The sequence below is a fragment of the Oryx dammah genome, unplaced genomic scaffold (genome assembly GCF_014754425.2).
Source record: "Oryx dammah isolate SB20612 unplaced genomic scaffold, SCBI_Odam_1.1 HiC_scaffold_24, whole genome shotgun sequence".
Classification (NCBI taxonomy): domain Eukaryota; kingdom Metazoa; phylum Chordata; class Mammalia; order Artiodactyla; family Bovidae; genus Oryx; species Oryx dammah.
The window spans coordinates 58,990,064-59,062,152 of NW_024070208.1; positions in this window are offsets into that span (position 1 = coordinate 58,990,064).

Here is a 72,089-nt window from a genome sequence, read left to right on the forward strand (position 1 = left end):
TGTGACTTTTGATGCTAACTGACAAGTACAGGAGCTGCAGATTGAGAATAATTAGTATAAAGAGATTTAGTGATGAGTGTTTGGGTCACCCTAACATATTAGCTACCAAAACAATCAGAGGAGCTCACTGGAGTGCAGGGAATCTAGAAAGGTAATAGCGGAGATGACACATATTGGCTATGGCCCAAACAACAAGCTTTAGTAGAAGACTGTAGGGGCTATGGTTTGTTCCACTAACCTTCCCTTGAAAGTTTCTCCAGGAAGAGAGCAATCAAATTCTGTAATTTTTCCAGATGGGATTAACCTTTTATATAAAGGTAGATCAGAACAGCATAAGGATGGATGGTGGGGAAAGCCATGGGGTGCTAGAAAATGCCCCACATTGCTTTCAGAATGGAGACATGTATCTTCCAGCAGCCAAGGGAATTACCTGCTGATAGCTCATAGCCTTGTTCCTCCACACAGATTTCTCTTGGCTGTAAAAATCTACCTTACTCAGGGCTTTGCTCTCCTCCCATCAATATAGGGACACAAAGGCTCAGCCCACTATTTAGGGCAACTCTGAAGAGCCATCCTGGACTCAGCTCTCCTGATCGTGATGGCCTTTATTTGTGACAGCATCACAGTCCCAAATTTGTCCTTGTCTCTCCTCACCCACATACTCATGCTCCTGAAGCCATGCCCCAGTATACTTTCTCCCCATATAACTTTATTTCAGAGTTTGCTTCTTGAGAATCTGATTTTAAGACAGAGTAAACTTTTTACTTTTGTTTACTGTTCCCTGTGGAATGTGTAAAAAAAAAAATTAAATGCAGATTGAGAGGATTTTGAGTTTAAACTTATCTGCTTAATACTCAGTCCCCTTTCCCCTTATATAATGAGAGCTCCAGGTCGTGGCGATCTTCCTTACTGCTTCTACGAGTCACTGAGTAGGATTTTTCGAGGCCACCAACAACTTGTTTTGCAAGATTTTCAAGGCTTTCGGCTTTCCTCTTCTCAAACTCATGTGGGTCTGAGGTCATATCTTTCATCCCAAGTAGGCTTCCAAACTTATTTGTCACGCCTTTAAAACCTGGAATTAGTTCCCAGACCTCTAGATTATTTTGGCAACATTTTTAAATGTCTCAAAATGCACAGCAATGCCTGTGCTTTTAATTGCAAGGTTATTTTGGGGACTTGTGGATTTCCTTTTCCATTTATGAATGTGCTGTCTATAAAAAGTTTGTTTTGTTATATTATAAATTGGTACCTTATGTATTATGGACAAAAGAAATGGTCTTCACTTACTCAGCTGGCCATGTAGCTGGAATCAGAACACTCCCCTATTCAGTCAGAGAGTAATATTTAATGAATATAAAATAATCTAGAAAACATTTTTATATAAAGCAAATGTCACCAGTATGACCCATTTCCCCAACAGAACATTTTGCAAGAAAATCTGGTATTTAAAAAATACACATTTACACGTCCATATATGTCTCAAACTGTTTGGGCTGCTATAACTGAATACCATAAGCTGATTTATAAACTACAGAAATTTATATTTTGCCATTTTGGAGATTGGCAGATTTAGTATCTCATGAGGGCCTGCTTCATGGCTCACAGTCTGCAGTCTTTCTCTCAGTGTTCTTACAGTGTGGAAGGCCAAGAGGGAGTTCTTTGGGGTCTCTCTTAAAAGGGTATAAATCCCATTCATGAGCATTCTACTTTCATGGCCTAATCATCTCCCAAAGTCCCATCTCCAAATAGGTTGAGGCTTCAATACATGAATTTTGGAGTGACACAAACACTCAGCCAACAGCAGTGTATGCATGTATATTTTTTTTACAAAATAAGGTATTTCAACTTTTTTTCTTTTCCTGTGGTCTACAATGTGCTTTCAGTTTCTTCAACATGCTGAGAGATTTCAATATCATAGAAATATTTAATCTATTTAGATTTGCAAACTATAAAAATAGAAAATAGAGTTAGTTCTTATTATATATAAAAATAATTGTACAAAGAGTCTGATTAAATATTTTAGAGGAAATACAATATACTACTTAGCAATGTTTGCTATTATTTATAAGAATGAAGAAAAAAAAAACTGGAAAGTTGGTAGGCTTTAGAATTAGAATATCTAAATCCAAGTTCTGCTTCTCTCTTTAGTTTGCTGATTTTAAGAACATCATCAAACTTAGAATAGCAAAGGTTCCTCCTCTGGGAAATGGGGCCACAGTTACTTAAGGAAGTCATGGTGTCTCATGTGCTTAGTTGCTCAGTCATGGTCGACTCTTTTTGACCTCATGGACTGTAGCCCACAAGGGCCCTCTGTCCATGGGATTCTGAAGTCAAAATTACAAAGGTTGCCATTCCTTCTCCAATAGTGTCATAAGGCACCAATTAATATGAAGATTGTGAACTCATAAAGTAACACCTCAAATGTAGTCTTCTTCAAAATCATCCTATTGGTCATCATACTTTTAAGCAAAGTATAATTTCTGGTGTGGACAAATAGTGAATGAAATTTTCTACAAACATATGCAACTATAATTTTGAAAGTTGAAATGAGAATGCTATCTACAAGAGGGAAAGCTTTGTGAAAATTTATTAATTAAAAACCACCTGTTAAGCATTTATATTGGGTAATGACATCATAAGTAAATCCTATAATCTGCTTGTCCTATTCTGTAGAAATGCTGTGCCTAGATCTATGGCTTAAATGCTTAAATTGTAAATAATCATGACATTTAATTACATTACTGTTTATAAAATTAAACGACTAGAATAACTGGAGAATTCGAAAATTTAAAAATCAGACATAAGCACCTATCAGTAATAACAGCTGCAGCAAGGCCTTCTTCCACCAAACCATTTCCTACAATAGCAGTTATAGTAACAACTTAAAAATACACAGAATTAGAAAGGCTTTGGCAACCCACTCCAGTGTTCTTGTCTGGAGAATTCTAGGGATGGTGGAGTCTGGTGGGCTGCCATCTATGGGGTCGCACAGAGTTGGACACGACCGAAGCAACTTAGCAGCAGTAGCAGCAGCAGAGAGGCTTCAGTGGTAAAAATTTACTTTAATATCAGAATGGAATTACCTTGCACACAAAATAGATACCCTGCCATGAGACTCAATTATAACCTATTGTGATGATCTATCTCTGAGGGTAATTTAATATGATAACATTAAATATTGAATTCCTATTACTAACACTCCTAATTTAACTTTATGCTTACCAAGAAACCTCTAAATAACAATGCCTGGCATTCTCTAATCAGTGCCTACAGGAAAAGATTAGGCATTGGATTACCTTTTATATTTCTTTCTCACAGTCAACTAGTTGTATTGTTATTCTCTACAATTACATCAAGCTTGGTTAATATGTGACTACCTCAGAGAAATGGAACCCCTGGATGTTTACAAATTAGCCTGCTATGAACTCTGAACTGAGGTTAAAGAACTAAGTTAAAGCTTAGAGAGAACTTTCTGGGCAGTCAGCCAGACATTCTCAGGTATGACTGTCTCACGGCATGCTGCATGTACCTTTTCTTAAATGTTCTTTAAGCAGAAGACTGTCTGATTCATTTAATCAATACTGGTTAACAGTTACAGAGTATCATCTGTTTTGCAGAGTGATTCCAATCAGAAGCTCTTGACTCAGACTACTGATAGTTTATCCTATTGGAAACTGGAGAACTGGGGACATTTTTCATATGATGTATTCTATATTTTTTAAATGTTATTCTAGTTTTTAAATGTCTCTCCCATGGTGACATATATATATATATATATATATATAATAAATTGAGTTAATAGAGTTAGAAGAAGTAATACTGCATAGAGAATTCAATATATTTCAAGCATAGAAAAGCACAGGATAAGTTAATTATCCTCCTCCTCATCATTTTATTATTATTAGCAAATCACTGTGGAAAGCACAGGATATAAGTATAAATATTTTTCTTAGGAACAACTAAATATCAGATTATTCAGGAATAAAAAAAGAATGTAAATATAAGATAAACAGAATATTGTGAAGTGCAGATCATAGAGTATATCTTACAGAGGTCTTGTGAAGAGTAAATAGCTTATGCAAAATTCCTGACAAATGGAAGCTACTCGAAAGTAGCTATTGTTATAAACAATGTGTTTGATTTTGTGCTCAGTCACTTTAGTCATGTCTGACTCTTTATGACTCTATGAACTGTAACCTGCCAGGCTCCTCTGTTCATGGGGATTCTGTAAGCACGAATACACAAGTGGGTTGCCATTTCCTTTTTTTTAAGTGTGATGTCACTAAAAATCACACTTAAAAAATAAGTTTTTGAATCACAGCCAGTAAATTGCTATGGTCTTGACTACCCTTTTCCCATAATAAGTCTAAGTTCCTGGAAGCTTCTCTACACTTCAACAACCTGAGAAAAGAACAGGAAGTATTCACTAGCAGAGCCTTTTCTCTGCTGTAGTGGCTGCACTCTTCCTATGAAACACTGGTGCTTGCATATCTTTTTGGTTTCCCAGGATCAGCTATGATGACCTAGAGCCCCTGCTGTTCCATGCAGCACACGCTGGTACTCAGTCCTTTAGCACTGAGGGAGGCAAATGAGATGGTGTTATGCTCCAGATCAGGTCTTCTCAACCTCAGCACTACTGGCCTTTTGACAGGATGGTGGTGGTGGTTTATTCACTCAGTCATGTCTGACTCTTGCAACCCCATGGACTGGAGCCTGGCAGGCTCCTCTGACCATGGGATTCTCCCAGCAAGAATACTGCCTGGGTTGCAGTATTTTTGCCTGGAGAATTCCTGCAGAATACTGGAGTGGGTTGCCATTTCCTTCCCGGGAGATCTTCGTGACCCAGGAATCGAACCCCTGTCTCCCAAATTGCTGGCAGTTTCTTTACCAACTGAGCTACGGGGGAAGATGAGTCTTTATTATCAGGGGGTGGTACTATAAACTCTAGGGTATTAATAGCATCTCTGGTTGCCACCCCTAGTTACCAGAACATCCTCCCTCTCTTCAAGAATGACAGGCATAATGACTTCAGACATTGACAACTCTCCCCTGAAGCACAGAATTGCTTCTGGACAAGAACCATTATTCTAGGCATATGTGCCTATCAACTCTAAAGCTGCCTTTGCTCTAGCTATTAACACCAAAGAAAACTAACTTTATTTCTCCTACCTGGCATTTTTTTTTTAACATTATTATCATTACAGGGCTTAAGGTCATTTAAAAAGTTAGTATTTCAGATGTGGATGTACAGGAAACAGTTATTTGAAGAAATGGGTATTTGTTTCAGAGCTGGCAGGATCCTGTGAGGTGAAGAACAGATAGGGCAGGAGTCGGGTGTTTCGGGGTTGGAGGGTGGAGTAGCCTGAAGGGCCAGAGCAAGTTAAGACTTGAATGTATAAAAAGTTCCTACCTTTTTTGGTGGATTCTATGTAAGGATGTATGATCAATGCTTAGGGAGTCTGGGACTTGCACAGGGAGATAAATTATTAAGCTTCAGAGTAAGTCAGACTAAGGCAAACTCTCCTTATTCACCTGAATATGTTCTATAGGAAGAAATGAAAGTTACCCAAGATGGGTCAGTGAGTCTTCTGGGTACGGGTTGATTTTAGGGTATGAATCACAGTTAATTCCTAATGGTGCCTAAGGAGTGCTAGACTTCCTCCCTTCCTTGTTAAACAAATCAGTTAAAAATCAAATAAACACGACCTACTATAAAAGTTTATATTCTAGTAACCTTAACAATTTGCTGAGTACTTATTATGTGCCCAGAAAGAGCTACTTCATTGAACCAGGGGACATGCTGTAAACACCCTTAGCTCAATAAACAAATAAGAAACGTGAGGCTCAGAGAGTTTGGATTTCAGGCCTCTCTGAATAAAAGTGCTTTTTTTTTTCCCCCTTCAGAACTCAGTGAAATATAATTAAGCCTTCCAAATGTTTAACGTTGGGAGATGAGCTCACAGTGGCATTTGGTAAGAACATTTATTACATAATACATCAATTTGATTCCAATAACTTTGTGCTCACAATTCAACTCTAAGGAGTCAACATTTGCTATGTAAAGTTAAAATCCTGTTACCATATTCCATGTCTGCTGGCCTTTAACAATATTGAACAATTGAGATTTCTGATTTCTCTTGTCGCGTTTTTTCCCCTCTACTCTGCTCTCACTCTCTCATTCTGTGTCATCAGTGAATTAGAAATCTCAGTGAATTCTGAATTTCAGTGTTTTGTAATTCAATTTAAAAGATAAAAATTAGTCTTAGTTGCCAGATATGTTTCAATATATATGCATCTATTCATGACTGAAATTCATATTCGTCATCAATAAGTTATAGTCTAAGCTTAGATTTCAAATAGTCTGACTCTACAACTTGTGAAAATTGAAAAGCACACTTTGCTTTGAAGTGCCAAGAGGATTCAATATCAAACTTAGAGGGTAGGATATTAGTCATGTGATAGATAAGAACTCTCAGATATAAGAATTCCACAAGCAGAAGATAAACAGTAAGATTCAATTAGTAAAAGTATACAGTCTCTCACTATATACCACATTTTAGAGTTATGTGTCATTACAAAAACCTATAGTTGCTCAAACATACCATTCAGCCAAAAAGAGTTACTTGTGTCCAATCCACAATTTTATTTCCACACTCCATTGCTCACTTTATATCTCCTTAACTTTTGAAAGTAAAATTTAATTTTTATACCAATCCATCCCTCACCTTCTCCCTCTCCTTCAGCTCCCTTCCCTTTCTTTAAAGATTATCTCAGATGCCATTTTATATACATCTTATATACAAACACTTTCTATTTCTATAGCTGTTAATTCCCTTCTCCTTTAGACATTCTGCTGACTTAAAATTATATATCAATATCATTTATAACCCTGTCAATTCTTTACAGACAGGAACCATGTCTCACACATCATTTGAATACTGATAACTACTGGAGCAATGCCTTGCTCATAGCTATGTTTGAGAAATGTTTATTGACGAAGACTTGAATTATCACATATGGCAGAATATTTTTTCCCTATCTCCCTCCTTCTTCTTCCTGAGATCTGGCAAAATAGTTATGGAATATAAAAAGAGACATTCTTTGGCAGACTATTACATGGAAGATGCCATGAAGGATTGAGTATTTGATATCATTAAAGTTTCATTAAGTTGCACGTACCGAGTACACATACCCTGAACATATAACTTTGTAGGATCCAATTTATCCACTCTTCTCCCAACTTGTGAGCCACTTGAGGGTTCAGAACTATGTGAGTACTCTGAGTTCATCTTTAATCTTTGTCATAATCTCCCTTTATCTCATCTGAGTCACTGAGTATGTTTGTAAGGAGTTCAGTTCCTTGGCACCATAAAGTCTTTCCTACAGAAAGAAGGAAAATGGCAATAAAAGTCCAAAAGAGAGAATCCATCCTATTAAGAGAAAATGGCTTTACCAGAGCAGTCTTAGGTTATGGCCATTCACAGAAAAATTTTAGAGTTACCTTTGTTGATTTGTAGTGTTTTTTCCTCGTTTTCTTTATGGTTAATTTTACTTCAACCAGATTATGCAAACAATTATAACTTGTTCCAGAGTTACTGTAATAATGGAAAAGTAATGACAATTTCAAATATGCCATGTCAGTTCAGTTTCAGGTTCAGTAAAATCAAATTTATTTTTTGCTATCTCACAATCTGCTGTTCATCACTGATTCAGAAATAAAGCATCTATATTTTTTGGTATATTATTTCTGTTATAAAAAACAATGCCCTAGGCAAAACACTTTTTGTATTTTGTCAAGCCAGTAGTTATTGACTTCTGTAGCAAAATCAAGTACCTTGAGTGAAATAATACCAAGGCCTTAGTAACAACTTCTAAAATGTATTGAGCTTTTATAAGATATTTTAATCACAGATAATATAAATATATTATGTGTAAGCCAATTAGAAAATAAATTCAATCACTCTCATAAAGTAAGTCTTCAGCATATAATACTAACTTCCATTCCTTTTCTCAAAAGTAAATTAATTCTGTTCAATAATCATTCTGAAAAACAAAAATTAATTTACTTTTTCAAAAGTAAATGAATACTGTTCTATAATCATTCTGAAAAACAAAAATTATATGTATTGATGGATAGATGTATGAATGAATGGATGGATAGATAGGTAGGTTGATGGACAGAGAGATGAAACAAGTATAACCCCAGCATTGGATAATTTTATATTTTTCCTAAAATTTAAAAGTAATAATTTAAACATCTTGTTTGATCAGTAAGAATTGTTTTATGAGAAATTGGATGTGAAGAATATTAACTGAATATCTTATGCAAAACATGAGCCTTAATTCTAGACTGTGCCAGGGGATCAGCCTGTGAACAAGGGAATGAGGATGACTGAGTGCCTAAGAGCATTGTGGGCTGAAGTAATATGTGAGTTAAATATTAAGTTTTGAGAGATGAGATGAGAAAAAAGTAGTGGGACTAGATTTTGGAGGATGTAAATCCAAGTAGAGTTGTGCTTTCAAACTACTAAAGAAAATTTCTATTTATTTGTACTTTAGATGTTTTTCTTGGAATTCAGAATTATTTTAGGACATATGATGATTTAGAATTTAATACTGAGATTTCTTCACAAGAGGATCTATGTGCAAAAGAATGAAGAGCGATATTTGAAATACACAGTGGCAGACAGATTTAGTTGTTTATTTGTGTTCTAGCCTTAGAAAACACTGTGAAAATAAATATGACCATTTTGGTCCTTTCCTACCCCCTTTTCATGTCTCTATTTCTTAGTGCCTGAAATATAATACTGTTTTAATTGCTCAAGAGACCTCATTTGGAAAATTGTTCACAATTGGTTTTTTTTTTTATTAAACAGTGCTATGTTGTAGTATCTGCATATTTATAATGGCATTCCTTATATGAAACTTATTGTAGCTTGCAACAATATAAGTAGAATATAAACTGAACAACTCTTTGCAAATGTATATTAAAAGTTTAAGAAAATTTTTATTCTTTTAATGATAAATTATTTTTAGTCTGAGAAAATCTCATCCATAAGTAAATTACAAAGATATTCTCTAAAATATTATTTCTAACAGAAAATATAATGAAAAGGATCTAAAACTTCAATAACAGAATATTGGAAATACCAACTTTATCCATATCATTGGAATACTTAGTAGGAAGTCTTTAAAGGCCATGGGGAAGAAAAAATAAGACATATAATGAAATAAAAAAGAAAAAGTACTGCTTACACACATACACACATACACTCATGCACCCTCAATGGAAACAACAAAACAATTCCTGTAGCAAGATTGCAAGTTCATCATAGTTACTCTGGATGCAGTCTTATTTTCCTAAATTTATCCTTATTCTCCTATTATCTGCACAGCTGAGCAGGAGACTATTCTCTATACTTCCCCACTTTGTCACTCTATAAGCAAAATATTCTGTCTTTGAGTTTTCACCCTCTCTACTGGTCCTCTTTCAGATGATGTCTGGACATAGGAGAGGAAGAAGAGGTGGTATGTCTTTCATGAAATGAGGGAAGGAAGGAGGCAGGGTGTCTTGATTGTGCCATGCCCTCCATTGCTAGGCCGTGATACATCTCTGGTACTTCTGGAGCTGAGGGAGGACCATTAGGCACATTGTGGATTTATCCCTGGGTGCTCAGCATGAATCTGGCTAGCCACACACATATAGAAGTGAACTCTCTTTCCAAAGTTTCACAATGGAAGTGCAGCTGAAGCCATTTGCCTTCAATTTCCTCTTCTTCAAAAACCCAGACTGGAAAAAGAGGAATTTACTCCTGTTTTCTGTCTGATAAAAATCAATGAACAGCTCTTAAGACCTGGGTATTTTTTAATGTCATAAAAGAAAAAATACATTACAAAATACTTTCTCTTGCCAAATCTTTTTCTTTATTAATTTGATGCAACACCCTATTTAGATGTCAAAGTTCTAATATTAAGTCTCTTTTACATTTTTAGCAAATCAATTCTAATTCTCCTTCAGGCAGGAGGAAGCCATATTTTGATTAGATAGTGTTCCTTCTCTTTGAAAAAGGAAAAAAGGCTTTTTAATGTTTAAGCTGTTACAGCAACAATAAATGATTATAAATCAGATGTGATCTAGGCACGTTCTTTGAATTATATAATTCAATCCTCAAACAATCCAGGGTTCTGGATGCTATTAGATATCTACATTTTTATTAGCCTTTCAGGGCTAAAATAAATTCCTCAGTGTGAATGACAGAGCTGTTAGGCGGCAAAACTTAATGCTATCTGGCCCTTAAGTGTGAAATCCTAACAACTGAACATACTTCCTCCGCAAACAAAATGTAAAATGCAAAGTATACTAGCATATTCATAGCTGTTACCACTTACTTGTGATCTCTTTAAAATTATTTTCATGCAGACTTTCACTGTAGAAACCAAGAGGAGATAACTAATATGTCAGTTATTTATTTGAAACCTTACCAATAGAGAAGCATCCTAAAGTCTTTTAAGAATCAAACTTTTGCAGTTATTAAAGCATAAATAATTGTTTTAAATTTTTTTCTATATTCAATCTTTCAGAACACTAAATTGGTGATAGTCTTAAAACATTTTATGAATTCAATTAAAAGTTTCAGTTGTAACTTATGTAAATTCTTGTTTCAGTGAAATCCTTAATTTATACGAATTCTAAGTCTAAATGAAATTATAGCAACTTTTCTAAATTCCATAAGATTAAAAACACTGAGTTAGACATAAGATTTCTTTTACTCAAATACCCTGCTTCGTTATAGTCACTCTAATGACTCATCATTTCTTTCAAAAATATTTTTGAACCCCTCCAAAATAACAATGTGGCTAATTGATATTTATTGTGTACTTATTAAATGTAAAAATTATTGTAAGTATTCTGTTTGCATGAATTAATTTAACTTACATGGCAGTTTCCTTCTCAAAGTCAGAGACTGTGTTGTGAAACCATAAGACTTCTTCTTTTTTTTTTTTTTAAACCATAAGACTTCTTGCCTCATTCACCATGGGTCTCTCTTGGGGCAACCCCCTAACTTTTCTAAATCAGAGAGAATACTGTTCTCAATATCAGAAGTCCATCTAGGAATGTTAACAACCTAAACTCGAAGTATCAACAGTTCTGGCTTTCTTTATTGGAGGCTCTAGAGGAGATTCTATTCTCCTGTGTTTTTCAGCTTCCAGCAGACAGCTACATTCCTTGGAGGGTAGTCTCCTTCCTCCACCTTCAAAATTAACATTACATCTCCCTGAACATGCTTCTGTGATCATAACTCAATCTGATTCCCTTCTTCTGCTTCCCTCTTTGACTTTTAAGAAGGCTTGTAATTATATTGGGTACTCAGTGAGAGAAAGGGATTAGGGAAATTAAGAGGTACAAACTTCCAGTAACAAAACAAGTGGGTTACAGTGATGAAGTGTACAGAATGGGAAAGGTAGTCAGTGATATTGCAACATCTTTGTATAAAGACAGATGCTAACTAGACTTATCTTGGTGATTGTTTTGAAATGTACAGAAATATAGACTCATTATGTTGTGAACCAGGAACTAACATAGTATTGTAGGCTACTTACACTTCAAGAACAACATACTTATAGAAGAGATATATTTTACCAGAGGCAGGGGGTGGGGGTAGGGAAATTGGATAAAGGTAGTCAAAAGCCATAAACTTTCAATTATAAGATAAATATATACTAAGCATGTAATATACAACATGATTACTACAATCAGCAGTGCTCTATGTTATAAAGTTTTGGAAGGAGTAAATCCTAAGAGTTCTCACAAGAAGACAAAAATTTTGTCTTTTATTTTGTATCTACATGAGATGATGGATGCTCACTACACTTATTTTGGTACGCTTCTGCTTTTTCCGTCCTGTTGGCTTTTCTACATGTTAGGTGTTTTAGACAGAGGCACTAGTTTAAATCTGACAGACAGAAATCGATGTTCTGAACAAGAAAGCTTTCCACATCTTTTGAATTTGATGTTGCATGTCTTTTTTACTTTTTCATTCTCTTGCTTCTTCTGTTCTGGGTCTCCAGAAATTTGTCTTTCTGTTGTCCTATTTGACTGATAGGCAGAATCAACTTTGTGAAAGCTGTTCACGTACACAGATGTACTAACTAGTAACAAGAAACTGTCATGACTAGATTTGCATCAGAAATGATAGGAAATATTGACAAGAATACTTTAGAAGCAGTCACTTGTGCTTGTGGTGAAAAATGATGAGAAAGAAACAATTCAGTAATCAAACTGCTGATTTTTTTCTTGACCGGACAGACTAAAGTGTTCAGTGATGAATTTCATCCTAGTCTTTCATTTCACATAGATCCATAAAATGTAGTTTCATTTGGATACAAATATCTAGCTCAATAAGGGACAGAAAAGTATAATATTTAAGTATCAGGTCAAGTAATAATGGTTCTTAATTTGAAATTGGAATATAATGTTAAATATGATAATAAAATGTAATAAATTTTTCCCATATGAACCCATAATCCCATTCCTGGGCATATATTCAGACAAAACTATAATTCATAAAACTATAATTCATAAAAAGCTGCATGCAGCCTAGTGTTTATAGAAGCACTATTTACAATAGCCAATACATAGAAACAACATCAATGTCCACAATAGGATGAATAAAGAAGATACAGTGTATACATGTATGTGTATATTGAAATATTACTCAGACATACAAAGAATGAAATATATGCCATCTGAAGCAACATGGGTGGAACTAGAGATTATCATACTAAGCAATGAAAGTCAGAAAGAGAAAGGCAAATGCCATATGATATCACTTACATGTGAAATCTAAAATATAACACAAATGAAGGTATCTACAAAACAGATATAGACAACAGACTGTGGTTGCCAAGGGGAAGTGGAGTGGAGGAGGGAGAGTTTGGGGTTAGCAGATGCAAACTATTATATATATAGGATGGATAAACAATAAGGTCATACTATACAGCACAAGGAACTATATTCAATATTCTGTGATAAACCACAATGGAAATGAATATGTAAAAGAATATGTATATGTATATACATATAACTGAATCACTTTGCTGTACAGCAGAAATGAACACACTGTAAATCAACTATGCTTCAATACAGCTTTTAAAATCTTAATAACTCAAGTTATTATATAGAGGCTCAAAATTTTATTATTCAAATTGGCATGAAGTTTTATTTTGGTCTTAGACTATTTTGAAATGAATTGATTTGTTTTATCTCAGTACTTCAGGGTATTTTTTAATCTTCCTGCTCAAAGACCTAGTGTCTTTATTTCTTCCCATTTATCATTTATAAAATGAAGTTCTTATAATAATAATGCCTAACATATATTTTTTAAGAAAATTAATGGTTATAGGGGACTTAGAGCAACATGTAGCGCACAGTAAACACAAAGTGAATATTAGATAGTATCTTCATTATTACTGCTGTTTTATTTCATGCAGGATAATACAGTATGGCTGTACAAGAGATCATCTGTGTGCTTGGATCTATGATCTCTTAGGTTAATAGGGAAATGATACAAAATAATGAGGACAACGTTTGTTCCCATAGCAATGGTGTAAACATGTTAAACGTCACTCTGAAGAGTTTGGGGCCGAAAAATGTCTCTGCAAATTTTAGCTACTTCTAACATTTATTGTCCAGTCTTAAATTAGGAGACAAAATAACATTTAAAAGAATGTGGTTCTATTTAGCCTTCAATCAGGATGATATTTAAATTGCCTCCAGTGGAACAAAAACATACATTGTTGACAAACAAAACAAATCACAACAATTAAAAGCAAAACAAAACAGAAATCCAAAAAAGAAAGCTAATATGTTCAAAAACCTTTCATCTTCACAACCTACAGTCCATATGCTTAAGTCTATTGTGTCTTAATCTAAGAAGAGATGTATAACAGATGGTATGTTGGTGGTAAGCTTAGTTAAGCCAGTCTTCTGTTAAGAAAGATTGTTGCTGCCTGTATTTCTGATTTATTCTACCCATTTTAATGTGACTCTTAAATGGCAAGTGTGACAATTGGAATAGTTAAATATTTGTGGTACTCTAAATCTTGATGACCATTTATATAGTTACTACATAAAAAAACATATCTGTTTTCAATGTTGATTTCTAAATCCAGTATATCTAAAGTTTTTCCTCCAGATAAACAAAGTTCTCAGGTGCTAAATATGGGAACTTTTATATACCCTAGAGGTCTGTGGCCAAGCCACACTACTTATATTTTTAGAGAGCTACATTTTGTTTTTAAAAATATATATTCTATCCTGAGTTCATGGCTGTGGCACTTTGACTCACTATATGGAAGCTACTTGAGCAGTCTGTTTTTCCAAAAATACCAGCTATATTGATTATACATATACACGCACATATGTTCACTGGAGAAGGCAATGGCACCCTACTCCAGTACTCTTGCCTGGAAAATCCCATGGACAGAGGAGCCTGGTAGGCTGCAGTCCATGGGGTCGCTAAGAGTTGGACATGACTGAGCAACTTCACTTTCACTTTTCACTTTCATGCATTGGAAAAGGAAATGGCAGCCCACTCCAGTGTTCTTGCCTGGAAAATCCCAGGGACGGCGGAGCCTGGTGGGCTGCCGTCTATGGGGTCGCACAAAGTCAGACACGACTGAAGCGACTTAGCAGCAGCAGCATATATGTTCACAACATCAAATATTCCATATTGCAGTTTTTGGTAAATACAATCTACATCAGTTCAGTTCAGTAGCTCAGTCATGTCTGACTCTTTGTGACCCCATGTACTGCAGCATGCCAGGCCTCCCTGTCCATCACCAACTCCCAGAGTTTACTCAAACTCATGTCCATTGAGTAGGTGATGCCATCCAACCATCTCATCCTCTGTTATCCCCTTCTCCTCCTACCTTCAATCTTTCCCAGCATCAGGGTCTTTTCAAAAGAGTCAGCTCTTCATATCAGGTGGCCAAAGTATTGGAGTTTCAGCTTAAACATCAGTCCTTCCAGTGAATACTCAGGACTGATCTCCTTTAGGATGGACTGTTTGGATCTCCTTGCAGTCCAAGGGACTCTCAGTCAGTTTCTCCCTCAGTCAGTCTCTCCCATCAGGAAGCTTCCATAAGCCTCTTATCCTTCTCCATTTGAGGACAGACAGTCTGAAAACCACAATCACAGAAAACTAACCAATCTAATCACATGGACCACAGCCTTGTCTAACTCAAAGAAACTATGAGCCATGCCCTGTGGGGCCACCCAAGATGGACGAGTCATGGTGGAGAGTTGTGACAAAATGTGGTTCACTGGAGAAGGGAATGGCAAATCACTTCAGTATTCTTGCCTTGAGAACCCCATGAACAGTATGAAAAGGCAAAAAGATAGGACACTGAAAGATGAAATCCCCAGGTCAGTAGGTGCCCAATATGCTACTGGAGATCAGAGGAGAAACAACTCCAGAAAGAGTGAAGAGATGGAGCCAAAGGAAAAGCAACATACAGTTGTGGATGTGACTGGTGATGAAAGCAAGGTCTGATGCTGTGAAGAGCAATATTGCATAGAAACCTGGAAGGTTAGGTCCATGAATCAAGGTAAATTGGAAGTAGTCAAACAGGATATGACAAGAGTGAGCATTGACATTTTAGGAATCAGCGAACTGGACTGAGTGTATGAATTTAACTCAGATGACCATTATATCTACAACTGTGGGCAAGAATCCCTTAGAAGAAATGAAGTAGCCATCACAGTCAACAAAAAGAGTCCAAAACACAGTACTTGGATGCAATCTCAAAAATGACAGAATGATCTCTGTTCATTGTCAAGGCAAACCATTCACTATCATGGTAATCCAAGTCTATGCCCTGACCAGTAAGACCAGTAATGCTGAAGAAGCTGAAGTTGAACAGTTCTATGAAGACCTACAAGACCTTCTAGAACTAATAACCAAAAAAGATATCCTTTTCATTATAGGGGACTGGAATGCAAAAGCAAGAAACACCTGGAGTAACAATCTACATAGATGTTAAGTAACATTCCCCAAACTCACCCAAAATTTTGGTAAGAAAAATAGTGACCTTGATAGAGTGTTATCATTATTACCACCTGTTAGTGGCAGATTCAGCTAATTATTAAGAAGGACTTTGGTGACATTTTTTTTTTCTGATGATGTGATATTTTGTAATGAGCAGCACTGAAAACACAGAGAATTTTGTTATCATTTAGGCAAATGGACAGATTTTTAATTATCTGTTTATTAGTAATTCTCTACTTTTGGAAAAATTTATGATTGTCCCTTTTTTCATAATTAGTAGCATAATACTACCTGTATCATGGGATTACTTTTAAAAATAAATGGAGTTATTACTTATAAATTCTGGCATATGTCATCAATACAATGAAAACATATTAGTTCCTCCATTTTCTATTTTTCTTTTAACTACTTCATGCTACATCCCTTTCTAAAATTTATATTCACTTAATTTTTTGTTTTCCAAATATGTTATATCAGGACAAAAAGGAGAGTTAATTTTATCTGTAGAATATTCTCTATGAAAATTTCCAGTAATTCATTATACTGTTCAGGGTTTTATCAAAAAGTTAATTGTATAAATTTTAATTTTATTGGAAGCTATAAGAATATATATAATTTAAAAATGCAAAGAATAGTTTTAGAAATGAATATAATTAATTTTTCAATGCATTACTTTTTATGTAATTAGTTTAAGACAAAAGTCTGCAAAATTTTCTGTAAGGGGCCAGTTAGTCTTTGTGGATCATGTTGCAACTCTTTCATTATTATTAAGCTTTGCCATTATGTCATGAAAAGAGCCATAGACAATACAAAAATAAATGGTATACCTGGTTTCTAAAAAAGCCTTATTCAAAAAAAAGAAAAAGAAAAAGCGTTATTTCAAAAAGGAGCTGAAACAACGAGATACTACAACATGTCTATTAAAATGATGCTAAGAAATTTTTAAAGTTTACAGCATCAATGTTACTTTTGAAAAGGAACTGAAACTCATCCATCACTAATGGTATAGCCAGTTGGGAAAACAGTTTGAGGGTCTTGGAGAGTCCAGTAACCATGTTCTTAGATATTTACCTAATTGATTTGAAAATATATGTCCATCTGCCTGTTAATTTTTATAGCAACTTTATATGATTTCCTTCAATAGATGAACAGTCTCTCATACATCTATATAATGAAATATTATTAAAGACTAAAGTGAGCCATATTCAGCCATGAAAAAAAACCTGGGTGAATCATAAATCTATATTTATAAGTGAATGAAGTCAGTCAAAAAAGCTACATACTATATGATTCCAATCATATGAAAGTCTAGAAAAGATAAAATGATAGAGGCAGTAAATGAGGGGAGGGGAAAGAGTTGAAAAGGTAAAGCACCTGGGATTTGTTTAGATGCTCTTCCGCAAACTCTTCACATGTCTGGGTTATACTCAAACCAGTTCAATTCACATGGAATTTTTGATGGGAGAATTCTTGATCAAACTTTCTAAAGAAGGCTCCTCCCACACTGCACAATTTATTTTCTAAATATCATAATCTATAATTATGCTCTGATATTTTACAGCTAATTTTGTCTCAACGTGGAAGTTGTTTCTAGTTTCATTTACTCTAGAACTGTTACGAATTGATGGAGAAGGCAATGGCAATCCACTCCAGTACTCCTGGCAGCTACCAGCACTCCTGGTAGGCTACAGTCCATGGGGTCGCTTAGAGTCGGACACCACTAAGCAACTTCACTTTCACTTTTCACTTTCATGCTTTGGAGAAGGAAATGGCAACCCACTCCAGTGTTCTTGCCTGGAGAATCCCAGAGACGGGGGAGCCTGGTGGGCTGCTGTCCTTGGGGTCACACAGAGTTGGACACGACTGAAGCGACTTAGCAGCAGCAGCAGCAGTTACAAATTGAAGCTTTGAAAAGAATAGAACAGTTGATCTGTAAAATTTTCTTGTTTGAGATTATTAAATTTTCCATCTGATTAGATTAAGATTTTCCATTATCATTAGTAAACCACATAATAGATTGTTATTCTTAGTGTTAAGGAACACTCTATGCCACTGTGTCCTGTTATTGTGATGTTAACATTGATTGTTGGTTAAGAGGATGTCTGCTGGGTTTCTCCACTCAGAAGTTAACATCTTCTTGTTTGTAATTTATAAATAACATATGGTGAGATATCTTGTGGTGGTATAAATATCCTGATCCTCTTCAAGCTTTGATCCAGTGGTTTTAACATCCATCCATTTTTTGAGCTATATTATTCCTTCTAACTTTACTATTAACATTGAACTCTAAGGAAGAGCTCTCCCTCCCAGTTTGCTGTATGTTGAATACATTTGAAATAATAATTTATGATACACATGCATTCTGTACATGACAACATGTTTATTATTCAAAGTAGAAGGTAACATGAAGCATGAAAAAATTGTAAAGAAATGATTTAAGTTACATGGCAAATTTGAGGACATAGAAATATCATAGAAGTGACAGAGAAAGTCTTGATATAAGTAAATACCCAAGTTTTTAATAATACTTGAGAACTAAAATATTGCAACTTTAGGAAATCCAGGGAGTACAAATTTTCAAGAGCTGGCCAGACCAAATGCTAATGTTTTAAAGGTAATAAAGGTATGAAATTAGCTGCTCTACCTATGAAGGTCATTGTTAACAGATGAAAATGTACATATGAGGGTTTATGGGCATGAAAATATATGTAGAGAACCATCAGAAGAATAAGTAATAATTAAATCAATTAAATTTATATCCATTTTCTGGGAGATATCACGGTAAAGGAAAAAAAATGGTTGTAGCTAAAATAGGTAAAGAAAAGTAGCTTTTTTTTTTTTAAAAAAGATAAGAACATAGGCATGTAAGTAAGCAGTTCTGGGTGTCTGTAGAGATGATGTACCACAGTTAAAGAAGAGGTAGGAGGGAAATGTAAAAGCAAAGTCCTACAGAGGTTAAGTGATAAATAGGCAAAGCCTGGCACAGTCAAAATCCTCTAATAACTTCAATCAAGTGGGGAAGAGACACTTAACAGAGTGCACTAAAATATCTAAAGAAAAAGGCCAAGTATAATATATTTAAATAGTCCATTATAGGTTACATAGTGTTTCTATCATCTATATCAGTTCAGTTCAGTTTGGTTGCTCAGTCGTGTCTGATTCTTTGTGACCCCATGGACTGCAGCACACCAGGCTTTCCTGTCCATCATCAACTCCTGGAGTTTAATCAAACTCATGTCCATTGAGTCAGTGATGCCATCCAACCATCTCATCCTCTATTGTCCCCATCTCCTCCTGCCTTCAATCTTACCTAGCATCACAATTTTTTCCAGTAAGTCAGTTCTTTGTATCAGGTGGCCAAAGTATTGGAGTTTCAACTTCAGCATCAGTCCTTCCAATGAATATTCAGAACTGACTTCCTTTAGGATGGACTGGTTGAATCTCCCTTGGACTCTCAAGAATCTTCTCCAACACCACAGCTCAAAAGCATCAATTGTTTGGTGCTCAGCTTTCTTTAGAATCCAACCTTCACATCCATGCATGACTATTGCAAAAACCATAGTTTGACTAGATGGACCTTTGTTGGCAAAGTAATGTCTCTGCTATTTAATCTGCTGTCTAGGTTAGTCATAACTTTTCTTCTAAGCAATAGGCATCTTTTAATTTCATGGCTGCAGTCACCATCTGCAGTGATTTTAGAGCCCCTCAAAATAAAGTCTCTCTCACTGTTTCCATTGTTTCCTTCTATTTGCCATGAAGTGATAGGACAAGACACCGTGATCTTTGATTTTTGAATGTTGAATGTTAAGCCAGCTTTATCACTCTCCTGAAGATGACACCACCCTTATGGCAGAAAGTGAAGAGGAACTAAAAAGCCTCTTTTGAGGAATTTGTGAGGGAGAAAGTGGGTACCACTTCACACCAGTCAGAATGTCTGCGATCCAAAAGTCGGCAAGCAATAAATGCTGGAGAGGGTGTGGAGAAAAGGGAACCCTCCTACACTGTTGGTGGGAATGCAAACTAGTACAGCCACTATGGAGAACAGTGTGGAGATTCCTTAAAAAACTGCAAATAGAACTGCCATATGACCCAGCAATCCCACTGCTGGGCATACATACCGAGGAAACCAGAATTGAAAGAGACATGTGTACCCCAATGTCATTGCAGCACTGTTTATAATAGCCAGGACATGGAAACAACCTAGATCTCCATCAGCAGATGAATGGATAAGAAAGCTGTGGTACATATACACAATGGAGTATTACTCAGCTATTAAAAAGAATACATTTGAATCAGTTCTAATGAGATGGATGAAACTGGAGCCGATTATACAGAGTGAAGTAAGCCAGAAAGAAAAACACCAATACAGTATACTAACACATATATATGGAATTTAGAAAGATGGCAATGATGACCCTGTATGCAAGACAGCAAAAGAGACACAGATGTGTAGAGTAGACTTTTGGACTCAGAGGGAGAGGGAGAGGGTGGGATGATTTGGGAGAATGGCATTGAAACATGTATACTATCATGTAAGAAACGAATCGCCAGTCTATGTCCGATGCAGGATACAGGATGCTTGGGGTTGGTACACGGGGATGACCCAGAGAGATGTTATGGGGAGGGGGGTGGGAGGGGGGTTCATGTTTGGGAACGCATGTACACCCGTGGTGGATTCATGTCAATGTATAGCAAAACCAATACAGTACTGTAAAGTAAAATAAAATTAAAATTAAAATTAAAAAAAGAGAAAAAAAATAAAAAATAAAAAGCCTCTTGATGAAAGTAAAAGAGGAGAGTGAAAAAGTTAGCTTAAAGCTCAACATTCAGAAAACGAAGATCATGGCATCTGGTCCCATCACTCCATGGTAAATAGATGGGGAAACAGTGTCAGACTTTATTTTGGGGGGGCTCCAAAATCACTGCAGATGGTAATTGCAGCCATGAAATTAAAAGACGCTTACTCCTTGGAAGAAAAGTTATGACCAACCTAGATAGCATATTCAAAAGCAGAGACATTACTCTGCCGACAAAGTTCCGTCTAGCCAAGGCTATGGTTTTTCCAGTAGTCATGTATGGATGTGAGAGTTGGACTGTGAAGAAGGCTGAGCACCGAAGAATTGATGCTTTTGAACTGTGGTGTTGGAGAAGACTCTTGAGAGTCCCTTGGACTGCAAGGAGATCCAACCAGTCCATTCTAAAGAAGATGAACTCTGGGATTTCTTTGGAAGGAATGATGCTAAAGCTGAAACTCCAGTACTTTGGCCACCTCATGCGAAGAGTTGACTCATTGGAGAAGACTTTGATGCTGGGAGGGATCGGGGGCAGGAGGAGAAGGGGATGACCGAGGATGAGATGGCTGGATGGCATCACTGACTCAATGGACATGAGTCTGAGTGAACTCCGGGAGTTGGTGGTGGACAGGGAGGCCTGGCGTGCTGCGATTCATGGGGTCACAAAGAGTCGGACACGACTGAGCAACTGAACTGAACTGAACTGAACTGATCACTCTCCTCTTTCATTTTCATCAAGAGGCTCATTAGTTCTTCTTTGCTTTCTGCCATAACGGTGGTGTCATCTGCATATCTGAGGTTATTGATATTTCTCCCAGCAATCTTGATTCCAGCTTGGGCTTCATCCAGGCCAGCATTTCACATGATGTACTCTGCATATGAGCTAAACAAGCTTGGTGACAATATACAGCCTTGATGTACTACTTTCCTCATTTGAAATTAGTCTGTTCCTTGTCCAGTTCTAACTGTTGCTTCTTGACCTGCATACAGATTTCTCAGGAGGCAGGTCAGGTGATCTGGTATTCCCATCTCTTTCAGAATTTTCCAGTTTGTTGTGATCCACACAGGCAAAAGCTTTGGTGTAGTCAATAAAGCAAAAGTAGATATTTCTTTTGGAATTTTTTGTGTTTTGGATGATCCAATGGATGTTGGCAATTTGATCTCTGGTTCCTCTGCCTTTTCTAAATCTGGCTTGAACATCTGGAAGTTCATGGCTTCACAGACTGTTGAAGCCTGGCTGGAAGAATTTTGAACATTATTTGCTTGCCTGTGAGATGAGTGCAATTGTACGATAGTTTGAACATTCTTTGACACAGCTTTCTTTGGATTGGAAAGAAAACTGATCTTTTCCAACCCGTGGCCACTGCTGAGTTTTCCTAATTCAGTGCAGCACTTTCATAGTATCATCTTTTAGGATTTGAAATCACTCAATGGGAATTCCACCACCTCCACTAGCTTTGTTTGTAGTGATGCTTCCTAAAGCCCACATGACTTCACATTCCAGGATGTCTGACTCAAGGTGAGCAAATACACCATCATGGTTATCTGGGTCATGAGGATCTTTTTGGTATAGTTCTTCTGTGTATTATTGTCAGCTCTTTTTAATAACTTCTGCTTCTGTTAGGTCCATACAATTTCTGTCCTTGATTGTGCCCATCTTTGCATTAAATGTTTCCTTGGTATCTCTAATCTTCTTGAAGTGATCTCTAGTGTTTCCCATCCTATTGTTTTCCTCTATTTCTTTGCATTGATCACTGAGGAAGGCTTTCTTATCTCTCCTTGCTATTCTTTGGAACTTTGTGTTCAAATGTGTATATCTCTCCTTTTCCCCTTTGCCTTTAGCTTCTCTTTTCTCAGTTATTTATAAAGCCTCCTCAGATAACCATTTTGCCTGTTTGCATATCTTTTTCTTGGGATGGTCTTGATCACTGTCTTGTGTACAAAGTCACAAACCTCCATCAATAGATCTTCAGGCACTCTGTCTATCAGATCTAATCCTCGGAATCTATTTGTCACTTCCACTGTATAAGCATAAGGGATTTGGTTTAGGTCATAAGTGAATGGTCTAGTGGTCTGTATTTGGCTATAAGGAGTTCATGATCTGAACTACAGTCAGCTCCCGGTCTTGTTTTTGCTGACTGTATAGAGCTTCTCCATCTTTGGCTGCAAAGAATATAATCAACCTGATTTCAGTATTGACCATCTGGTAATGTCCATATGTAGAGTCTTCTCTTGTGTTATTGAAAGAGGGTGTTTGCTATGACCAATATGTTCTCTTGGCAAATCTCTGTTAACCTTTGCTGTGCTTCATTTTGTACTCCAAAGCCAAATTTGCCTGTTACTCCAGGTGTTTCTTGACTTCCTACTTTTGCATTCCAGTCCCCTGTAATGGAAAGGACATCTTTTTTGGCTGTTAGTTCTAGAAGGTCTTGAAAGTCTTCATAGAACTGTTCAACTTCAGCTTCTTCAGCACTACTTTTGGGGCATAATCTTGGATTAGTGTGATATTGAATGGTTCTCCTTGGAAACGAACAGAAATCATTGTCATTTTTGAGATTGCATCCAAATACTGTTTTGCTGACTCTTGTTGAGTATGAGGACTACTCCATTTTTTTAAGGGATTCTTGACCACGGTAGTAGATATAATGGTCATCTGAGTTAAATTCATCCATTGCAGTCCATTTAGTTTGCTGATTCCTAAAATGTTGATGTTCACTCTTGCCATCTCTTGTTTGACCAGTTCCAATTTGCCTTGATTCATGGACCTAATATTCCAGGTTCCTATGCAATATTGTTCTTTATAGCATCAGACTTCAGTTCCATCACCAGTCACATCCACAACTGGGCATTGTTTACTTTAGCTCCATCTCTTCATTTTTCCTGGAATTATTCCTATGAAATTATTCTACTGGAGAAGGGAATGGCAAACCACTTCAGTATTCTTGCCTTGAGAACCCCATAAACCGTATGAAAAGGCAAAACAATAACAGTTGATAGAAGCAAGGGATAAAGGTAAAAAAGTCATTGAGGCAAGGACAGCGTTTGCAGCTTCTGAAGTGATTGTGTCAAAAAGTCACATACTATCCAGTTGTGTTGATTTAAAAGGAGGCATTCATTGTAAACTTTATAAATTAGATCTATGGCTTGACAATGTATTTCTATCAAAATGTAAGTAAAGTGTTTAGAACTGTGTCCCTGCCTGTCTTAGAGGATTTTAGTGGATTAACAAGGCTGATGAATTTAGCTCATTTTTTCTAGAATTCATTACTGATTGAACATGGGAGAATCCAATTTTTAAAATGACACCACATTAGAGTATACTAATGAAACTAATAATTGTCTTAGAGGGGAGGAATTATATTTTTCCTTCTAATCATTCTTTTAAAGAAAAAAGGCTAGAATTAAAACATGGTGATTAAAGGTTGTCATTCTTGTTTGGCCTTTTCCACAATGTATATGGGGGAGTGGGGGAGAGGCAGAGACGCTGCAATGGAATACAGAAAATTAACATTATGACTGATCTTCCTATCTAGAATAAAGTAGAGACTTCAATTCACTCGATATTTCTGCTACATTGAAAAGCATACTACAAATTCATACCAAGGGCCAGCATTGCAATCCATGCAATAGACAGTAAATAGGAAAGGTGGATATTTTAAGTCAAAATACTCTTAGTCCTAGCAGGTGTGTTATCATAGCACTTTTGTATGTTCCTGTGAGATAATGTATTCTCTCCAAGGGGAGATGATACAATGCATCCAAATCAACACCAGCAGTAAAGAGTGCACTTAGGCACTGAAGAAGATTTTAATAGTTATTTGATTATGTTAAATATATATAAAGTCAATTACCTGTCTATGATGAGGAAAAGGGAACAGCATTGTTAAATGAAGGGCTCAAGTAATTCTATAATTTCCTTTTAATTAAGATAGTCAAGGTCTTTCTAACACTATATTTAATTTGAGATGTCTTTGTTGTAGATTTAGAGGTCAATGGAACAAACGCAAAGTTGTGTAACTGAAGAATTAACAGGAGATACAAATGCAATTAGAACTCCAAATGAAAGTGATCAAACTTTCTCAAATGCTTAATAATTCAAATGTTTCTATTTTTGGATACCATTTTTAGATATTTCTAGTGTAGTTCAAGTTTCTAGTGTAGTTCTAGTTTTGGATATTTCTAGTGTAGTTCAAAGGTTGTTTTAACTTAGCTCAACCAAAAATATGACTCAGAGAATATCAACAGAGAAAGGAACCAGGATGAATCTTTTAGGTTACAGTAGTCAGCAGAATTCTACAAGGTGTTACTCAAAAATTTCCATCCTCTGGTTACTGAATCAAAAACAGATCGAGGTACAGCTGTGTAGACACTGTACAGATGGAATCAAGTTGCTAGTTAGCTAATTTTAAGATAGAATTTTATCCAGGATAATCCACTAGGCCCAAAGCAATCACATGAACATTTAAAGATGAAAACAGAGTAGAGGTAGATAAATTCAGAGGAGAATAGAGGCAAAGGGGAGATGAGAGAGAGGTGAGGCAACTTTGAAGCATGAGAAGGATTCACCTTAACATTGATGGCATGGAAGGGGATGAGGTACGAGAAAATGCAGGTGGCCTCTAAAAGCTGATAATGACCCTTGGGCAACAGTAAGAAAAGCAAATTGAGACCCTGATCCTATAGTTGTGAGGAAATGATTTCTACCAAGAACCTGAGTGACTAACTCTCTTTTGACTCCAGTAACAAGCAAAGCCTTGCTGTCTGCTTGATTTCAGGCTTGTGATACTTGCTGAGTCCATGTGGACTTCTGAGCTACAGACCTGTAAGATAAATTTGTTTTCCAAGTTGCTAAATTGCTAGTGATTTGTTATAGCAATGATAGAAAACTAAAACGCAATTACTGTTTTATTCTTATTCTCAAGAAGTATTTGACTTAGTTGAGAAAGGTTTCACTATTAACAATTAAGGAATGACATATCCTTGTGGATGATAAAGAGAAGTTAATGTTATAAGAGTTGATCCTTTCTTAAGAGGGGCAGATGTGTAAACTGTAATTTGACTTCTGTCTGATCCATTCATAAGTCAGGGAGTTCACTTCCTGCAAGATTATGTAATGCCCTTTTGAAAACCCACAAGTGTTGTTCTCATATGCCACAAATTTTTATATCATTCTTTCTGGGCAACATTTACTAATTTTAAAATATTCCCTAAAACTTTACTGTGTTTGGAGGAGATGAGAGGCCTAATGACACAAAGTTTTAGACTTAAATTATGAAGCTTTTCATCAACTGGTGTTTACATTTACTAAGGATTTTTGGAGCACACAAAGAATAGTCTGTTAAAGCCAGTTTAATACATAGAAATAAAGATCAATTTATTAATGTATTTAATGTATAGATAAGCCTTCTATATGTGCTTGGAACAAAGTTCTTGGATATGGAACATTTTTCATTGTGTCTGTTGTCTTATATTGCACAATCAACATTTTAGCAAGTGAGATCCGGGTTAGACCTTGAGCTCTGCAATTTTCCACTGAGTGTCACTGAACAAGAGGCGGAACCTGAGACAGTTTTCTCATTTGTAAAATGAAGAATGATACTAGCTACTTCTTCAGGTTGTTAGAAGGATTAATTAAGCTAATGAATATAAAGTAATTAGCACTATGCCAACCATGAAGTAACCTAAACATTCAATAAATATTGTCAGAATAAATAGTAACAATTATCATCATTATCTATTTTTTATAAATCTCACTAACCTATGAACGTTCCATTTTATCCCACTGTTCTCTTACTATTGTTGCTTATATAGTTCCATAATTTTACACAGTTGTAAGACTATGGTTTTTCCAGTAGTCATGTATGGGTGTGAGAGTTGGACTGTGAAGAAAGCTGAGTGCCGGAGAACTGATGCTTTTGAACTGTGGTGTTGGAGAAGACTCTTGAGAGTCCCTTGGACTGCAAGGAGATCCAACCAGTCCATTCTGAAGGAGATCAGCCCTGGGATTTCTTTGGAAGGAATGATGCTAAAGCTGAAACTCCAGTACTTTCGCCACCTCATGCGAAGTGTTGACTCATTGGAAAAGACTCTGATGCTGGGAGGGATTGGGGGCAGGAGGAGAAGGGGATGACCGAGGATGAGATGGCTGGATGGCATCACTGACTCGATGAATGTGAATCTGAGTGAACTCTGGGTGTTGGTGATGGACAGGGAGGCCTGGCCTGCTGCAATTCATGGGGTCGGAAAGAGTCGGACACAACTGAGCGACTGAACTGAACTGAACTGAACTGCAGATACCGACTTTTGGATTTTATTTATTATGTTGCTTTATATCCTCCTTAAATTGTTGATGAAACAATTTATCTCCAAGTTCCTAGTTATTGCATAGGCAGAATAATCCCAATTATTTGCAGTAAAAATATCCTGTCATAAACATTCTTGTACATATACAATTTTATAACTTATGAAATTATTTCCTAAAGGTAAATTGCTAGGAGTAGAATTTATGTTTTTAAATTACATATGCTGCTACTGCTGCTAAGTCGCTTCAGTCGTGTCCGACTCTGTGCGACCCCATAGATGGCAGCCCACCAAGCTCCACCGTCCCTAGGATTCTCAAGGCAAGAACACTGGAGTGGGTTGCCATTTCCTTCTCCAATTCAAGAAAGTGAAAAGTGAAAGTGAAGTCGCTCAGTCGTGTCTGACCCTCAGCGACCCATGGACTGCAGCCTTCCAGGCTCCTCCTTCCATAATATTTTCCAGGCAAAAGTACTGGAGTGGGGTGCCATATGCTTGAGTACTTTTCCATCAGTCAGATGACTAATATTGCTAAAATCCTCCCTCAATTATGTGTCTCTAAATTTACATTTGTCTCTAAGTATTGGCTTTGTTCATTTTATATGAATTTGTTCTTTGTAATTCTCATAATATTTAGGTTACTGTTCTTATTATAAATGTGAGATCATAATTGACTGTAATCATGAAAATATAATTTTCTTTGTATAAATATTTATGTACATGTATTATTTATCCATAAATTTGTACACATGTAAACTTTTTAACACAATAATATCAGTGGTTTTTCCGAGTCTATTTTTTCAGTGACATTTCACTGTGAAAATTTTCAGTTTTATGTAACCCCATAAATACATCTCTTCTCCATGATTTCTTAATAATTTCAAAGTTTAAATGGTAATTACTTTCACATTATGAATCCAATTAAACTTTAATTTTATTCTCTCTTTGTCTTCTATGTTTATGTTGCATCTGTTAACGTGACTATGTAAGTTTTCATCAAACTTGTTTTGGTCATGGATATGTTTTGTATCTGCACTATCCAATGCAGTATTCATGAAACAAAAATGTCTGTCGAGCATCTGAAATGGAACCAAATAGCATTGTGTTGCAACCTTTGATCTTATCACGAATATTTACAGTAGAAAAAAGTATGTGATTTGTACTTTTCTGATGCCAATAACATATTTATTTCCCCTTATGGGTTAGAAAGAAAAAAAAAACAAAAACAAAATGTAGTGCTAGTTACATTTACACCTAAAATTATATATCTTAAGTATATATTGACTGATAAAATTCTAGCTTTTCTTTCATTCCTCTGTCACTTATTGGAACATTCAATATGCCTTCCATTGACCAATATGAGATGAGTGCTCTCCTTTATTTATAAGCTAAATGCTAATTTTAAATTATGAAAATATATGTCTTCATAATTATGAATATATATTTGTCATGTATATTGTGTATATATATATGTATGTATAATATATGTAATGTGTATGTTTTTGCCAGTATATATTTATTTCAAAAATAAAAGTGAATAGGGAGACCTCTTAACAAAGCAGATACTGCAGAAAAATGCAAAGACTTCATAAAAAGAAAGGATTGCTCTGAAGTGTGTGTCATGCATAAAATCTAGCATGAGAGAGTCCCCAGTGCTATATATTAATATTGCAAGCATGCAGTAAAGAAAAATGTTTCAATAGGAGTATAGTATGCATATTCTGTTCTTTATAAAGGGAGAAGAAACCTGTGAATGACCCTACTAATTATAATGAACCAATAAATCAGACATAGCAAGATATAAACTGAATAAAAAAGGAAATCCCATCTTTAAACCTAAAGCTCCTCTGCTTCTAAACTTGCCTTTCGCCAAGAGGGCCTAAACTAGCCCTCAGTTTAACTAAACTTTAGACAAGCTTCATTTTAAACCTAGGAGTCTAATCTCTTCTTTTTTCTATTGTAGTGTTTAATTTAGACAACTTATCACTGTAAGTTCTTTCTCTGTCACTTTGAAATATTAATCTATTTATTAAAAGCCTGTTTCTACCTCATTGTATTTTTGATTTGCATTTCTCTGATAATTAGTGATGTTGAACATATTTTCATGTGTTTTTTGGTCATCTGTAAATCTTCTTTGGAGAAATGTCTATTTAGATCTTCTGCTCATTTTGTCTTGTTTTGTTTTTTTTGATTGGGTTGTTTGGGATTTTTTTTTTTTTTTAGTTATGAATATTGCATTGCATTAGCTGTTAGTATACTTTGGTTATTATCAAATTATAAATCAATACTACAATGAAGTGTCACCTCACACTGGTCAGCATGGCCATGATCAAAAAATATACAAAAAAGAAATGCTGGAGAAGATGTGGAGAAAAGTGAAATCTTCTACACTGTTGGTGGGAATGTAAACTGGTACAGCCACTATGGGGAATAGTATGGAGGTTCCTTAAAATCTTAAACTAGAACTATCATATGATCCTACAATCCCACTTCTGGGCATATACCTGAAGAAAATTATAATTTAAAGATGCATGTACCCTAATTTTCATTGCAGTATTATTTACAATAGCCATGATATGGAAGCAACTTAAATGTTGCTTAAATGGACAGGTGAATAGATAAAGAAGAGGTGGTACATAAATACAATGGAATATTGTTCAGTCATAAAAAATGAAACAATGTAATTTATAGCAACATAGATGGGTGTCATTCTGAGATGAATATCATCTGAGATGAATATCATATGATATTGCTTATATGTGAAATCTAAAAAAAATTGTACAAATGTACTTATTTACAAAACAGAAATAGAGTTACAGATGTAGAGAACAAACTAATGGTTACCAAAGGGGAAAAGGTGGGATATTGGGAGACTGGGATAGACAGATACACACTACCATAAACAAAGATAGGTAACTAGCAAGGACCTACAGTATACTCAATACCCTGTAATGATCTATATGGAAAAGTGAATCTAAGAATCAGTGGATATATGTATATGTCCAACTGATTCACTTTGTTATACAGTAGAAACTAACACAACATTTTAAATCAACTATGTGCATGCATGGTGAGTTGCACAATCATGTCCAACTCTTTGTGATCCCATGGACTGTAGCCCACCAGGCTCCTATGTTCATGGGATTCTCCAGGCAAAAATACTGGAGTGGGTTGCCATTTCCTACTCCAGGGAATTTTCCCCACCCAGGATCAAACCAGTGTCTCTTGAGTGTTCTGCACTGGCAGAAGGATTCTTAAGTTTTTAACTGTGCCACCTGGAAAACCTCTTATATGAACTATATGCCAATAATTTTTTTTAAAGCCTGTTGCCGGACTTATAACCCAAGAAAGTCGTTTTCAAGGACCTGGGAGCCATACTTTTCCAGGAAGATAGCGTCTCATCTTTCAGTTTCTGTGGAAGCATAGGAGCCTCTTCAGTGGGCACCTTGCTCCAAGTGGTAAAGCTATTTTATGTCATGACATTGTGAGAATGATAGCTCCTCCTTTAGGTAAGGACAATTACAAACACAAGTGGACTGTGATTCCCCACCCTCATCCTCTACCCACATATCTTAAAAAACCATCTAGCCCTTTGTTTCAGTGAGTTAAGCTCAGGCTGAGTTCTGACCTTTCTCCCTTATTGCCATGAATAAAGTCTTCCTTGTCTGTTACTACAATCTGAAAGTTAGTGTCCTCATACCACCTAAATTCACATGTTGAAATCTCAGCTCTAGTGTGAAGATATTTGCAGGTAGAGGAGCCTTTAAGAGGTGATTAGATCATGAGGGTGAAGCCCTCATGAATGGGGTTAGCGCCTTTTTAAAAGATATACTAGAAAACTCCCTTATCTCTTCAGTCAAGTGAGGATCCATCAGGAAGACGCCATCTGTGAATCAGGAAGTGAGGCCTCACTAGAAACTGACTCTGCTAGCACATTGATATTGGGCTTCCTAACCTCTCTGTGAGAAACAAATTTCTCTTATTTGTTAAGCCACTCAGCCTATGGTAGTTTATTTTCAGAGCCAAAATGAACTAAAGACACCTGTTTAACTTATGCAGTAAAATTTTTGCTTTGAAACTTCTAATCTGCTTTCAGTACGGAAGACAAAGTCTGTACAAGATCATAAGGCCCTGTGTAATCCCTGTGTCTAAATTTATAAACTTTCCACCTGCATCATTTTCTCTTCCACTATACATGCTATTCTTTATGGAGGAACCTGGGAGTCACCCTTGAAAATTTATTTCACTGAACTCCCAATATCCAATTATTCAGCAAATCCTGTCACTTTGACTTTCTGATACACTCAAAGTCCTATTGTTTCTATTATCTGTTGTCCTTGATTACAAGCTTTGTTATTCCTTGCTGGAATGACTAGATAGCCTTCTAACACTCTCTTTGACTGTTAGTTACAAGTACTGCTCTGTACTCTCCACTGTTAATAGGGTATAGGGCCAGTAGGGACGAACTGCAAATAGATACCTGGTTATGTCACACTTGTGTGTAAACCCCTTTTGTAGTCTCCCCTTGGTATTTTGGTAATTCTTAAATTTTAAAAAATGACCTGTGTTGTCACATTGTACAATCTGACCTCTGATTAATCTCTTCTCCTGCTATTTGTTCTTTTTGGTTCTATCTCCAGTTCATCTCAAGCCATTTGCTGTTACTGGAACTTTATCCAGTTGCCTGACACCTACCTTGATGGGGTTGGGTGTTTAAATGATAACAAGACTATATGAAACACCTTCACATAGGTGAATGTGGGACGCTTCACCTCTGGTTCTCTTTGTTCTCCATTCTAGGCTGGGAAAACTCCTTCATTTCTCATATTCTTTGTAACTGACGTAATCACAGTTGTCGTTGCTTTGGCAGCCCTTATTCATCTCCCAGAAGCTACTTCAGGTAGAGAAAGGCAACCACTTGATACCTTTACAATTGTCCTTTCTGTTTAACCTCATTATGCAACTGTATGATTACCTCCCCAGGGCTTTGACTTAAAAATGGCTGGCAGGCTCTTTTCATTTTATTTCTGTCATCCTAGGAGAATCCTTTCCTGCTTTCTAAGCATACTATTGGGGTTTCCCAGGTAGTGTAGAAGTAAAGAATCTGCCTCCCAATGCGGGAGATGTAAGAGACAAGGGTTAAGTCCCTGAGTCAGGAAGATCACTTGGAGGAAGAAATGGCAACCCACTCCAATGTTCTTGCCTAAAAGATTTTATGGGCAGAGAAGCCTGGTGGGCTACAGTTGAGCTACAGTCCCTCGGGTCTCAAAGAGTTGGAAAGGACTGAGCATGCACGTGTGTGTGCATGCACACACTCACTCACTCACTCTTCCTCTCTCTGCCCCCTGGTTAATAAGTTTAATTGAGAGTAACAATTCTATTCTATTGTTTTGCCAGCATAATATCCATGATGGGTATTAAAGGATTATTTATATTAGTTATCAATGCCTTTTCTGACTCAACAAACCTGAGAAAGAGAAGAAATCACAAGCTTAAAAGGAAGAGTTGATGGCATGTTCAGTGGAAAAGAAATAATCATGATAAAAAATTTATCCTGCTACATATGTATACTAAATAATAGACAAAGTGTGTGTGATCTTATATCATTTTATGACTAGAAAGAAAATATTTATATATATATATATATGCAATAATTAAAGAAAAATTCTGTCCACTGAATTTAATAGGTCTCTAATAATGAGCACTCTCATTAGGAAACCATAAAACCTAGAAAGGAGTGGGAAGTAAGCATTAATCTTTGACCTGTCTTTCTGTTTTTCTAACAGATAGCTATATTTATGTTTTATCAAATCATCACTTTGTTTTTACAAAAATCACTCTAATGGGCCTCTTTGTTATTCAAAGATAAATTGAAGATTCTATTATCGAAAGCAGAGCTTTGAGACAATAGACTTGAATTGCTTTGCATAATAAAGGTCTCCTTCATGTAGAAAGATTTTTATCTTTGTAATTTATGTATCCTTTATCAGAAGTTATCCATAGGAAAGTTGAAGTAGCCACTGGACAATGGCAAAAATTGAAAATGGAGTTGTGTCATGGCAGTTGAGAGTACACATTTAGAGGAACACATTTGTGTGAAATTCAACCCTCTGTGGTATTCTGTACTGAATGCCTCAGGCTTTGCAAATTGAGCCAATGAGAAAGAAACATATTGTAAAAGGTTTTCCTAGTTGTAGTGGCAGAAGTTATGAGCAGAAGATGGTCAAATTAAGAGTGTCTTGTCCCTGGTGCCTGAGTCAGTAAAGAATCTGCTGCAATGTGGTAGACCTGGGTTCAATTCCTGGGTTGGAAAGATCCCCTGGAGAAGAGCATTGGCAACCCACTCTGGTATTCTTGCCAGGAGAATCCCCATGGACAGAGGAGCCTAGAGGGATGCAGTCCATGGGGTCGCAAAGAGTCGGACATGACTGAGCGAGTAAGCCCAACCACAAGGGACTGTTAAAAAAAAAAATCAACTGAGGAAGTTTTAGAGATTTTATGGGTTTTTTTTAATTGTGCATAATCCCAACAAGGAGATAGAAAGGTGCTCTGAAGAGCCATACAAAATGAAAGACTTCTAGGCAGAGGGGGTGAGACAAAGGAGTTACTCGTAAAGAGCAAACTGTTTCAGGCAAAGTCACCTTTTCTGAGGGGACTATCAAGCCAGTTACCTTACTAGTGCTGACCAAGTAATTCCAGATTGGTTTAAGATTCTACTCCTGAAGAGACTGAAAATGTAAATTAGGTATTAATCGCCAACGTAAGATGTTTGGAGATATAATTTGGTTTAGATGAGACCATTAAGGTGGGATCCTCATTATGGGATTAGTGCTGTTCCCAAAAAGACACCAAAGAGCATCCTTTGTCTCTCCTCACCTCATGAGGACAAGTGAGGAAGCGGCAGTCTATATGCCAGGGCACAACACTAACCAGAAACTAACCATGCTGATGTCTTGATTTTGGACTTCTAGCCCGCAGAACTGTAAGGAAGTAAACTTGTGTTGTTGCAGCAACTCAGTCTATTGAGTCCGTTATGGCAGCCTGGAGGGGACTGGCAAATCGAGTATGGAGTTTGAATTAGGGGACTTGACTCTATAAAGAGTAAAGATAATGAAACACCCCACTAATCAGAGGAGCAAGGATAACTCTTCCAGGGATCAGATACTGGAGTATTAGAGAAGCACAGAACTAGAAAGGACAGAAACTTTATCAAAGGGGTCTAAATATTCTAGAGAGTGCCCATGTATGTGTGTGTGTGTGGTATTTGTGATTAATTTATGTTATATACAGGCCTCCATAAGTTGCATTAAGAGGGGCCAATTTTACAGATGTTGTGAAGGAAGTAGATGCTGTGTTCATTTCTCAGCTGTAAAAAATCTGCAGCCTGGAAAGTCAGGAAAGGTAAGATATGAACCTATCTGTGAAGGTGTTTGGTAGCTGTCTGATACAAGATAGTTGACTGAGGTAGAATGCAAATCTCAGGTCAGTTCGTATTGCATGTAATCATTCATCATGAACTTATTGACAAATATGAGGTGAAAATGCAAAAGGACTATGCTTCCTGTTGACAAGTGCAGTGAGATAAGAAAGGTGATATCTGAAAGCTGAAGCTCAGAATTTCTGAAAGAGCTGGCAATGATCTTATTATTTCAGACCTATCAGGCATCCTATCCATGGAGAGTGAAAATCAAGTTATCTCTGGCTTTGCTCCTTGACTCAGACAGTGAGCCTCTAAGTCCCAGTCTAGTTTTCCCTGATTTGGTCTTTAACATTGCATTCTCCAGGGGATCTTCCTGACTCAGGGATCAAATCTGAGTCTCTTGAATTGCAGGTGGATGCTTTACCATCTAAGCCACCAGGGAAGCCCTATAACATTGCCACTGAAGTATAATTTTAACAATAGTGGGTTTAAGCATTTATGTCCCTGAGTTTAAATATTTTAGTTCTTAGTCAAATTAATTGTTAAATGTAGATAATTATGGAGTAACGAGCTCATGGACTTCAAAAGACTATTTCCAGCTGTAACAAATGGCTAGCCAGCAAAGAGTGCCTGACACCATATTAATACAAATACAATGATATTGCAATTTCATTAATACACCAAACATAATAAAAATAGAGTAAACAGAGTAAATAAATTGAAAATGTGAGATATTGCATTATTCAAGAAAATGGCAATACTGTATGAAGAAGTTTTGGGAAACAACATTAAATTTTCAAGGGAATATTCATTTAATTCTTGCACTGATCCCAAAATAACAACAAACAAACAGACAGGCAGCTGTCATGAAGTTATAAAGTATACTTCCTCCTCCAAACACTTTTATTTGGCCAATGGAAACTTTGGAATAAGATTCTTATTCTAATTCTACTTCTGACAATTCATTTCTCTCTTAATGGTGAGAATACACAGAATTTGTCAAACCTGCTGGACTGATTCCACATCTTTAATCTGAGGTCATGTCTAGAAGAACAATTGCTAATGTGATTCAAGCAGCATAAAACATATTTAGTCAAGTTAGACATTTGCATAATACATTAATTTAAACATAGCCATAAAAGAAATTTCAAGCCTGACATCCAAATATGGATCAATACCATTATCATATTTCTAATAAAAATTTCTCATTGAGGTTATATGATCCATAAGAATTTAAATAAATTAACATCACAAGTAATGATAAATTCAAAAAGAACATTTAGATTGCAGGCAAAAGAACCTTCATTTATTTATTTACACTTTAAATAACCAATAATACAGCTGACATTGTAAATCTATTTTTCAATGATAAAAGGATATTTAACTAGGTCACATTACTTTTACTTATTGAAGCAATTTGAGGAAAGAAAAAGAAATATGTTAATTTAAAACTGGTAAATCTAATTCTGTCCCTCATTAAGAAAGGAAAAAATATAATTTTCATAACATATTGAGGTTTCTTATAATTTCCTAAGTTAATATCATATTAAGCAAAAAAATAAAATTTTAAAATACTAATTTTTTAAAAAATGTTTTAAAACTTACAAAGTAATGTGATAAAAACATAAATAAATTGATGGGTTCATCAGAGTGATTCAAGATTCTGATTTAAGTGAAGAAACTTTTGATATAATGCAATTAAGTTAAAATTTAAGGAATTAAATAAAGCCACTCAACATGATCATTAATGCTTTACATGTAATAGATGAAGTGCTTTGCGATTTCTCTTTGTAATAAAACCCAAGTTTTATTATGAAAATGTTAACTTCACTTTACACATGAATACAGTAAAGGGAGCAAAAGTGTTCCATGCGAAGGGTATATACATTATAAGAGACAATTTCAGAATTGTAGTCATAGATTTATCCTCAAATTTCATCTTCTGCCATACACCATACTGTGTTCAATAGTGGACATTTAAAAATATTATTTACTTATTCTATGTCCATTTTATTATGCCCTAATTCTTTTAAGATCAGTAACTTCTTGAGAATACAGACTACATTTTGTGCTCTTTTCTTCATATCTAGCAAGATTCTGGGGCTGAGAATACAAATAGCTCAACAAATAATGTGCTAAAAAATGTTTTAGAGAAAATATAGCTTAAGGAAACCATTGAAAGCAATAGACAATTTTATATGAAAAATGTTATAAAATAGCTTTGATGAAACACAATATACAAGTAAATATGCTCATGAAATTTTTGCATTTGCAAAGAATAGTACATTGACAAAACACATTCTGAAGAAAATGAATGAGATTGTTCTAATAGCAACTATGAGCTCTTAAATACAATTTATAAAGATATGACTTATTTTTCTTTTTTCTATCATGAGTATACTGTCCAATGTTATTGTTATATGACGAGATGTGAGCAAAGGGTAGCAAAATTTCACCACTTATTTGAGTCTGAACTAAATTGGTGCACACAAAAGAATGAAGAAGAAAAGTCTGAAAGCCAGAAGAACGGTAGAAAGGACAATGCTTGGAGAAAAAAAAAAAAAAAGGCATTTTGGCAAACTTTACAGTCAGCCTGAAAGTGACCCAATTATTAAACAGCAAATCACACAGAATGGGAGAAAATATTTACAGGTTACATATCTGATAGGTGATTAATATATACTTATAGAAATAACTCCTAAAACTGAATAATAAAAGACCAATTAAAAATGGGGAAAATACCATACACAAAAATAAACTCAAAATGGGTTGAAGATTTAAATATAAGATCAGAAAATATAAAACTCTTAGAGGAAAATATATGCAGTACACTCTTTGGTATATATCACAGCAAGAGCCTCTTTGACCAGACTCCTAGAGTAATGGAAATAAAAACAAAAGCAAACAAATAGGACTTAATTAAACTAAAAAGCTTTTGCACAGCAAAGGAAACAATAAACAAGATTAAAAGACAACCCTCAGAACGGGAGAAAATAACTGCAAATGAAACAACTGACAAAGGGCTAAACTCCGAAATATACAGGTAGTTCATGCAGCTCAACACCAGAGAAAAAACTCAGTCAAAAAATGGATGGAAGACCTAAACAGACATTTCTCCAAAGAAGACGTACAGATGGCCAACCAACACGAAAATATTTCTACATCACTCATTATTAGAGAAATGCAAATGAACACTACAATGAGGTATCACTTCACACCAGTCACAATGACCATCACTAAAAATCTACAAACAATACTTGCTAGAAAGGATGTGGAGAAAAGGAACCCTCTTGCTCTGTTGCTGGGAATATAAATTGATACAGCCACTATGGAGAACAGCATGGAAATTGATTTAAAAACTAGAGCCACTATGGAGAACAGTGTGGAGATTCCTTAAAAAATTGCAAATAGAAATGCCTTATGACCCAGCAATCCCACTGTTGGGCATACACACAGAGGAAACCAGAATTGAAAGAGACACATGTACCCCAATGTTCATCGCAGCACTGTTTATAATAGCCAGGACATGGAAACAACCTAGATGTCCATCAGTAGATGAATGGATAAGAAAGCTGTGGTACATATACACAATGGAGTATTACTCAGCCATTAAAAAGAATACATTTGACTCAGTTCTGATGAGATGGATGAAACTGGAGCCGATCATACAGAGTGAAGTGAGCCAGAAAGAAAAACACCAATACAGTATACTAACACATATATATGGAATTTAGGAAGATGGCAATGATGACCCTGTATGCAGGACAGCAAAAAAGACACAGATGTGTATAGCGGACTTTTGGACTCAGAGGGAGAGGGAGAGGGTGTGATGATTTGGGAGAATGGCATTGAAACATGTATAATATCATGTAAGAATCGAATTGCCAGTCTATGTCTGATGCAGGATATGGCACGCTTGGGGCTGATGCGCGGGGATGACCCAGAGAGATGTTGTGGGGAGGCGGGTGGGAGGGGGGTTCATGTTTGGGAACACATGTACACCTGTGGTGGATTCATGTCAATCTATGCCAAAACCAATACAGAATTGTAAAGTAAAAATTAAAAATAAAAAAATAAATAATAATAAAAAAGAAGTCAAAAAATAAATAAATAAAGTAAGTTGATGATGCAATAGCCCATCATCCTTAAAAACTTTAGCAATTTCTGTAAGTAGGGACTTTTTCTCCATAACTATCAAAACCTGGGAATAAATAATGACACATAGCTAGCATCAAAAAATAAAATAAAATAAAATAAAAATAAAAACTAGAAAACAGAATTACCATGTGATCAACAATCCCTCTACTGGACAGATACCCTGAGAAAACCATAACTGAAAGAGATGCATGTGCCCCAATGTTTGCTGCAGCACTTGTTTCAATAATTAAGACATGGAAGCAACCTAGATGTCCATTGACAGATGTATAGATGCAGAGATTGTGGTGCATATAGACAATGGAATATTGCTGCTGCTACTAAGTCGCTTCAGTCGTGTCTGACTCTGTGTGACCCCATTGACGGCAGCCCATCAGGCTTCACCGTCCCTGGGATTCTCCAAGCAAGAACATTGGAGTGGGTTGCCATTTCCTTCTCCAATGCATGAAAGTGAAAAGTGAAAGTGAAGTTGCTTAGTCGTGTCCGACTCTTAGCGACCCCATGGACTGCAGCCTACCAGGGTCCTCCATCCAGGAGATTTTCCAGGCAAGAGTACTGGAGTAGGGTACCATTATTACTCAGCTATAAAAAAGAATACATTCAAGTCTGTCCTGATGAGATAGATGAACCTAGAGCTTATTACACAGAGTGAAGTAAGTCAGAAAGATAAAGACAAATATTGTACATTAACGCATGTGTATGGAATCTAAAAAAATGGTACTAATGAAACTGAGAAGGTAATACACAGGAAGGCTAGGGGTCTCCAAACAGAGGCAAGTGTCAGATGTTTTTTTATCTCTCCTAAGCAGCAGGAGGAAACAAACTACAAGTGTCAGGTTCTTTTCCCTTTTCTATATAAAATTAAAAGGAGGTTTCTCTTAAAATTCTGTGTTGCCATGACCACACCTGGTTCTACCCGAACTTAACTTTTTTCAAACCTTGAGCTAACCAATGCACTTTTCTTATGGAAATGTTTTTCCTTCTTCTCTTTACTTCTACTTTTTATTCTGGCCTTTTGAAATGATATTGCATGATCACATAGAAACACACATACAATACTTGTTGAGTCTTTCAAAAGCTAATAAACATTTAATGCAGGCACAGCACAAAATTTCATAATAGACTAGTGTGATTAACCCAGAAATAGTATTTAAATTTCTTTACAACAAGAAAACAAAGATAAATGAATGAATGCTTCAACTTACTGTTCATCTTTGAGGAAGGAAAATGAGAAAAAAAAAAAAAAATGCCGCCAAAATCAAGCAAATAGTAATAAAGCGAATCCAAAATATGAGCCAGATTTAGCACTTCTGTAAGTGTTTCTCCTAAGGGAAACTGTGTTTCACTCTCCTGAGTTACTAGGTGAGGACAGGAAGAGCTGTGTTATATTTATTTGCAATATAATTGACAAAAATAAATACATACATTTAAAGCATATGCAGGGGAGCGAAATATGCCACCCCAAAACGTCTCTGGCATGAGGATGATTTTGAACTGAAAATAATCAAGGCCCAAAAGACTTGAGAGGAGACTTGGAATTCCCCTCTAGGTGCCCAGAATAATTTAGATAAAGAGTTCTCAGAGTTGAGCTATCTCCTGAGGTATCTGCAAAGACTATGGGTTAGAGGTGGTGGGGAAAACGGTAGAGCCTAGAGATCAGAGTTCACTCCGCATCCCATTCTCTCTGCGTGTCCCAGCAAACATGTATTACTAAACATTTGCTTTTCCATCAATGGGAACTGTCTTCCTCCCTTTTGAAGTCCCAAATCTTTACCCTCAACATCCTGTTTTATCTTTATCTGAAGATGGTATTTAAAGTGAGGGCTTCAGTCATTTTGGTGAGGTATTCAGTTCTCCTGGATCTCTCCCACATATATGCTGCTGCTGCTAAGTCGCTTCAGTTGTGTCCGACTCTGGGCGACCCCATAGAGGGCAGAACGCCAGGCTCCCCCGTCCCTGGGATTCTCCAGGCAAGAACACTGGACTGGGTTGCCATTACTCTCTCCAACGCATGAAAGTGAAAAGTGAAAGTGAAGTCGCTCAGTCAGGTCTGACTCTTTGTGACCCCATGGGCTGCAGTCTATCAGGCTCCTCTGCCCATAGGATTTTCCAGGCAAGAGTATTGGAGTGGGTTGCTGTTGCCTTCTCCTCCCACATATATTCATGTTATTAAATTTTTGTTAGATTTTCTATTAACCTTACTTATGATGATTTAATTCTTGAACCAGCCAGAAGGACCTGGAAGAGTAGAGGAAAATGTTTTCTCCCTGAAACACAATTTGATACACTTTGACATATATAAACTCCCATGAAGCAATCACTACAATCAAGATATTGAATATATCACACCAAAATATTTCCTCATGATAATGTAATCTCTCTCAACTACCCATCAAACATGCCCTCGTCTCTAGGCTACCATAGGTCTCTTTCTGTCACTAGAGTTTGATTTGCATTTTCTAGAATTTTACATAAATGGAAATGAGTATGCATTCTCTTAACTGACTTCTTTTATTCAGCCTCATTATTCTGAAGTTTATCAAGGCAGTGGCACGTATTAATAGTTCATTACCATTTGTGGCTGAGTAGTGAAAAGTGAAAGTGAAAGTGAAGTCGCTCAGTCATGTCCGACTCTTTGCAACCCCACTGACTGTAGCCTACCAGGCTCCTCCCCCCATGGGATTCTCCAGGCAAGAGTACTGGAGTGGGTTGCCATTTCCTTCTGCAGGGGAGCTTCCTGACCCAGGGATTGAACCCAGGTCTCCCTCATTCCAGGCAGACACTTTAACCTCTGAGCCACCAGTAGTATTCTGTTATAAATATACATACCACTATTTGTTTTTTCAATCACCTGTTGAACATTTGGACTGTTTTCAGCTTAAGGGTATAACAGAGAAAATGAATATTCATTTGCAAGTCTTTGTATATCTATATGCTTTCTTTATTCTTAACTAAATATCTAGAAATGGAATATTTGACTTATATGGCAAGCACATGCTGAACTTTATCAGTTCAGTCGCTCAGTCATGTCTGACTCTTTGTGACCCCATGAATCGCAGCACTCCAGGCCTTCCTGTCCATCACCAACTCCCAGAGTTCACTCAAACTCATGTCCATCGAGTTGGTGATGCCATCCAGCCATCTCATCCTCTGTTGTCCCCTTCTCCTCCTGCCTGCAATCTCTCCCAGCATCAGGGTCTTTTCCAATGAGTCAACTCTTCGCATGAGGTGGCCAAAGTATTGGAGTTTCAGCCTCAGCATCAGTCCTTCCAATGAACACCCAGGGCTGATCTCCTTCAGAATGGACTGGTTGGATCTCCTTGCAGTCCAAGGGACTCTCAAGAGTCTTCTCCAACACCACAGTTCAAAAGCTTCAATTCTTTGGTGTTCAGCTTTCTTCACAGTCCAACTCTCACATCCATACATGACCACTGGAAAAACCATAGCCTTTACTAGACAGACCTTTGTTGGCAAAGTAATGTCTCTGCTTTTCACTATGCTTTCTAGGTTGGTCATAACTTTCCTTCCAAGGAGTAAGCGTCTTTTAATTTCATGGCTGTAATCACCATCTGCAGTGATTTTGGAGCCCCCCAAAATAAAGTCTGACACTGTTTCCACTGTTTCCCCATCTATTTCCCATGAAGTGAAGGGACCAGATGCCATGATCTTCATTTTCTGAATGTTGAGCTTTAAGCCAACTTTTTCACTCTCCTCTTTCACTTTCATCAAGAGGCTCTCTAGTTCCTCTTCACTTTCTGCCATAAGGGTGGTGTCATCTGCATATCTGGCTGAACTTTATAATAAACCACTAAAATGTTTTACAAAATGATTGTATCATTTATATTCTCCTTATCAATAAGTGAGAATGCCAGTTCCTCCTCATATCCAGATATTTGATATGGCCCATCCTTTTCATTTAGCTATTGTAATGCAGAGTGATATGTTCTGATGGTTTTAACTTTAAAAAATAAAGGAAATTATTAAAATAAAATCAAATAAAAATAAAGGAAATAATAAAATTTCCTTTGTAATTAAACATATTAATCATCTTTTCAAATGTTTATTTGCACTGCATATTTGCATTTATTTTCTTTGGAGATGTCTCTTCTTGACTTTTTGACCATTTTTATTATTTTCTTGTTTTTGATTTTTGAGCATTCTTTATGCACTAATGATGCAAGTTCTTGAGCAGATATAAGGTTGCAAATATTTTCTCCCCAATTGTAGATTGTTCCCTCATTATTTCAATGGTGACTTTTGATGCAAATATTTTTAATATTAGTGAAGCCAGGGTCACAAAGACTGTATTTTTATTTCCTTCTGAAAATATTATAGGTTTTGGTTTTCCATTTGGGTCTGCTTTTCATTTTTAAATAATTTTTGTATAAAGTGTGTTTATGTTTCAAAGCTCTTGCTTTTGCATATGAACTTTTCATTACTCTAGTGATATTTGTTGAAAATAAAACTACCTTATCTCCATTGAATTGTACCTTTGTCAAAAATCAGTTTTCCATATGTATGTGTATATTTTTCTGACTATATCTACATAAATATTAATACTTATCTTACTTCAGAATTAAACTGCATTGCCTTGATGACTGACCTTTATAATAAGTCTTACAATTAGGTAGTTTTACCTTGAAATCATATAGTTTTCTAGTTCTCCAACTTTGTTATTCTATTAAGTTGATTTTAATATTCTAAGTCATTTGCATTTCCATATCAATTTTTGTAATAAACTTCAAGTTCTATAAGAAAGCTTGCTAGGATTTGTGTCGATGTGTATGGTAAAAACATGTAACACTGAGCCTACTGTCTTAACCATTTTTAATTTTATAGTTTAGTAGTGTTAAATATCTTCACATTTTGTACAAACGATATCTAAATCCTTTTCATTTTGCAAAACACTCTATATCCATTAAACACTAATTGCCTCTTTCCCTCCCTCCATCAGCCTTAGGCAACCATATTTCTTCTATGTTTACAATTTTTACTACTTCAGGTATTTTATATGAGTGGCATTTGTCCTTTTATGACTGGCTGATTCCACTTAGCATAATATCCCCAAGGTTCTTTCATGTTGTAACACCTCTTTTTAAATGTTGTATAATAGTCTATTGTATGTATATACCACATTTACTCTATCCATTCATCCACTGATGAACATAGGAATTGCTTCTACTTCTTGGCTATTGTGAATAAGACTGCAATGAACATGAGTATGCAAGTAGTTCTTAAGACATCCTGCTTTGAATTATTTTGGAAATATATACAGAAGTGGAATTGCTGGATCACATGATAATTCTATTTTTAATTCTATTTCACCAACTTATACTCTTTTTCCATAATGGCTGATAGTAACCAAGTTTCCAATTTCTTCACATCCTCCCCAGTGCTTGCTATTTTCGGCTCTTTTGATAGTGGCTATTCTGATGGATTTAAGGTAAAATCTCATTGTGTTTTTAATCTACATTTCTCTTATAATTAGTAATGTTAAGTATCTTTTCATATGCTTGCTGGGCAGCCTGCTCAGATTTTGACTGAGGTTTGCTGTAGCTATAGACTGCTTTGGGGAGGATTGATATCTTACCAACATAGAAACTTCAGCCTCATGAACAGTTATATTTATTTAGGCTGTATTTAATTTCTCTCAGCAATGTTTTATACTTTCAAATGTGTAGGTTTAGCACATCTTTCCTCATATTTACATCCAAAGTATATCATGTATTTGTTCTTCTTGTAAATGGTATTCTTTTTAACTTCAGTTTTCGATTGTTCATTAGTACTGAGAAATGGAGTGTGCTTGAGTGCATGCTAAATATCAGTCATGTCTTACTCTTTGAGACCCTGTGGACTGTAGCCCACCAGGCTCCTCTGTCCATGGATTTCTCCAGATAAGAATACTGGAGTGGGTTACCATGCCCTCTTCCAAGGGGTCTTCCTGACCCAGGGATCAAACCTGTGTCTCTTATATCTAATGCATTGGCAGGTGGGTTCTTTATAACTAGAGCCACCTGGGGACCTTGAGAAGTGGAGTATTTCCTACTAAATCATTAAACAAAGATGTCATAGTCATCAGCAATTCCAGCCCTCCAGGGCAACCAGGAAGGAGAACAATACCTGTGATCTGGCAGCCATCAGACTGCAGCTACTCCCTGGAGTGAGTACTGAGGAAAAACAGGATACTAGCTCCAGATAGAAGGCAATGGCACCCCACTCCAGTACTCTTGCCTGGAAAACCCCATGGATGGAGGAGCCTGGTAGACTGCAGTCCATGGGGTCGAAAAGAGTTGGACAAGACTGAGCGACTTCACTTTCACTTTTCACTTTCATGCATTGGAGAAGGAAATGGCAACCCACTCCAGTGTTCTTACCTGGAGAATCCCAGGGACGGGGGAGCCTGGTGGGCTGCCGTCTATGGGGTCGCACAGAGTCGGGCACGACTGAAGTGACTTAGCAGCAGCAGCAGCAGCAGCGTATGAAAAGAATTATATCAGTTAGTCTGAGACTCTTGCATCTTCCCATAGAAAAGTGCTAAATTTCTTAAGATATCTGGCTTTCTTTAATTCACAAAATTACTTTTGATGTTCATACTACCTGCCTTTGTTGCAAACTTCTATATAACCTGATGCCTCCTCTGTATCATCTGCCACCTCCTCTAAGCAGTTTTCTCTGGATCACTTGAGTCTTCTGGGCTAGAAATACTAAAATTTCCTACAAAACAAAACATAACTCTAAACTTTTAGGTTGTGACTATTTTTTTTAGTTGGCAATCAATAAAATACTTAATTTTTATTTTGATATTAGTACCTTGCTAAATTGACTTAATGTTTTAGGTTTTTTTTTTTTTTTAATCCATTAAATTTCTACATTGATATTCGAGTAGTCTTGAATAACAAACATTTCTTTCTTTCTAGTCAGTATAACTTTCTTATTGCAGTAGGTGCAATCTGTATTGACTAAAAGTAAATACAGAATAAATATTGACTAAAAGTAAAGAGAGAAGATCTTGGTCTTCCTCCTGATCTTGGAGATATTAGTAAGTCTTTCACATTAAGTTGTCATTGGCTATAGGGTTTTCATTGATATACTTTGTCAGGATGAGTGGGTACTTTTCTGTGTCTAGGTTGTTGATATTTTATAGTGAAAACTAGTGTTGGAATTTTATTGCTTTTCTTTTTGGCTCTTCAAATGATCATATAGTTTTCATGTTTATTTTATTAATATGATAAATTACATTCACTTTGATAAATCAACTTTAAATCCCTGGGATAAATCCCATTTGATTATGATAAATTATTATTCATATTATTAGATTCAATTAGCTAAAATACTATTCATACTATTTAAATCTATATTTATCTGGAGTAATAGTAATCTGTTGTTCTTAATCTAATTTATTTCTATGATTTTTGGTATCAGAGTAACATAAGCCTAATAAAATTAATTGAGAAACACTCTTCTGCAAATTTTTAGAAGATTTTATGTGGAATCAGCATTATTATGCTTTCTGTAACATTTAAAAATTTTTTAAATGGTAAAATTTTAAATACCATAATTTTCATGATGATTATATACTGTTTTTTAGATCATAGAATATCTTGGGATGTCATCATATCTTTCATTCCCAGAGTAGTAATTTGTGTCTTCATACTTTTTCTTGAGAGCTTAGACTTTTAGTGATCTCAAAAAAACGAGTTTTTGTCTTGTTTTTCTTTTTCCAAGTTCTCTTTTATTGATTTCTTCTCTGATTTTTATTAGTTTCATTCTGTTTACTTTAGGTTACATTTGCACTTTATTTTTGCATTTTCTAAGGTATAGACGATGTTATCGATATGAGATGTGGCATTCTTATGTGCATTTTTACTATCTATATTGTCCTATAAATTTCTCTTAACACATGCTTTAATAACAGTTCCAAATTTTAACATATTGTGTTATTTTTCATTCAGTTGAAAGTATTTTCTAAATTGAGAACTGAATTACTGTCATTTGGGTATATTTAGTGGAAATATCTCAAACAAAGATATGTCCATTGATTTTTATTTTAATCCCGTGTGTCATAGAATGTATTTTGTAGAATATTTAAATGGAATCTTTTAAAAATTACCTAGATTTTTTTCTATGAACTAAAATATATTTATTATATTGACAAATGTTCCATGTACATTTGTGAAGAAACAAAACAAAGGTATCTTTCTGCTGTTTATTGAGTGTTGTATAAATGTCAGTTAGGTCAATTTCAGTATTATTCACTATTTTTACTGATTTCGTATTCACTTGTTCTACCAATATTGGAAACAAGGTATAGCAATCCCTTGCTGTAAATGTAGAATAGTCCATTTCTTTTTAACAGTTCTATTAATTTTTCTTTCATATATTTTGATAGTCTGTTAATAAAAGCATAGATATTTACAATTTTAAATTAGCTTTACATATCTTTTCATTATGAAATCATTTATCCCCTGGTAATTTTATTTGCTCTGATATCTATTTTATCTGATATTGATATAGCCACTCCACCTTTCTTTTGTTTACTCAAATTGTATTATAACTTTTCTCATATTTTACTTTTAATCTATTTATTTCTTTGTATGTTAGGTATATGTTGAAAGCAACAGAGAGTGTATTCTTAATTTTTTTTGTCCAGTGTGACAATCTCTCCATATAAATAGCAGATTTAGAACAATTATATTTGATGCTATTGATATGATTAAGTGTATCTGTTTGCTATTTTTTTTCTATTTGTTCCAAATAGTTCTTTCTTTTTTCTCTGTCTTTTGGATTCAGTATATTTTATGATTCTATTTTTCATTGTTGGTTTATTATCCATACTTCCTTCTTTCATTTGAATGGTGCTTTATATTTTATAGTATCTTTAACGTATCACCCCTCACATACAAATGGTGGTATATCAGATGTGTAGCATAAGAACATTTCAACAATATAATTCCATTTCCTTCCTTTCTCATTTTTATGCTATCACTTGTACACATTATATATATATATATATATAAACTGTAAAGTTAATTGTTATTTTTAATAGTAATTCATATTTTAAAGAGATTTAAATATATGTATAGCTAACAACTATACATCATTATCAATTTTCTTACTACATTTTTCTTCGTGGGGAATATGTTTAACCTTGGTACACTTTTTGACTGAAGGATTACTTTAACATTTCTTGTAGAGCAGGCCTGAAAATGACAGACTCTTTCAACTTTTATATTTCTGAAAATGTCATTTTTTTTGCTTTCATTATATAAAGATATATATATATATATATAATTTTATGTTGATAAATTTCTTCTTTCAGCACTTTAAATACATTGCTCCATTATCTGCTCAGATACAATATCCTGACAAGAAATCTCTTTTTCACCTTTATTCTTCTGTATGTAATGTGTCTTTTTTTGCCACTTTAAAAATTTTTTCTGTGTCACTAGTTTTACGTCATTTGATTATTATATGCCTTGATGCAATTTACCTCAATTTTTGTGTTGGGGTTTGTTGAACTTCTTGGATTTGTGGGTTTATAGTTGTCATCATATTTAGGAAATCTTGACATTATTTCTTCAAATATTTTTGCTATTAATCTCTCCTAAGGATTTTATTTCACTTATGTTGTTTTCAATTTTATAGATTTTTACATCTTTTTAATTTTTAGAATTTCTCTTGCTATGTTTTCAATTTTATCTTTTCTAACATTTTTTTCTGCAATATCAAGTCTGCCATGTATTCTATTTATCATAGTTGCATCTTAGCTGTTGGTATTAGTATCTTTAGCAGTTAGTGATTTTGTTTTATATCCTTCATGCCTCTACTTAAATTTTTTAATATATGCAATAAAATTGTTAATAGCTGTTTTATGTCTTTCACATGCTAATCTTAACATTTGAGAAAGTTCTGGGTCAATTTTGAATTTTTTTTTTTATGAGTTATATTTTCTTTCCTCTATATGTCTGGTAATTAACTGGTTGAAGGTTATACTTTTTTTTTTTTCTGTAATATTCTTGAGTACTATTTTACAGAATACTAAAGGTACTTGGAAACTGTTTGATCCTTTTGGCTTTTTCTTTCTAAAATTTCTTACCTAGATATGAGGAATTTCTTTTCTAGAGCTAATTTATTCCCCAATACAGAGGTAAAATATTTATGAATGTTGTAAGTAAGAGACGCTTGCAGTGTCTAAGAGACACTCAAGATTCTTTTCCAGCACCCCATTCAAAAGCATCAATTTTTTGGTGCTCAGCCTTCTTTATGATCCAACTCGCACATCCATATGTGATTCCTGGAATAGCTTTGACTAGATACACCTTTGTCAGCAAAGTAATATCTGCCTTTTAATATGCTGTCTAGACTTGTCACAGCTTTCCTCCCAAGGAGCAAGCATCTTTTAACTTCCTGGCTATTGTTCTTAATATTCTTGTTGGATGCTTCTTCAGTGTAGTTTCATTGTACAAATGCATGGGTCAATAGTTTTCTCAATACTTAAATGGGGGTTTTCTCAGATTTTGGGGCCTCTTCTCCTTGTTGGTCTCTTATTTCCCATAATCTGTTTTGTGGGCTGTAACGGTTTTGTTTTCCCCCAAATCTCAGTTTCTTCTCCTTAACTCAGGGAGACTTCCAGTTTCTGCCTTTGTTCCTCATTTTGCACTGTGGCCCAGGAGTCCTTTCAAGTCAGTAAACTGGGCCAACAGCATAACTTTTTATTTCCATTCTCTGTGGACTCACTGTGCTTCATTAACTGGTGTCTATTATCTTGAAAACCATTCTTCTGTGTGTAAGGTTTTTCCTTTTCTTTCTTTCTTTCTTTTTTTTTTTTTTGGTTCTTGGAATCAGAAGGGTAAATCTCATCACTGTGACTATATGATTTGTTGGAGTTTGGTGATATCCGTTGTGAGTAGCCCAAAACATTGCCCTTATTCTGGTCACCATAATTGCAAGATGGAGAGGTTTTTGTCCATTGGTGAATGTTTCTTTCAGAGACACTAAGTTCCACACTAATGGTTAATTAGTATTGAACTTAGTGTCTCTGAAAGAAACATTCACCAATGAACAAAAACCTCTCCATCTTGCAATTATGGCAATCAGAATAAGGGCAATGTTTTGGGCTACTCACAACGGGTATCACCAGACTCCAACAAATCAGTGCCTTAGCCTGACTTCCACTTAGGCAAAAGAAACCTATGTTGAGGCACCTTGCTGGAAGTTCTCTGAGTCATAATGTTAACAGTGCCCTTTTCAGTTTGTAAATTTTACATACCTTATTTCTTATTTCTCAGAACCCAGTATATGTATTTTTGGCAAGGCATTATCATTGTTCTTGCTTTATAATTTGAGTAATTAATGATCACATTAATTTGATTTCCACCAGCTGACAGTAAGTGTCAGATTTAGGACTAAAAGATTAAAAGCCATGCCATACATTTTTTTTCTATTTTCATCTCTATCTTATATGTGTATGTGTGTGTGTGAGAGAGAAAGAGAATATTTAAGATCTGCTCTATTCACAAATTTTAAGTATATAATACAGCATTACTAGCTATGGTCAGTGTGCTGTATTAGATTTTCAGAACTTACTCACCTTATAACAAAGTCCATACTTTCTAATCACTATATTCCCATGTCCCTCCCCCATATCCCAGACCCTGGCAACCTTCTTTTTCCTTTCTGCTTCAATGAATCTATGCCATTCATTCTTAAAGGGTAAGTCCCATCTCAGATTCTGCAAAACCACTCTGGTATCCTGTTTTGGGATATCCTTACAATAAAACAACAACAACAACAACAACAGCTGAACCTGTGCATGAACAGCTAAGGACACAATAGTGACTGGCTGAACCCCATGAAATATCCAGTCAACTGCAGATATATCATTATCCTTCTCTGGTTTTAGCATCAGCAGGATTGCTAGAAGCACCAAGATGGTACTAACACAACTGCTTCCCTATGTACACATCATAAGAGCCTGGCTGCCTTTTTAAACTTGAAGGACATTTTCACAGTTTACAAATAATCTTCCTTTTAAATTAAACTACCTCACTAACACCTTCCATTCTAAGTTAATGCCTTTGGCATTTTTAAAAGCAGAGTTACAAACCTCTGGGAATATAAATTTAATGGAAATCCTGACAGCTTTCTGTCTTTAACTAAGAGAATGCTGTCAATGTTAGATGGCATTCTCCAGGTAATACTGATGAGGTCAGCTCTGTAAAAGCAAACTAATTGCAAGATGTATTTCTGCTGACAATTTATAAACTGTGCTTATATATGCTATATAAGTATAATGTATTTCAAAACACTGGATGGATGCAAACAATCAGTAAAAGTCATTACTTACATTGAATAAATCAAAAATTCCTGTACCTAGCACTTTTCAGACTACTGATGTGAAATAACAGAATATATCATATCTATCACTGTGAGAATATAAGTATCTCTGTCTTTGACTCTTGTAAAGTACATTTATATCAAAATTAAAAAAATCCTGAGACTCGAAAATGTTAGCTATAGTGTATAATCTTATCAACTATAATAATTTGTCATTTAATTATAGTAACAGGAGATTGTTTGCTTAAATTTCCCAAGTACAAAAATATTCTGATGAGCCCACTTATTTTATAACTTTCTCAAAAATTAAAGTTATTATTTTTTCTTTTTAGTTTGCTTTGGGTTTTCTGAATATGTAAATTTGCATGTTCAAATTTTTCATAAACTTTCTGTTTACTTAGTGACAGAGGTAAAAAATCAAGAAAAGATAGACAGCAAAGGTGATTTACACATTTTAAATCTAAACCCTTACTACTTGATTAGACAATGGCATGCTCTATTGTATTTCTCTACACTATCTAAATAATAGACTTGTTATATTTTAAATGCAGACTAGTTTACTCCCCATAATGCAGACCAGTTTACTCTCCATAGTTTCAAATGAGATAGAAGAACTGTTGTCTTCCTTCAAGACATGGTAAATGGATTTTTATTATTCACTCTGTTTCCTCAATCTATTGCAATGACTTTCAAATTTTTTGACCTGGGATATGAAATTACTTTTACCCTAAGTATACATACTTGCATCTAGATGAAACTACTGAGCAGCTCATGTATAATGTTAATTTATTGGTTTTCCCAGTCACAAGGAGTTTATTACAGGAGCTTGCTGTGTTTATTTTCCTAGTTTATTTTCACAGAATTTGTGTTTTATGATCCTTAGGTCACACTTTTAATATACAAATTTGACCTCTATTTCCAGTAATATGGCTGGAAAGTCTATCTTAAACAAACCCTCTCATTAAAGACAACTGAAAATGAAGATTATATATTTAAAGAGTAATAATCAAAGAGCTAATAAGATAACAAACACCAGTCTAAAGTCAAAGTAAAAATAATACCCCAAATGTTGAGCAGAAAAATTAAACTTGTTTTTTCATGTGAGTATTTGTCCAACCAATGAATCTCAGTTTTATATTTGACAGAATTTTGTGCAGGGAAATGGAAGTGGGGAGAGAAAAGTGAAGATACAGGTCCAGCCAAGCAAGAAGCCTAATAAAGTGCTTTCTGCTGCATACAGTTAGGGGTTAAAGAGCTAAATTCACAGAATAAGAGGGATCCAGTAATAAATGACACCACTTAATTGCAGAAAGTGAAGAGGAACTAAAGAGCCTCTAGATGACGGTGATAGATAAGAGTGAAAAAGCTGGTTTAAAAGTCAACATTCAAAAACTAAGATCATGGTATCTGGTCCCATCACTTCATGGCAAATAGAAGGAGAAACAAAGAAAAGTCTAAGCAGTGACAGATTTTATTTTCTTGGACTCCAAAATCACTGTGAACAATGACTGCAGACATGAAATTAAAGGACGGTTGCTCTCCAAAATCATTGTGAACAGTGACTGCAGACATGAAATTAAAGGAGGGTTGCTCCTTGGAAGGAAACCTATGACAAACCTAGACAGCATATCTAAAAGCAAAGACATCACTTTACTGATGAAAGTCCATAGAGTCAAATTTATGTTTGTTCTTGTAGTCACATATGGATGTGAGAGTTGGACCATAAAGAAGGCTGAACGCTGAAGAATTGTGATGCTTGAGAGTCCATTGGACTACAAGGATATCAAATCAGTTAATCTTAAAGGAAATCAACCCTGAATATTCACTGGAAGGACTGATGTTGAAACTTCAACACTTTGGCCACCTGATGTGAAGAGTCAGATCACTGGAAGAGACCCTGATACTGGGAAAGATTGAAGGCAAAAAGAGAAGAGAGTTGGCAGAGGATGAAATGGTTAGATATCATCACCAACTCAATAAGCATGAATCTGAGTAAACTCAGGGAGATAATGAATGACAGGGAAGCCTGGCATGCTGCAGTCCTTGGAGTTACAAAGAGTTGGACACAACTTAATGATTGAACAACAAAGTAATAAATCTACATGCTTCCTACTTCCAAATGTTGAAAGGAATTCACAGTATTGAGCAGTTTAAGCAACGAAAATACTTTGATGAAAAAATAAACTACCGAGAAACCTTTCATCCTATATGTAAAAATGATAGTAATCAAAGTTAATCATGTATTTGATATGCTTAATAGCAGCTAATACATGATTAAGAACCACTGGGTAAATGGCAGATGGATAAGAAATTATCCAGAATGTCATTCAAAGATACAAATGTGAAAAAAATCTGATTCAGTACCAAGAATTCAAAGTTCAATGCATTTTAGAAAATATTCAATTCACTGCATTAACAGATTAGAGGAAAAACTATAAATTTCTAATAATTAATAAAATTGATAAATATATTATTGTTAAAGAAAAATTTGATGATATTTAATGTTTTTCTCAGATTCCCTTTTAAGGAAGCACACTGCCCCCAAAACTGGAAATGCTGTCAACAGGTCACCTTTAATTCTAACTCTTCAGTCTGCTCTAACACAGCGAGTTGCCTTACCCAAGGAAACAGCTTCTTCTGAAAAGTCCATATCTAGTGACTGATCACAGTAGGGGAATACATTTTGGACACTGAGCTTCATATGAGATAACTTTGGTAGGACATGTCTCTTCAGGGGACTCTTCTGAGTCATCCAAGGTTGGGTCACATTGCAGTTTGATGTTCACTTCTATTCAGTCCCGTTTCTGCCAACTCTCCTTCATGCATTGACAATTGAGGATATTCTGAATGTCAAACTTTGGCTCAGGAATTGCTTCTAGGAAATAAGTGTATAATAATAACCTATCTAGTAAAACTATGGACTAATAAAACCACAACCTCTATATGGTGAATCATGGGAAAAAGTAATCTTTAAAAATTTGGCAAAAAGAAATACTATTGGAAACTGCATTAATGACCATCATTCTTCCTTCCGAAAATTTTCTGTAATCTTTGCCAGTGAGATTTCAGTCTTCCCCACTGGGGGAGAAAAAAAAAGGAATTTATTTCATTGTACCTTGATCTCAAATTTGGCCATGTGACTTGTAACCAACAGAAAGAGACAGAAATGATGGTATGCCAGTTGCAAGCCTACACTTTGTTCATCATTATAGCTTTTAATCATCTTTGCAATAAAGCATCTAGCCAGTACCATAGGCAAAGAATAATAAAAAACTACAGTACAAGTTAGAAAAATAACAAAAATTAGTGTAATTACTTGCAACTGTTTATACATACACACACATATATAATGATTTGTATTTTAAAATAATTTTTACTAAAGAACTTTATATAATTGTTATGTGTGACATAAAGAAAAATAAACATTGCAGCATCTAAGCAACAAAGTGTCAGAAGGACAGCTTAGGATCTTTCATCACTGAATTAATATATATTTGCAATGTACATTTGTATGTGGTACAATATCAAATAGTCTAAAGAATAACTTTCAAATTCAAAGAATTATCTAAAAAGGTTTCTGGATATGAAAAATATACAAAATTATAGCCATAAACACCAGCAATATTTTAAAATCAGGCAATATTAATATGTCAGATATTATATTTGGAAAAGTTAATATTTTAGGAGCATAAAATTTGAGATGTAACTTGATATTTATTTCATAAAGTTTCAAAACAATCCATAAAAATAGAAAGTCATTTTTATGATTAAAGATGAATCAATTTATGGAAACAAAGTATTCATGAACTGGAGAACCCCAATAATTTATATTCTCTCCAAAATAATGTGTAAATTGAATATAATCTTAATAAAAATTCAAAGATGCTTACTGAACAATTTGCTAGTTGGCAAAACAATTACATAAATCTACAAAGAGTCAAAAAATTGGTTAAGCACTGCTTAAAAAAGAATTGTAAAATTAGAGAAATTGCTCTGTAAGGTATCAAGATATATTATGGAAGTGTGATGTTGCTACAAGTATAAACACACAGACATGTATAAGAGAATTGCAATATTGAAACAGCCATGCTTAAAAGGATAGTAAATATATGATATAAGGGGCAGTGTCACCCTGCTTATTTAACTTCTATGCCGAGTACATCATGAGAAACGCTGGGCTGGAAGAAACACAAGCTGGAAACAAGATTGCCAGGAGAAATATCAATAACCTCAGATATGCAGATGACATCAACCTTATGGCAGAAAGTGAAGAGGAACTCAAAAGCCTCTTGATGAGAGTGAAAGAGGAGAGTGAAAAAGTTGGCTTCAAGCTCAACATTCAGAAAACGAAGATCATGGCATCCGGTCCCATCACTTCATGGCAAGTAGAATGGGGAAACAGTGGAAACAGTGTCAGACTTTATTTTTGGGGGCTCCAAAATCACTGCAGATGGTGAGTGCAGCCATGAAATTAAAAGACACTTACTCCCTGGAAGAAAAGTTATGACCAACCTAGATAGTATATTCAAAAGCAGAGACATTACTTTGCCAACTAAGGTCCGTCTAGTCAAGGCTATGGTTTTTCCTGTGGTCATGTATGGATGTGAGAGTTGGACTGTGAAGAAGACTGAGCACCGAAGAATTGAAGCTTTTGAACTGTGGTGTTGGAGAAGACTCTTGAGAGTCCCTTGGACTGCAAAGAGATCCACCAGTCCATTCTGAAGGAGATCAGCCCTGGGATTTCTTTGGAAGGAATGATGCTAAAGCTGAAACTCCAGTACTTTGGCCACCTCATGCGAAGAGTTGACTCACTGGAAAAGACTCTGATGCTGGGAGGGATTGGGGGCAGGAGGAGAAGGGGACGACAGAGGATGAGATGGCTGGATGGCATCATGGACTCAATGGACGTGAGTCTGAGTGAACTCCGGGAGTTGGTGATGGACAGGAGGCCTGGTGTGCTGCGATTCATGGGGTCGCAAAGAGTCGGACACGACTGAGTGACTGAACTGAACTGAACTGAACAGCTCAGTGAGAAATGAATATGTCAATGGAATCATTATACAATATTGGTGAAAAAAAATTGATCATTACTTTCACCCTACATAAAAATAAGTGCAAATATAGAAAAAAAATTTAAAAACTTAAGGGTGACATAGAAAAAAACCTTCATTTTGTATACTTGAATTTATCTAATAAAGCACAAGAAATAATAACCACAGAAAATAATTTGCTAAAGTAATTTAAATGAATGATATTAATACTCAAAGGAGGGTAAAAAGACAAACCACAATAGGAAAATAACACTTTACCACATATCATGGACAATTAGTTTCCAAATAGGTTAAAAAAATTGACAAGTCAAAAACACACAGTAAAAAAAAAATTGGCGAAAGAAATGAATATGCACTTCACTAAAGAGGAAATCTGGACAGCCTATATATACACTGAAAGTGCTCAGCTTCTTTAGTTATCACTGAAATAAAAAACAAATTTATAAAATATCACTACACACTCACCGAGCTAAGTGAAATTTTAGCCTCAGAACACTTAAGTGCTGGTGAAAATATATAGTAATAGAAAGTCTCATCTAGTTGGTGAGAGCAGAAACTAGTATAATGACTCTAAAAAGTCATGTAGTAGGATCAAATCAAAATGAACTTTCACCCAATATAACTGAAAATATATATTCACACATAAACTTGTACAGAAATGCTCAGAGCAACATTATTTATAATAGCTCCAAATAGTCATCAACTATTAAATCAATAATGAAAATGTGGTATATCCACACAAATAGTATTTAGCCATAAGAAGAATGAGGTACTGATATATAAACGGATGCATCTTGAAAATATTATGCTCAATAAAAACATGCTGCATAATTCTATTTACAGGAAATTTCCAAAAGAGGCAAATCTATAGAGATAACAGATTAGAAATCTCCTACAGCTAGGAGTGGAATAGGCTAAAGTGTTTCTCCAGTAGTCATGTATGGATGTGAGAGTTGGACCATAAAGAAAGCTGAGCACCAAAGAATTGATGCTTTTGAACTATGGTGTTGGAGAAGACTCTTCAGAGTCCCTTGGACTGCAAGGAGATCCAACCAGTCAGTCCTAAAGGAAATAAATCCTGAATATTCAGTGGAAGGCCTGATGCTGATGCTCTAATACTTTGGCCATCTGATGCAAAGAGCCAACTCATTAGAAAAGTCCTTGATTCTGGGAAAGGTTGAAGGCAGGAGAAGGGAATGACAGAGGATGAGACGGTTGGATGGCATCACCGACTTGATCAATGGACATGAGCTTGAGCAAACTCTGGGAGATGGTGAAGGACAGGGAAGCCTGGTGTGCTGCAGTCCATGTGGTCACAAAGAATCAGACACGATTGAGTTAACTGAACAACAACAATAAAAATGAGGTTGCTTTGGGGTAATAAATATATTAAAAATGAACTATGATAAAAGTTGCCCAACATCATACCTATAAAAAGATCAGTGAATATTACACTACAAATGGTGACTATTATGATGTATGAATTCTCAGCCAAAGAAAGGAATTTTAGCATTCCCAAAGACTCAGCAAATCTATACATATATAAATACACAGTGCATATATACACAAATGCTACAGTCCTTGGTGTCACAAAGAGTTAGACACAACTGAGTGACTGAGCACATATGTGTTAGATATATATGTTTAACATAAATTCATATTTTATGCATCTCCTCTATATTCATGTAGAGCTCTAACAGAATTATTTATAACAGCTACAAAATTTTAACAAAAGTTTATTAAGAGTGAATGGGTTAATATATTTTGATAAATTCATACAAATTAGTCTATACTGCAGCAAAGATGATTCCACAAGAAAATATGGATGGATGTCACAAACAGTATTGAGTGACACGAGGCACGAAAAACAAGACTAGCATAACTGAACTATAAATAATAGAGATGCATACATAGGTGGTAAAATCTATAAGATAAACATTGATTATCACAAAGGTCAGGAAAAGTAGAGACTGTTTCTTTGAGGTAGAAAAGGACTTTCAAAAGCACAAAGGCATATAAGAGTATCTAAGATGTTGGTAATGGTCTATGATGACTTCAGAGATTTTAATATTCATAATTATTCTTCTAAGTATTCATATATACTTTTTCTACTCATAATTATTTATTATATAATGCAAGGAAACTCAATGTTTTTAATATGCAATGCAATTCCACAAGTGATCATTAAAACACATTGAATATTAATTCTCTGCTTACAAATAAAATTTAGCAAGCAGGTAAATTTGCAAAAACTGAATTTTAATAAAAGCATAGATGGTATATGTGCATAAATATATAACATATATAGCTTGATATTGTCCCATATGTTGATTTTGCCTTTGGTACTATGCTTTTGGTGTGATATCCAAAAAATCCTTGGCAATACTCAAGTCAAAGAACTTTTCCCCTACATCTTTACCTAGAAATTTTAAAGGATCAAGTCATTTAAGATTTCAAATCAATTTCAAGTTAATTTTGTGATAAATAGTTCATGATCTGAGCTATAGTCAGCTCCTGGTCTTGTTTTTGCTCATTGTATAGAGCTCGTCCATCATCTTTGCTTGTCCATCATCTTTGCTTGTCTGCAAAGAACATAATCAATCTGATTTCGGTATTGACCATCTGGTGATGTCCATGTGTAGAGTCTTCTCTTGTGTTGTTAGAAGAGGGTGTTTGCTATGACCAGGGCATTCTCTTGGCAAAACTCTATTAGCCTTTGCCCTGCTTCATTCTATACTCCAAGGCCAAATTTGCCTGTTAATCCAGGTATCTCTTGACTTCCTACTTTTGCATTCCAGTGCCCTATAATGAAAAGTACATCTTTTTTGGGTGTTAGTTCTAGAAAATCTTGTAGGTCTTCATAGATCTGTTCAACTTCAGCTTCTTTAGCATTCCTTTTTTGGGGATAGACTTGGATTACTGTCATATTGAATGGTTTGCCTTGGAAATGAACAGAGATCATTCTGTTTTTTTGAGATTGCACCCAAATACTGCATTTTGGACTCTTTTGTTGACTCTTTAGTTGACTATATGTGGTGGTTTATTTTTGGTCTCTCTATCCTTTTACATTGGACTACTACTGCTAAGTCACTTCAGTCGTGTCTGACTCTGTGCGACCCCAAGATGGCAGCCCACTAGGCTCCCCCGTCTCTGGGATTCTCCAGGCAAAAACACTGGAGTGGGTTGCCATTTCCTTCTCCAATGCATGAAAGTGAAAAGTGAAACTGAAGTTGCTCAGTCGTATCTGACTCTTAGCGACCCCATGGACTGCAGCCTACCTGAAGAGTACTGGAGTGGGGTGCCATTGCCTTCTCCATTTACATTGGACTATGTGTCCCTTTTTATTACAGTACCATAATGTTTTAATTACTATATCTTTCTAGCATAGTTTGAAATGAGGACATGTTGTGAACCCCATCTTCATTCTTTTTTCTCAATGTTGTTTTGCTTATTTGAGATCTTTTGTGATTCTATGCAAATTTAGGACTGTTCTTTCTATTTCTGTAAAGATGTTTTATACACATGTACACAAATACAGATACACAATGGAATGTTATCTAGCTATGAGAAAGAAGAAAATCCTGGCATGTATGATGACATGGATGCACCTTGAGGGAATTATACTAAATGAGATAAGCCAGGCAGACAAAAAAAAAAAAAAAAAGATATTTTATTATATCATTATATGTAGAATCTAGAAAAGCTGAACTCTCTAAAAACAGAAAACAGAATGGTTACTGAGGCCTGGGGATGGGGGAATTTGGAAGATGTTGTTTAAAGGTACAAACTTTCCAATAGTAGATAAATAAGTCCTGAAGGTCTAACACACAGCACACTGGTTATAGTTAAAATTAAAAGTTTTATACTCTTCAACATACTCATCATTTTCAAACAGATAATTATTTCTGTAATAGGGACAAAGTGAATAATTCTTTGTGTAATGAAATATTCAGTATTAAGTAAGTTTGATCCAAATCATTTGACTTACCTTCTAGATACTTTCTTTCCTCATTGCAATCATAGAGGCATACAAATTGCAAATCAGACATACTTCCTTGTTTATATGATCTCAAATTGAGAAAATAAATATTTTCCTAATGTATATTTAACAAAATATTAAAATATAAGATTTCCTACAGATATCCAATTTACATTTTAGAGATGTTTTTATATGTGTATGTGTATATATATAATATATTTATATATATGCTAGTTATTCCTTTTTTAAAAAGTTTAGTCAACAATATAGCATAATCGTCAATAAAAAGAATAATGTAACTATGCTCCCTTAAGATTTTACTGATATTTGAATGTCTACCTATTAGAATACTTCTGAAAAGACCAAGCTGAATATTACAAATATTCTATTTTGTGCCAAATTTAATAATTATTTAAAATAACCTATTTAATGTCATTTTATTTTTATTGAAATATCTAAATTAATGATTTTTATTATACATATATAATATATATTAAAAATATGTTTGTATTTATGTTTGGAAATCTTTTATTTCAATACAAACTGTGGTTTAGAATGAGTTAAGCTTTGGTAACCTAGCTTTTTTTTACTATAATGATTAATTTCACTCTTCTATTAAAAATTAATGATGATTCACTGATTAAAAATATAAAACCATATCTAAATGACTATCAAATAATGCTAGCTCTTATTTATAGGTAACTTTGAAAATACAAATAAAACAATTATTTATTTCTAATAATCTGGCTCCACCTACATGGGTATATTATATAATTATGAAAATATTGAGTCCTTTGACCAAGGACTCAATATGGAGTCTTGAGGGAAGTAGAGGGAAGGAAGTAGACTTTGAAATATGGAAGACCTTCTGTAGTTAAATTTTAATTATTCATCTCTAGTTCTCAATCAGGAATGTGGCTGACATGGAAGCCATTCCCCATTTTAGATAAGACCACAGAGTTCATACTTTTGAATTTTTAGACAGTGTTGTCACCAAAAGAGAGTAGTTTGAGAGGAAAAATGAGACGTTAATCAGACTATGTGAAATATTATGATTCACATTTTTCATCTTGAACACTAAAGTGTGCATTTCTGAGAAATTTTAGAGATGAGAGAAGCTAGAGACTTGAAATTCTTTTTTTGTATTTTACTAGGATAAAACTACTCATTATACTACACCAATATCTGAAAAGAAAATTACCCCATCAATGGTAACTTACTAAAAATGGAATCAATTATCCATTTTAGAAAACAATGAATAACTGCAATGATTCCAAGAGGTTCTTTTATAAAGCTTTGTCAGTTATCTTAAATATAAAATTAAACTGAAACTCAGATCAGCATTTTGGGGATATATTTGGTATATATGTCATGTTGGATAGGTGAAGCCTAGGAAGTCATAATTTTCATATTACTATGAAAGTGAGCACATATATTAAATATATATTTTGGAAAAAAATTAATAAGTGTGAAAGCTTTATTGAATCCTTAGTTTTACTCTTTTCCTTCTTTTTTACATTGTTTTACTATGTATATGTGTGTATATATTCATATGCATACCTGCATGTATATTCATATGCATATATCCTACTGGCTCTGTTTATGTTAGAACTCTGACTTTCAGTATTTCTGTTAAGAGCAGGAGAAATGATGAGAAATGTTTTTAGGACATGAGTTAAGGGTAATAGGTAGCCAAATGATAGGTGATGTGGTCAAAGTTTTGGCAGTCTCTATGAGACTAAAGAAACTTTTAGAAGGTGGTAATAGATTCAGCAGCAGCTTGGGAAGATAGGTAGTAGAAGTCAGGAACGAGTAGCATGAAGACTGTGGAGACTGTTCAGTTATGGATAATGTTATTTATCTAGGTAAGGTGGATGAGTACAAGATGTTGAAAATGATGGAAAGGAGATGAGGAGCCAATTGAAAAGACTCTATGCAATGAGGAGATACTGAAGTAAGGTAAGGATAAAGACGATGACCCTGGTGAAAACATTTATGATGAATTAGAACTTAGTGCAAGCTTTGTAAATGTTTACAATTGCAAAATTTTGCGTGTAAATGTTATGTCATGCACCTCAAAAGAGCTGTGGTATTTGAAGGAAAGAAGGGAAATGGCTTGGAAGTGAGAATGAAAAACAAAGTAAGTAAAGTATGTCTCAGATAGTTCCTGTGCAATGCTGATGGCTTAAAAAGAAAAAAAAAAAAAAGCATGATGTGCAAAATATCTAGTGAGCTTAGGGATACAGGGAGGACGTATTCTCAGGAGAGAGTGAAGTTTCTCCTAAAGCCTGAAAGTGATGGGGAAGCACACAGCAGAGATTGGGAATATATAAAATGATAATGATGATGGAAGATGTTCCACTGAGAAGAGTGGAAGTGTCTGAATGATAATGACAGGTGGAGAATTGGGTCATCTTTCCACGCTTTACATATAAAGCCTAAATGATTGTAAACTTCCTGGGACAATTGAGTTTCTGGTAATGAAAGCAGTTCTAAATAGTCTTCTACAGTAAAATGGTATTAGTTTCATTAGTTTTTAGGGAATCTGTTTAGTCTTTGTGGATTTGGGGGAAAGAATGATTGTCTGATTAGAAGCAAATCAAATTACATAGAAATGCCTTAGTTCCTGCTGATGAGACATGTAGACAAGACCTCATTTTCTACATTCCTATTAGAAATCCTTTTAAAAGGGAAATAATAAAAGCCAAAATAGACATAAAATGAGAATAAATAGGTGGTATGGGGAATATTAAAACACAAACATGCCCTGTATGATATTGTTTAATCCACTTATTGATATATAAATAAATTGTGAAATACATGAAATATATATCAGGTGTTCCATACATGTTTTTGAAGTGATAAAATCTTAGCTTAAGTGAATTATGTCCATCCAATTTTAAAAGCAAAAAATGAGTTATATTCATGATTGATTACATTAGTTTGATTGTCAGAAGAATTTTCAAACCTCTACTGACTTTAGTCAAGTTTTCAATTTTTCTGAAAGTTATAATTGGAATGTTTTAGGAACATGTTTTTTTGCACCCACTTTTATGAACAAGGAAGTAGAGGCTTCATGGTATGCTGATCTCTTTTTCCTTTTTCTACAAGTATAAGAAAACTCCAAGAAAATTCTAAAAGGGTTAATGGACTGGAATTAATACATACTATATTCTATCACCAAGCCTATCATGAATTAGAGTACTTTCTATATCATAAAGAGACTATCCAGTGTTCAGCAATATTTATTTTTGTCTATGAGTAAGTCCTTTTCCAATACACTAAAGATAAAAAGGATTGCTAAAATATAATTAATTTATTCATTTGCTTGTATACTAAATACTTAATTTTGGAAAGATTCTTCTTACTAAAATGTTGAAAAAAGTTTGATGGAGGAGAAACTGCCTTCAAGGGAAGCAGAGAAAAATCAAAAGTACATTAACATTCAACCAAAACCAAAATGAAGAGAGAAATATATGAGAATGAATAAGCAAAAACAACAAGAAAAAAGCAATAAGAAAAAGTTATGAGAATAACAAGATCAAAAAAGTCAAGAATGACAAGAAAAATAACAAGTGAAGAATAAATAGAAAAATGTAGTACTAAATTGAAAGGAATATAAGTAAATTCTATGTGATAGGGATTGCTTATTATCCAGACTTGCATTGCCCAACAGTCACAAACCCCATGAAAGTATGTAAAATTATTACTTAAAATTAAATAAAATTTAAAATTCAGTTCTTTAGCCCCACTCAATGACTTGTATGTAACAGACAGTGAACCTGTTTTGAAGTTGAATGATAAGGAAGTTAACTTTGTGGAAAAGATGGATAAAATTCTCCTAAAGATTCAGAGAATTTATCAACTTCACAACTAAGAGCAAAATTAGATATTAAGACCTACATGGTTTTAGTTATTTGTTAAAAAAAAAAAGTGCATTTCCCTGGACTCTCTTTGCATCCCCAATTAAATCTCAGTGATTCAAAACTACTGAGCACATTAATTAAGGTGCCCAAGGCAGTTCTTCAGAAGCCTCCTATTACTTGTTGTAGCAATCTATTCTCTTGCTTCTTTAAAACAAAAAAAAATCACAGTTGAGAGAAAAGAAACTCTATTTATTGATGCATAAATAGATGAAAATAGAAAAGATAGGTTAGACATTGTGATTTTGATTCAATTTAATCTGCTGCTACTTCAACTACTGTACTAAGCCATGGGAATATAAAAATCTATATACCAATATTCAAGAAACTCTGTCTTAAACAATAGTCTTTGACCAGTATGACAAAGCATGGCACAGCACAATAGTGTCCTAAACCCTCTCCAGCTATGTGCCACATTTTGATAGATGTATAACATGTACTTTGATTTTAAACTATATACACCTATTTTTATGGCCTCATCTGTCAGGCTGAATGCTACACTGTTTGCAGAGCAAGGTACAACTTGTTTTGTGTCAGAGATAAGAGATGAAGCATAAAACTAAATGAAAGTCAAAGAAAGTGTTTTCTGGAACATGCAAGAAACTTGGCCTCATGAGAACATAAGAGAGTTTATTCAAGGCAGTAAACATTCCTCACTAAAAAACAATCTGGTGTTGAATGGTGAACATTAAATAGTGCAGCAACTGGATTCTTTTATAGACACTCTGAGACTTTGTTATATTGTAGAGATTTTGTTACATTATAATTGACTTGTGGGTAGTATTGTTTTCAGTCTTAATTCTGTCAAGCACAGTTGCCAAAACTTCTAGTAGAGTATTAACCAGTAAGTCATAACATAAAAATCATATGAAACACATATAAACAAAACTTTAAAAGCAGTTTAATAGACACATTAGCATATGTATATGATTGAAATCCTAAGGCTTCAGAGAAAGTTCCATAAAAGAGGTAGTATCAACAAAGAGCAGAAAGAAATTTTTTGGAAAAGAAGTGGTGAACTGTTGAAAATGAAATTGAAAACCAGTATTGGTTCTGCCTGAAGGTAATTTGAAAGGTAGGAGTACGTGGACCACGAGGTATGAGGCTAGTGAGGTGAGCATGAAGCAGACCTTAAAAAACTATGAATGCAATGCCATGGCACTCTGTATATCTTAAGAATTGATTAAGATATTTTAATTGAACAGTGAAAGCACTCTGTATATCTTAAGAATTGATTAAGATATTTTAATTGAACAGTGAAACCCATGATGTAATAGTTTAGGATTGGTACCCAGTAAGACAAAGATTTTGAGATGAGGGTTTTGAAGCAAGCTTACAGAGTAAAGAGCTATTTTATGTAATATATTGAAAAGATAGGAAGTGTCATGATTTTTAATAATGTCTTAAGAATGTTCCTGAAATTAACAGTAAGGTTATTTGCAACTTTTATCTTTCAGAGATTAGAAAAGTCATGTTAAACAATACTGGAGTGGGTAGCCTATCCCTTCTCCAGGGGATCTTCCCGACCCAGGAATTGAACCGGGGTCTTTTGCATTGCAAGCAGATTCTTTACCAACTGAGCTATCAGGGAAGCCCATTAAATAATATACTAGATTGTAAAACCATGTTAGTAAAAGCAACCAAACAGCAAAATTACACTACAGCAGGCAAGAAGTTAGAGCTTCCCATGTGGCCCAGTGGGTAAAGAATCCACCTGGAAAGCAGGAGACGCACACAATGATGAGTTTGATCTCTGGGTCAGGAAGATCTCCTGGAGGAGGGCATGGCAACCCACTCCAGTATTCTCACCTGGAGACCCTCCATGGACAGATTTGCCTGGTGAGCTACAGCCCATAGTATCACAAAGAGTCAGACACGACTGAAACAACTAAGCAGCACACAGGCAAGAAGTTGAGTATTTGATTGTTTCAGTTGACAGTGCATCACCCCCAACCCCCAGCTTCCAGTCTAAAACCTGAGCTGAAGGTGGACCATCAATACCTGTGAACATAACCAATCCCACTCTTCATTACTATTTGAGGTGTCTCAATGTTGTATCGAGTTCTAGGAGTTGTTGTTTCACCTTCCTAAGTGTCATGTTTTCCGGTCTTTTTGCTTGATGATTGTTTGTTAGAATATCTAATGGTACAGCAGCTATGTGGAGAAGTTATTATTTTTTTTCCACAGAAACATTTAAGACAGTGGAAATCATATATCTACACAGCACAAAACAGATGAAAAATAAGAGAATTATTATCAGAGTTTATAGTCTGTGTTTAAGTCAGTAGCCAAAAGTGCTCAAATTAAACCAAAAGAACAGATTCACTTCCAATCCAATATGTCCTCAGAGCCCAAATTAGTTATATTAGCCAAGTTGCCTAAGTAAAATATCTTTGTTTTTTCTCAGATCTTTTTTTTATTAACATTAAAGAGCCTAGAGAGATCTGCATGAATATAAGGATCCCATTTTTTCCTTAAGACAGCACATATTTTTTCCTCGAGAGGCCAATATGTTACCTGAACAGTTTCTATTCTGAATCACTGCCTGTTCAGTTTCAGGGCGAAGACATCGTCTAGCATCTCTTCTCTTCTCTGACCGAATCACTTAGGATTTCCCCATATCTTGGGCATCTTGTAAAGCACAGAATGAAGAGGTTTGAGGAGAGAAGAAAATAGTCTAGAACCACCTCAATAGGTTAAGAATTTCTGTTCTGAAAATGCAGTCCAGTATCTAAGAACAGGGCACTGCTCACCTGTAATGGTATATCCACAGGAAATCAAAATTTTTGTATTAAAATAAATAGATAGACTTAAGCAAAAGAAAAGTAAAGCTTCTTGCTCTTAAGACTGAAGGGAGATGGTTTCAAAATGTTCTATAATTTTCTTCTAAGTTTTATTTCTATGAAAGCACTTTCATCAATGTTAAAAAAAAAAAAAAAAAAAAAAAAAACGGCTCTAACAAGAGATCCTGCAGTATTGTTTTTGGTGGAGATAGGATTTCCTTTTCTAATAATGAAGTAAAAGAAGAATTTATATTTATGGCTATTTAGCCTGTTGGAGCATGTGTCATTTAAAAATTACCTAATGACTGAATATGGAGAAGGCAATGGCAACCCACTCTAGTACTCTTGCCTGGAAAATCCCATAGACAGAGAACCTAGTAGGCTACAGTCCATGGGGTCTCAAAGAGTCAGACACGACTGAGAGCCTTCCCTTTCACTTTTCACTTTCATGCAATGGAGAAGGAAATGGCAACCCACTCCAGTGTTCTTGCCTGGAGAATCCCAGGGACAGGAGAGCCTGGTGGGCTGCTGTCTATGGAGTCGCACAGAGTCGGACATGACTGAAGCAACAGCAATGATGGAATAAGCCAGAAAACAAATTCATCATAAGGAAGTCATTCCAAGGTAAGCTCAGTGGCTCCCAAAGGAAAACGCTTACAAACCCAACAATTTATGCATTAGCTAGTACCTGAATAAATTCTGTCCAGGTATTAGACTCATACCAAGGCATGATTAAGGCTTCAAAAGCAATATTAAGAAAGATTAAAGGGTGACATTTTTTTGCCCCATGTATCTTGGGTGGAAGTTGTCTACATCTCATGTAGCCAACTATTTGATTCAAAAGTCTAGGGTAGAAACAAGATCCTACTGTATAGAATATAGATTCAATATCTTATAATAAATCATAATAGAAAATAATATAAAAAAGAAGTTATATATATAGCTGATCACTTTGCTGTATAGCAGAAATTAACACAAAATTGTAAACCAACTATAACTTCAATCAAAAAAAAAAAAAAATGTTGGGTAGAAACTACCTCTACTTGGGTAGAGAGACCTGTGACGTCTCTCAATGGAAAATGATTCCAGACAATTACTAACAGTTTTCAGTTCGAGATTAGTAACAGAGACCATCTTTCAGTGATATAGGATTGTTTTTCTTCTTTAGTTGAAATACATAAATAAAAGCATCAATTCCTCAGTTTCATTACTGAAATAGCTAAGAATATCTGACAAGATTATTTCTATCAGTGTTTGAGGACTGTCTACTGGCTCTTCCATCACACCATTTCTCCAGGTATTGAGACATGTCAGGATGGTTTAGGAAGATGCTGAGAAAGGCTGACTGTATCTGGTGCTAACAATGGGTATGTTACATGACTCACCTGAAATATATGGTTATGTCTGCTTGCAAGAATGTGGAGTGTAAGATCCTATCACTGACCTGTTACTAACTCATCATGGGAAAGTTAAAGCATCCCAGTAGGAATTTCATTAAAACCAAAGACCATTCCTTCAGCCAAGAAAGTTTGAAAATCTCTGAGAGTATGACTGATTTTATTTTCAGAATTCCATTTCTTCATTATACTTTTGCTGAATAATCAGCTTTATATTAACTGTAAAGTGTCTGAAGAGTGGTAGGGTTTTGTAACTCTCTAAGAACAGTTTCAATCATATGGGTGCCTCTGTCACTAGGCTTCCCTGATAGCTCAGTTGGTAAAGAATCCGCCTGCAATGTGGGAAACCTGGGTTTGATCCCTGGGTTGGGAAGGACCCCTGGAGAAGGGAAAGGCTACCCACTCTAGTATTCTGACCTGGGCAATTCCACGGACTTTATAGTCTATGGAGTCGCAAAGAGTGGGACATGACTGGGCAACTTTCACTTTCACTTTCTGTCACTGGAAAGATGCCTTGGAATTTCTGAGTTTGGGAATACCAAATCAATTTTTTTTTTTTTTTTTGCTGCCATGTGAGAGATAGCCCTTTGAAGAGAAAATGCTAACAGAGAATAAACAAACAATGACCATCTTGTATTCAAAACCCACATCAGAGATAGTTTCATGAAATCCAGTTGGATATGCTCAAAGGAGTCCTAAGGTTTGGGCTCTTCTGTATCATACCTTTATTTTTCATCATTTTGGTGGTGACATACACCAGAGGCAAATCTAGGAGCCTGACCATAAATTTTCCACAACAATTTTCATTAAGTACTGTGGCTAGCTTGTCCTTGCTGGGGTGGTAATATCATGTCAATTTTTTGCAAGTCTCTACTTGAGGTCCTCCAGGCCTACTTAACATCTTGCCCTAGAGTGCCAAGTGTTATTCTCATGCTTGGGATTTAGATTCTTCCACTATCCCTTTTCTATTCAGGAAACAATGCTGGGAATTCTAAAACTCTCAAATTTTCCAAATATTTGGTCTCTTTGGTATATCATGAGGGCTAGGATTGTATTATTGTAGACTGTCTGGAAAAGCCAAGGAATTTCTTTTATCTTTCTTATCAATATCTTTTTGCATAAACTACAGTTATGATAGCCATAGCTATAGAAAATTTCTTTAATCTCTTGATCATTCTTAATCGGGGTGCTGTTGAAGTTAGAAAGCCTAGTTGGTTTTCAAAATTTTCCAAATTCATGGATGACTCCAAAAGAGTGTCTATCAATATACAATTTATTAGTTTTATCCCCAGTTAACCAACACATACTCTAATGAGCCTGATTTAGCTCTGTCCCTTAGCAGATTGTCCTATGAAAAGAATTACAGTAAATTCTAATTTATATTCCTGTTTCATTTTTAAAGTATAACCCATTTGCAAATAAGATTTTGTCTTACTTTTACTAAAGGTACTTCTAATAAGTCTGAGTGTTTTGTTTATTTCTGTTGTTGCTGTTGTTTATGTTTTCTGTGGTTAGTTTTTGCCTGCAAGGATACTAGTAAAAGGATTGTGAAAAGATAAAATAAGTCCTTCTTCTGTCAGGCTTTGACTATTGGCTTTAATACTTTTTTTAGCTTCTGGTTTTAAAGTGTATTGTGAAAGTTTCAATCAAAGATTTGTTAGGTTTATCTAAACCTTCAGGGGTTCAGCCCCGATAATCCTATCTATAACAGGAAATTTTGCCTACAAGTCATCCAGCACTTTCTTGAGATATTTAATCTGGGCTTTAGATACAGGATACCTGACAGTTAATGTTCAAATTAAATATAACCACATTGAGAATAGAAGAGGCCTCAGGGATTTCTAGGAAGAGATAAAGATTTCATTAATATGGCAATTCTACTTATACTGTAAAGTATTCCCTATGAAGTTACTGGGTGTGGCATAGAGAGGAGCAACAGATATTCCCTGGTTAAGGTGTGAACATGGGGATGTTGTCCAGGGTACAGAGAATGTGTTAGAATTATTGAAGGTAACTATCATACAACCTGAGTAGTTTGTTGACTCCGTAAAGCATTTCTTTAACAATTGTAAGTTAAGGTCAATACTGTAGCACCTGCAACAATTCAATTTTTTGCAAAATTGTTCTCTAACATTTATAGAAATTTATCCTTCTGAATTCAAGAACAAAATGGGAAACTGGGTGCTTGATTTCTCCTTAGTACCTTCACAGTTTATTCCATTTTTTTCACCATCACTTTCTTAGTTCATGTAGGCCAGTTTTTTCTAATAGTGTTTTTCTTCAGTGTATCTACAACTATCTTCTTGAGAGACTTCCTATTCTCATGTTTAATGCCTGGGGTAGGAGCACCTGGTTGTTTTATCTGAATGGCCATCATTTTACTCTCAATTTTATTCTGTTCTGGTACTAAGGTTTTTTGAAAATGTTCAATGATATCGGAGATCTGACAAATATTAAGGTTTGTTTACAATAACAATATAAAAATCATATTATTACAGCACATAATTTTAGAAAGTACTTATAAATACTGTTGCAGAGATGCAAAGATTTCTTTCCCGAATATTTTATACTCAAAATTGTACTTTAACAAGCCCTTAATGTATCTGTCCATTAATACAATATAATTGCATTTTTATCCATGATATATTACAATGTTTTCACTGTGAATCCACACTTTGTTGTCAAAGCAACATGAAGGTTCATTTTTAATTTAAATGATCAACTAAATACAAATAATGTGATAGAAAACATTACAGTTGCATGTGTTCAGAAAACAAATGTCTGGGAGTCAAAATATAGGTTAAAAGTTATCTAATTTTATTCCTATAAGCATCGTAAAAGAGATCAATTTAAAAATGAGATTATGATTTTAGCGTTTCATTAGGGTACTTCTTAAAAGAAGGAACCAATTCAAGGACATTGTACATAGATGCATATCCTACTTGTATAGGAAAAAATGTGAGGCAATCAAATAAAAATATGTTTTCATTAAAATGACTTAAGTTTCTCAGATCCATCAAAATCTAAAGAAAGACTCGCTGAGTGACCTATTTGTATGAATACATAGTCATCCTTAGAGGTATACTAGGACGATTTTGGAATTACCAGCAATAGTCTTTTCTTTTGGAATCTGCTCAGACAAAATCTTTAGGGAAAGTAAAAGCATAAACAACCATTATACATTCTTTAGGAGGCAAAGATCTATAATCCCGCAGCCAGATTAGGATATGACAATGGCCATTAGAACATGTTACCAATATAATCTTCAGGGTTCTTATTCATGATGGAAGAATATAAAGGTAAATTAAGTGGCTGTTACTTTTTTTAAAGCTAAGCATAATATTTTAACCAGGCTCTTTAGTTAAAATTCCACATATACTTCATCATTAGAATGCTAGAAACACAAAAATAAAAAGGAAAATGAAAACTAAATAGTTTAAAACATTGTCTGTCATATACGGAAGATGAAAATCTCAGTGAGCATTGAAGCTTAGAGGTACACAGTATAAATTTGCATTCAACAACAATAATTCAATGCCATCCATAGGATAAAGTGCACTCTTCTGATTCACAAACATTATATTTGTATATGTATATATGTATCTAGGTTTCTATGTATTATATATGCATGCATCTCTCACATGCAGTTGTAGACACATATGTATATAATTTTACTTATATATATGGACATATCTATGTATAATAATTTTAGTTATATATATGTTTATCTGTATTTATTTTTATATGTGTATAAACCATATATATATATATATATATATATATGTACACAAAATTTGGGGAAATATTTCTCTATAGATCTCTCACATTTCTGCCCATATTGAACACATTTTAATGTTCTTTGTTCCAAACTTACTTTTCTGGAATGTCTGTATAGAAAATAGCATT